The 70,231-nt window shown below is 44.8% G+C and overlaps 2 protein-coding genes across 2 annotated transcripts in view; both read left to right on the top strand.

Moving 5' to 3' along the window:
* Positions 1–19,943: 19,943 nt before the first annotated feature.
* Positions 19,944–47,765, top strand: MMP2 (matrix metallopeptidase 2). The gene is made up of 13 exons (XM_017874621.1): positions 19,944–20,633; positions 23,903–24,129; positions 25,012–25,160; positions 26,291–26,419; positions 26,596–26,769; positions 29,822–29,995; positions 30,938–31,111; positions 33,372–33,527; positions 35,006–35,141; positions 38,805–38,941; positions 40,186–40,345; positions 44,595–44,704; positions 46,861–47,765. Exons 1-13 carry the CDS (start codon positions 20,481–20,483, stop codon positions 46,962–46,964), a joined length of 1,983 nt encoding a protein of 660 aa, XP_017730110.1. The 5' UTR covers positions 19,944–20,480; the 3' UTR covers positions 46,965–47,765.
* Positions 47,766–49,336: 1,571 nt separating this feature from the next.
* The window catches only part of LPCAT2 (lysophosphatidylcholine acyltransferase 2), an 86,013-nt gene continuing 65,118 nt past the window's right edge, over positions 49,337–70,231 (top strand). Inside the window, exons 1-3 of the mRNA XM_017874619.1 lie at positions 49,337–50,893; positions 66,738–66,877; positions 69,916–70,133. Of these exons, the coding sequence (XP_017730108.1) occupies positions 50,723–50,893; positions 66,738–66,877; positions 69,916–70,133 (529 nt within the window). The 5' untranslated portion in view covers positions 49,337–50,722. The remainder of the gene's footprint in view (positions 50,894–66,737; positions 66,878–69,915; positions 70,134–70,231) is intronic.

The raw sequence follows: 70,231 nt of genomic DNA, 5'->3' as shown, positions 1-70,231 counted from the left end.
ACAAATTAGCTGGACGTGGTGGTGGGCACCTGTAGTCCCAGCTACTCGGGAGGCTGAGGCAGGAGAATGGCATGAACCTGGGGGGCAGAACTTGCAGTGAGTGGAGACTGTGCTACTGCACTCCAGCCTGGGCGACAGAGTGAGACTCCATCTCAAAAATAAATAAATATATAAATATATAAATAAATAAATAAATAAAAGCAGCTTAGGCCAGGCACCTTGGCTCACACCTGTAATCCCAGCACTTTGGGAGGCCAAGAAGGGTGGATCACTTGAGGCCAGGAGTTTGAGATCAGTCTGGCCAACACAGCGAACCCCTGTCTCTACTAAAAAAAAAAAAAAACAAAATTAGCTGGGCATGATGGCATGCACCTGTAATCCCAGCTACTCAAGAGGCTGAGGCAGGAGAATCACTTGAACCTGGGAAACAGAGGTTGCAGTGAGCCGAGATCACATCACTGCACTCCAGCCTGGCAATACAGTGAGACTCTGTCTCAAAAAAAAGAAAAAAAAAAAAAGGGCAGCTCTATGTGACTCCCTCCCTCCCACTACACAAAAATAGAGGGTTCAGAGACTCAGTCAACAGCATTTCTGGTTCAACAAGCCTCGAAACTAGCTGAGTTCTATGTTGCTGGGGTGGGGCAGAAGAGAGGTCTAAGGACATTTCACACCCTGACACCAGTCTATCCTTTTCTGGGGGATCGTTTCCAATCACGGACTCCCTTGCAGCCTCAGAATCTCCAAAAGCAGCTCGCCCAGGCCCCACCCAGCTTCCCTCCTGCAGTGCCTGTGCCCAGTTCATGCACCAGTCTCCAATCCAGCCATCTGCCCTCACCCCTGGCCCTCAGCTCCATTTGTCTGGGGCTGTGACACCCAAGGTCTTGGAGCTCTATCAGGTTGGTGCAAAGGTAATTGCAGTTTTACCATTGAAAGTAATGCAAAACCACATTTACTCTTGCACCAGTGTAATGGATGCTGAAAAAAATGGCTTTGTTTGGGAGCTCGGGACAGCAGCTGGCCGAATTCAGAGAAGCAGGACTGACTGGGATCCCCACAATCCTCACTCCCCTGGGGAATGGCCCCTCCAAAAAGCACCCTGCAGCCCCCTGGGCTGATTTCATGGGGATATGCAGGAAGCCAGCCACTCCTGCTCACAACTACTCAGCACTGACTGTTTTTCAGACACCATTCTCAGCATCAGATGAGCAAAATCTAACACTCTCAGACGCCATCTGAGGTGAGCTTACTGAATATCTTCCTCAGAAAAACGCGGAATTGTAAAAGAAGAAAAAAGAACCTCCCTTTGCTAGAGTGGGGTCCTATTTCCAGCAGCCACAGAGGCCAGTGCTAAAAAACGCCCAGCTGGTCTCCAAAGCAGAATCTCCCGATGAAACAAGCCTCAAAAAGCATTTACTAGCATTTCTGGTCATGGCTGTTACAGATGAAATGGTGCCTCACCTTCTGCACCCCTCCGGCCCCCGTACCTTCTATCTTCCTATCTCAGGAATTCTCCACAGGGACCTGGAAGGACAGCTGAGTGGACCAAAAGACCACGCGGGGCCGCTGTGAGGGGCCAGGGAACATGGAGAGTGAGCTGCCCAGGGCAACTGCAGAGAAGGGAGCTTGGGGAACAGTGGGAGACCACAGGGAGAAAGAGCTGAGTGCAGCCTGAGTCCGTGATTTTCAAGCCCCCCAGCTGGCCTCCCAGGGTTCTTGTAATACTCTGACTCCTTTCTCCTTAGTTAGTCTAAAGGGGCTTCTGCTTCTTGTTCCCAACTGCTGCCTCACTAAGATAGCCTCATTTTCAGATCTCTCTAAGGATTGCAGCCTTTCCTGCAATTCCTGCCTGGGATGGCTGCTCCTCCAGGCCTGGACTGGATGGAAGGTTCCAAGCGAGAACCTGCACCATCGCTGCTTCTGTGGCATCGTCCACCTCTGAGAACCACTCCAGAGGACAAGCAAGGCTGCGGAACCTTCCAAGAGCTCCATGAGTTTGTCAATGTCTTCAAAACCTGGTCTCAATGCGTCCTTTTTGCACCCACAGCCAGACAGCTAACCACACACACCAGGACAGAGGGGCCCCACCCTTTTTCTATCATGGGAAAGGAAATTGCCCAGGGAAGGCCTTGCCCAGTACAGACATGGCAGGCAATGCTGAGAGCTACAAAATTAGAATGCAGAGACTTTGGAATCCTTCTAGAAGATATTGTCTTTCAGCTATTAAGACTATAAGGGTTGGGCATGGTGGCTCACACCTATAATCCCAGCACTTTGGGAGGCTGAGGTGAGGTGGGTGGATCACAAGGTCAGGAGTTTGAGACCAGCCCGGCCAACATGGCAAAACCCTGTCTCTGCTAAAAATACAAAAATTAGCCAGGCATGGTGGTGCACGCCTATAATCCCAGCTACTTGGGAGGCCGATGCAGGATAATCACTTGAACCTGGGAGACGGAAGTTGCAGTGAGCCAAGATTGCACCATTGCACTCCAGACTGGACGACAAAGCAAGACTCTGTCAAGAAAAAAAAAAAAAAAAAAAAGAGAGAGAGAGAGAAGGCAGGCTACCTAGCCTAGCTTTGTCATAACTAGTCTACTTCCCAGCTAAGCAGCATTTGTGCAAGCTGTTTCACCTCTGTGCCTCAGTTTCTTCCTCTGTAAAATAGAGGTAATCATTTTACACCCCTCGATAAATGCCTTTTAAATGGATTAATGAATACTTGTAAAACACCTGGCACATTGTGTAAGCCCTTGTTAAATGTCTTTCTTTCTTTCTTTCTTTTTTTCTTTCTTTCTTTTCTTTCTTTTTCNTTTCTTTCTTTCTTTCTTTCTTTCTCTCTCTCTCTCTCTCTCTCTCTCTCTCTCTCTCGTTCCCTCTTTCTCTCTGTCTCTCTTGGAAGTTCTTACTCTGTAAGTAGTACAATCTGGAGTGCAGTAGTACAATCATGGCTCACTGCCTACAACCCCTCCCTAAGTCCCTCTGGGATTCCATGATGGAGGTACTTATTCCAATTAGGGTTAAGCTAGAGGAGTAGGCGGCTGTGGCCTAGCTGTCAATTCCTCAGGACTGGTCATTGGGAAGGAAGGGCAGGAACCAGTTGAATTCACTAAGAGTGGAGACAGGAGATGCAGAAAGGTCCAGATTTGGAAACTGACTTGGGTGTCACAGTTAGGGCTCCAGGGGACTCCAGCCTGCAGTGGGAGTTTGTAAGTGTCTGAGCTGTGGCTGGGATGGCAGTGGACAAAAGTCAAGCTGTGCCAGTTTTCCTATTTGAAGAGAAAGGGAGCAGGGGAAGCAGAGTTCTAAGTGGCACTGTTGAGAAGGCAAGCTGTGTCCTCAACCCGGCCTGGCGGGAGGACTGGGTTGCAACTTACAGGAAAGAGGATTGACTGGATTCTTAGAAAAACAAGAGCCAGGGCTTGTTGCTGCACAGAGGGATTGGGGTCACCAGCTGGCTGTTGTTACCGTGACTGATTCCTGATGCTTTGGAATTCAAGGGCAGGAGGCACTTGGGGCACTGGCTGAAACTTGGCTCCCTGACCCCTCCTCAGCCCCCTTCCTGGACTCCACAACATATAAGACATTCTGATGGTCTATTTCTCCTTCCTTCTCATTGTACTCTTCATTTGGTGGAGTGTGTGGTAGCGATAAAATCTTAGAGATGTTTATCTGAGCCATAGAGACCTTATGGGGGGTGCACTGGAAACAGACAAGCAATCCCAAGCTCATCTTGCCTGGGTGCCTGCAGAGGGCAATTGCACACTACTAGTAGAGTGTGGTGGGGACCTGGGCCTGGGTGGGCAGGGGAGACCTTCCGGACAGGGGCTGGTGGACTAAGGTCATGTCCATAGGTGGGAAGCCACCCACACAGAATCACAGCATCTCACAAGGGCAGTGCCAGAAAAATCCCCAGGGACCTCATTTTCTTCGGAACACAACCCAATTCCTGGGCTTGGCCAACCAGGTCTAGTGCATCTGGGCCCAACTTCATCTCCTTTCATTCTTCCATTGCATCAGTAGGGTCATTTGCATGTAGGCCACAGAAGTCAACTCTGTCCAACATAAGCAAAGGGGGATTTGTCAGAATAGGATAAAGGAGCCAGACAACTGGAGCAGACATCAGGATGGGAACACCAGGCCTCAGGGTCCCACAGCTCCTGTGCCTGGGCTGCCATTGTTCCTTCTATATCTATGTCACTCAAGGTCATATGAGTGGGCCGGGCACAGTGGCTCACGTCTGTCATCCCAGCACTTTGGGAGGCCTAGGTGGGCGGGTCATCTGAGGTCAGGAGTTCAAGACCAGCCTGGCCAACATAGTGAAACCCCGTCTCTACAAAAATACGAAAGCTAGCCAAGCCTGGTGGTGGGCGCCTGTAATCCCAGCTGCTCAGGAGGCTGAGGCAGGAGAATTGCTTGAAGCTGGGAGGCGGAGGTTGCAGTGAGTCGAGGTCATGCCATTGCACTCTTCCCCTTGTTCTGCATGTGACTGCTTCATTTTCCTCCTTCATGACTCATACCAAACAAGGGCCTCCAAGAGGCCCTCCCTGACCACCCATTCTCAAGTTGCCCCCATCAGATAATCCTGACCTCATCCTTACCAGGTCTCCCAGCCATCTAAAATTATCTTGTTTATGAGTCTGTTTGCTCTGTATTTGCTGTCTCCCCACTGGAATGCAAACACCACAAGAGCAATGACTGTGGTTAATTGCTGCTATATATCCAGCACTCAGCACAGGGCTTAATAAACATTTACCAGGAAAATAAACATATAGAGACAGAGAGCCCCAGAGGGAAGGTGCCTTGGCCAAGGATGCCCGGAGAAAATTCTGATGTCATTGAGGGTGCAGAAACCCAATCTTGCCTGCTCCGGGAGCACTGGATGGCACCAGCCTAAGAGTGTGGGCACCAGAGCAGATTGCCTGGGTCAACGCTCACTCTCTGTGTAACCTTGAGTGAGTTTCTTAACTTCTCTGTGCCTTGGTATCCTCATGCATAAAGACATGATCATAATAATAATACATTCTCAGGCTGTGGCAAGGATCACATGAACTGACATACGTAAAGTACTTAGAACAAGGCCTAACAATATTGTAACACTGTCAACAAGTGCAAGCTATTATGATTGGAAGCCTTCCGTGTCCTTATTTCTGATTGCCCAACCCCACCCTGGTTGCCCAATCCAACCAGGATGAAGAATGGGCAAGCCGGATAGCTACAGTAAACCACAGACAGACAAACAGGAGCATCATATGACCCAGGGACAAGCAAGTCCCACCCCAGCGACACTATCTCACTTTTGCAGAGCTCTTGTTTGCAAAGTGCGGCTAGGAGAACCCAGGCCTCCTGATGGCAAATGCTCCTTCTTTCTGCCCCCCATGTGCTAGGAGTGAGGAGGGAAGATATCTGCTGGCTCACTGTGTGGTCGTAGGTGAGTACATGTGACTCTCTGGATCCCCCTTTCCTCATCTTTAAATTGCAAACAAGAACCTCAGCCTGTCTTGTCCCCCTCTTAAGAGGATAAGTAGTGCCAACAAAGAGTAAATGAGCTTTCCGAGACGTAAAGTGGATGCTGATTTTATTACCAAACAGGTGAGGAACAGGTGCGAATACTTCAGCAGAAGTCCCTGTAAGGTCATGATTCTCAAACTTAAACTTTTCCAGAGTTAAGAATCACACTGGGATCTTGTTTAAAATATAAGTTATATGGATGCATTCCCCTAAATTCTGATTATGTAGCTCTAAGATGGAGTCCCAGAATTTTTTAAAGAGCCTCATCCTCAGGTGTTGCTGACGCTGAAGCTAATGGACCGTAATTGTGCATTAAAGCCACTAGATGGTGCCATGAGCCCAGAGAATGGGCTGATCCGGTGGCTCTGAACCTTGAGGCTGCTTCTCCAAAAGTGGCCACCAGATGGCGCAGCCTACCTGCAGAAGGAGGCGCGCCTTAGAAATGTGGGATCCGGGCTGAAGTCACCCCGCTTTAGGGAACCTGTGGTCTTAGAGATGCACAGACCCTTCCCTACCCAGGTAGTTCTAAGCCCAAGGAGGAGCTCGGCGGCCAGGGAGGCCCAGTTCTCTTTCAGGGTAGTGAGCATCCAATCCCATCCTCATTAGAGCCTCATCTGCCAATGGTCTCTGCACCTCTTCCCAGCATAAAAACCTTGCACTCAGTAGGTACTCACCAAAGACTTTTGATCACTTGATTTGGACAGATGCACACACACACACACACACACACACACACACACACACATGCATACACAAACATACACACACACACGCATACACATATGTCCCCCAGCAAACCATCCGCACGCAGCATGCCTATATAAACATACTACGCGCCGCGCCGCATATGCATCACATACACATATTATGCACATACACACAACACACACGCGTGCATATATAGCCCCAGCAATATCTAGCATATGCACGACATAACCACAGCGTATACACCACACCATACACACATATATAGCACATGAGCATGCACACATATACTACACACACACATACACACGCTATATACCCACAGTAGCAGTCACGTACCTTGACTATAGACATATACCTCCACAGCACACACACACGCCTGTAGGCACACACACACATACACATACACACAGGCCTGCTTGGTGAACACTGTAGGGAACACATTATTACAAAGATAGTGATCAATTACTAAATTTCTACTGCATACATTCCAGGCACTATAAACACCAGCAAATTCTTGCCACAGCCCTGAGAGAGAATCGCTACAATTATTGGACAAATAAAGGGAGTGAGGCTCTATGAGGTTGTCACCTGGAGTCACACGATCTGGAAGCCATATTCAGTACCCAAACGTGGCTGCAGATGAAGGGCTCGGAATCAAGGAGGACTTTCTGGAGGCAAGGAGTTTTGAGCTGCCTTTGAAAGTAGGGTAGAGTTAGGCCAGGTGTGGTGGCTCACACCTGTAATCCCAGCACTTTGGGAGGCTGAGGGCGGATCACGAGGTAGGGAGATTGAGACCATCCTGGCTAACATGGTGAAACCCTGTTTCTACTAAAAATACAAAAACAAAAACAAAAAAAATAGCTGGGCGTAGTGGCTAGTGCCTGCAGTCCCAGCTACTGGGAGGCTGAGGCAGGAGAATGGCTTGAACCCAGGAGGCGGAGCTTGCAGTGAGCCGAGATCGTGCCACCGCACTCCAGCCTGGAAGACAGTGAGACTTAGTCTCAAAAAAAAAAAAAAAGTAGGGTAGAGTTGCTGATGTGTCAAAGGGAGGGCATGTGGAGAACATCCCTAAACTAGGGGGAACCAGTGAGCTGAGGGTGTTGGAGGGGCAGAGGGATGTTGGCTGCAGGGATGCCACAAAGGGGCACGAGACAGCAGAATGGGGAGCTGGGCAGACAGAGAACCCAGCAGCGGGAGAGGTAGCGCAGTTGCAGAGGAAAGAATCAACGATTCGGGTTCCAGCACTGTGCTTACTTGCTGCGTGTCCTTGGTCAAATTCCTTAACTTCTCTGGGCTCACTTTTCCCATCATATTCGTAGCCTAGTCACCCCTGAGTTTATTGGGAAGACTGAGTACAACAGCCTGTGTGAAAATGCCTGGCACAGTTCCTGGCTCAAAGTGAGCCCAGGGGATTGATGGCTGTCCTCCCTTTGTTGTGTGGCCCAGGCAAATCCTTTCCTGTGCCTCAGTTTCCCCATCTCTCCAGGAAGGCTACGTAATGTGGTGGTTAGGTGGAAAGACTGTGGCATTAGAGAACCCCAATGCATATCCTGATGCTGATATTAAGTGTGTGATCACAAGTGAGTCATCCTCTCTATGCCTCAACTTCCTCAACTATAAAAGAGGTTGCTAACCATGCCACCCATTTCAAAGAAATACCCTGGAAATTAACATCCATAAAAGACCTACCACAGTGCCTGACATGCAGTCAGTGCTGAGTCTTTCTCCCAGTGTTGGCTGTCATTAAACAGAGAAATTGAATTGGATCATCTCTGGGAACTGCACAGATCTGACATGCTGGTCTTCAGTTAGCAGCCCCTAACTGCCCAAGGACCCCACTTCTGGCTATGCCCCAATGTGGGCCTGTTCTTTCTCCGACCGTTTGTGGTCTTCCATTCTACAGGAAGGCAGGCCTGGAAAGGCTACCAGTAACAAATGTGGGGCTACCATGTTCCGTCTCCTCTGGAAAAGTATTGTCCCCAACCCCACCCCACCTAAGTGACAGTGCCTTAACCCAAAGGACCAAGTGTCCATGAGGAACCCACGGTGCTATGGGGGATTTTCTCAGGACGGACTGCCTAGGAGGTCCAGACTCAGAGACAAAGAGTGAGCAGGAGATTTATCAGGGAGTGCTCTCGGGGTCACCACCCTCAGAAGGGGAAGGAAGGAAGCGGAATGGGGCAGGTAGAGAGGTGGGCTGCTGTGCAGTCTCCACAAAAACCTCCTCCCACCTCACAGGGAAGCTCTAGAACTGAACGGCACTTCAGAAGTGTTCTAAATTGGGCTGGGCACAGTGGCTAACACCTGTAATCCCAGCACTTTGCGAGACTGAGGCAGGCAGATCACTTGAGGTCAGGAGTTTGAGACCCTACCCTGGCCAACATGGTGAAACCTCGTCTCTACTAAAAATACAAAAATTAGCCAGGCATGGTAGCACACACCTGTAATCCCAAGTACTCAGGAGCCTGAGACAGGAGAATCACTTAAACCCAGGAGGAAGAGGTTGTGGTAAGCTGAGATCACTGCACTCCAGCCTGGGCAACAGAGTGAGACTCTGTCTTAAAAAAAAAAAGAAAAGAAAAGAAAAAAAGAAGTGTTCCAAATTGGGAAAAGGAGTGAGTGGAGCCTTTCTAATTGGGCACCAACCAGCCTTGGATGCCTGCAGCCCCAGGAAAGGATGTGAACTTCAGGGAGGCTGGTCTTTTTTGCCAGGGCAGCATCATACTAGCAGCTGGGCACAGGTCCTCCCATCAGAGACAGATCTGGGTGGGAGCGTCTTCTCTGCAGCCTCCCCAAAGAGAGGAGCCCAAGCTGATCTGAGCACATTCCCGTACTGCACAGGGAGCTCACTGCTTGGTTTCCAACTAGCTCCCCATAACCTGGGCTTCCCAGGGTTGCTCAAACAGCAGCAGGAATGTGGCCCCTTCCTCACTGATGTCCTGGTGCTCCATGGGGGTCAGATCTCTACTCTGATCTCTTCCACCCCATGGTGCCAAAAGAGGAAAACCCAACCCCCAGGAGCACAGGAAATGGCAAGGTCTCTGCCTGGCTTAGTGACCTGCAGATAGGCAGACTCACACCAGGACCTGTGGCAATTTACTAGCCTTATTCACTGAGGACTCCTTCTCTGGGGGATGAGTCCTGCCGGGGAGAAGCTCAGTGGTGGCCTTTCCAAGGTAACACTTCTATTGCCCAGGAGCTTCTAGGTACAAATAATAGAAATGTTACTCAAATTGGACTAAGTGTCAAAAGGGCTCACTAGATTGAAAAATCCAAGACTAGATTGGTTTCAGGTATAGCTAGATCCAGGATCTCAAACAGCATCACAAGGCCATGTCTTCTGCTCCCTTGCTCCTCTCTGAGGAGCTCCTTGCCCCAGACAGACACATTCAACAGTCTCCTGTGCCCGTTCCTGAAGTTAGCATCCTGTCCCTGAGGAATCAAGTCTCCCACCAGCCTGGGGCATACGCTGGTAGGGACACCTGCTTTCTTGAGGACAGCCTAGTGTGCTGTGAGCAGAACAGAGAGTCGGGGTGAGCAGGCATAAGCAACAGCTGTCCCAGCGCCACGTCCTGTCCTGTCCTGACCATCCCAGCCAGAGGCCACACATTTGGACAAAACTAGTCAGAGGCTGTGGCTAAGAACACAGCAGGGAGAGATGGGGAAGTGGGCTGGGACAGAGGTGGTGGAGAGAAAATGGGATGGGGGAAGCAATGAGCAAGGTGGGGGTGGCAAGCAAGGAAGCCAACTGCTCGCTTGTCCTTACCAGCCCAGCCAGAATCTTTAAGCTATCTTAAGGTCTTGGAGTCCACCCATGAGTCCAGGCTAGGCCAAACAGGTTCTCACCAGTCCTCTGTCTTGCTGAGGTCCCTTAGGGAAGTGGGCCTACCTTATGAACCCTTTAAAGCCTCATTCTTTTTATTTGCTGTTGGGAAGTCCCACCTAGAGCCTACCCTAAATTTCTCCTGCTGTTGGTTACAAATAATTCTATCTTCAGACTCCCAAGTCTCAAGTGGTCTATCCTTACCTTACCTCCACATGGCAGAAAGGAGAAGCTCTAGGACAGAACCTGTGCCTTTATAAGACAAGAAAATCCCTAGAGTTTTGAGTCAGCCAAATGACTCCTGAGCATCCCAGGGCAGAGCCCCCAGTGCTCTGTTTAGCCTTTCCTTCTACCCTGGGGACCACCCCACCATCCGCAACTCCAGTTACCGGGCCTGCCTTTCCATCTCTCCATATCTAGGGAAGTATCATTCATTTCTTCAACCATGTATTTATTCAGTAGATGTTTATTGAGCACCCATTATGTGCAAAACCCTGTTCTGAGTACTGGAGTTGCAGCTGACATTCAAGTGCAGGAGTCAATTTTAAAAAGTCAGAAATCAAAGTAACAAGATTGTTTCAAGACAGCAGTAGCTGCCAGAAATGAAATAACACAGGAGTGACTGGTTTTAGGGGATGTTCAGTCAAGGAAGGCTTCGCTAAGGAGGTGGCACTGGAGCTGAGACCTTAAAGATAAGAAGCTTTGCAGTTCAAGGGAACATTTAATGCAAAATCCAGTGGGGACAGATGTGTCAGTTGGGTCCTCCAAGAAGCAGAGTCTGAGACGAAGCTATAAATTTGGGGGACTAAGAAAAAAAGGGGGGGATGAAGCATATTTGAAAAGAGAGAATCTCAGACCTCCAGACAGCTCTGAAAAGTATCAACCCACCCAATGGGGAGCTCTGGAGAAAGGGAGAAAGTATAGGAGTCCCACATTTAGGCAGATACGCGAGGCTCTAGCCTCCTGCCATGCTTAATCATTAGCTGGGGCTTGACTGAAAGGAGGATGGCTTAGGCTTAAAGGCTGAGGCTATCATTTCACTGCATTCTGCTGCTGAATGGCAAGTTCTTTCTTTCTTTCCTTTGCTTTTTTTTTTTTTTTTTTTTTTTTTTTTTGAGACAGGATCTCGTTCTGTCTCCCAGGCTGGAGTGCAGTGGTGCAATCTCGGCTCACCGCAACCGCCGCCTCCAGGGTTCAAGCAATCCGCCCAACTCAGCCTCCTGAGTGGCTGGGACTACAGGCATGCGCTACCACTCCTGGCTAATTTTTGTATTTTTAATGGAGATAGGGTTTCACCATGTTGGTCAGGTTGGTCTCGAACTCCTGACATCAAGTGATCCACCTGCCTCAGCCTCCCAAAGTGCTAGAATTACAGGCGTGAGCCACTGAGCCCAGCCTGCAAGTTCTTTCTTAAAAAAGGACCCCAGCAGCCATCTCTATGGCCCTCACCACAGGGTTGCTATCTTTCAGGAATAGAGAGAAGGCTGGTGTGGCCCAGGCTGAAAAAGCAAGGGAAAGAATGCGAAGATAGAGGCCAGAGCTGGGCTCTCCTCTTTGCCTCCCCAGGTGGCTCTGTACCTCCTACCCTCAGACTGCATTGCCCAGCTCCTGTGCTCCCTGGGCTGGACTGGTTTCTGCCAATGGGGAGTGCGGCAAAAGATAAAAAGGAGAGAGGAGAATAAAGTCAGTGTGTTTATTTCCGGATTCCTCCTGGGAGGTCACCTGGGGCTGGCTGCTTCATTCATGGCCTCCGCTGTGTGCAATTTTCCCTCCTTTTGGGTTCCAGGAGCTGCTCCCTCTGGTCAGCCCTCTGGGCCTGGTGCTTCTGGCTCAGGTCCCTGCGTGCCACCCCTTGGCTTCCCTTATACCCTACCCCTGTGCTTTGGAATTAATCCGCCGTCATCAGTAAGCTCTCCTCGAATTATCCTTATCCGGGAGGGCCATCTGCTCCCTCCTGGGATCCCGATTGCTGCAAAGAGGTCATGGCAGGGTGTGGAGGGTTCTGCAGGCCATGGCAAGGAGTTGTGGTTTTATTTTAAGAGTGAGTCAAAGTTGGCAAAGGGTTTTAAGAACAGTAGCCAGGACTTCTAAGCCTCTGGAGCTTGGAATCCATGAGCCTGGAGTTGAGGCGACCAGCAGAGAACCTAAATATTCTGGGAGGCCGTGGCCCTGGGGAAAGCCCTGCCTCTGCTCCTTAAGGGTTGTGTGTCCTGGCCCCCTTTTGGGCCCTTGAATGCTTCTCAGATGTACCTGGGACCTGCAGCAGGACAGAGGGCAGGGACCTCTGGCAGAGGGTCTCTCTAGCCTTCACGCTCTTTCTGGCCTTTCCTTCTACCCTGGGGATGACCCCACCAGCCCCAACTCTGATTACTGGGCCTGCCCTTCCATCTGCCCACATGTAGGGAAGAATCATTCATTTCTTCAACCATTTATTTGTTCAACAGATATTTACTGAGCACCTACTATGTGCAAAACCCTGTTCTAAGTACTGGAAACACAACTGACATTCTAGTTCAGAAGTCAATAAAGAAGTCAGAAATTAAAGTAACAAGACTGCTTCAAGACAGCAGTAGCTGCCAGAAATGAAATAACACAGAGGTGACTCATTTTAGGGGATGATCAGTCAAGCAAGGCTCCACTGAGGAGGCAGCACTGGAGCTGAGACCGTAAAGATAAGAAGCTTTGCAGTTTCTTATCTTTAAGATGGGAGGTTTCTCGGCTAAGAGGTTTCTCAGCTAAAGTCTTTCACTATTTCAGTCAAGACTTGCAGGTTGCAAGTGACAGAAATTCAACCCAGGCAGCTTTAAGCAAAAACAAACCAAAACTCAAGGGTTGACAGGAGGAGATTTATTGGCTCACAAACTAGAAAATGAAGGATACATCTGGCTACAGGCAGGGCTGGGTCCAGGATTTCCACTGATTTTTTGGCTCTGTTCTCATTGGAGAAGCTTCAACCTTGGGAAGCCTCTAACCTTAAAGGTAGTTCCACCCTTAGGTCAGACCAACTTCATTTATAGCTGAAAGTGTAGGTTCATCCCAAATATAGGCATAACTCCTAGATGTTGCAAGTTCAGTTCCAGGCAGCCACCATGAAGCAAATATTGCAATAAAGCAAGTCACACACAATTTTTGGTTTCCCAATACATATAAAAGTTATGGGCAGGGCATAGTGGCTCATACTTGTAATCCCAGCAATTTGGAAAGCTGAGGGGCAGCATCGCTTAAGCCCAGGAATTTGAAACCAGCCTGGGCAACATAGTGAGACCCTGTCTCCATAAAAAAATTAGCTGGGCATGGTAGTGCTTACTTGTGATCCCAGCTACTCAGGAGGCGAATGTGGGAGTATCACTTGAGCCCAGGAGGTAGAAGCTGCAGTGAGCCATGATTGTATCACTGCACTCCAGCCTGGGTGTCAGAGTAAGACCCAGTTTCAAAAAAAACCAGTTATGTTTACATTATGTTATAGTCTATTAAGTGTGTCATAGCATTATGTTTAAAAAACAATGTACATACTCTAATTTAAAAACACTCGATTGCTAAAAAAAAAAAAAATGCGAACAATCATCTGAGCCTTCAGTGAGTCATCATCTTTTTGCTGACGAAGAGTGTTGCCTCATTGTTAATGGCCACTGACTGATCAGGGTGGTGCTTGCTGAAGGCTGCGGTGGCTGTGGCAATTGCCTAAAATAAGCCAATAATACAGTTTGCTGCATCGATTGACCCTTCTTTTCACAAAAGATTTCTCTGTAGCATGAAATGCTGTTTGATAGCATTTTATCTACACTAGAACTTCTTTCAAAATTTGAGTAAATCCTCCCAAACCCTGCCACCACTCCTTTATCAACTAAGTTTATGGAATATTCTAAATTCTTTGTTGTCATTTCAACAATGTTCACAGCATCTTCACCAAGAGTAGATTTCTGTCTCCAGAAACCATTTTCTTTGCTCATCCATAAGGAGCTCCTTATCTGTTCAAGTTTGATCATGAGATTACAGCAATTCAGTCACATCTTTAGGCTCCACTTCTAATTCTAATTCTCTTGTTATTTCTATCACATCTGCAGTTACTTCCTCCACTGAAGTCTTGAACCTCTCAAAGTCATCCATGAGAGTTGCAATTGACTTCTTCCAAATTCCTGTTATGTTGATATTTTGACCTCCTCCCATGAAATCATGGATGTTTTTATGGGCATCTGAAATGGTGAATCCTTTTCAGAAGATTTTCAATTTACTTTGCCCAGATCCATCAGAGGAATCATTATGTATGGCAGCTATAGCCTTATGAAATACATTTCTTAAATAATAAGACCTGAAAATCAAAATTACTCCTTGTTCCATGGGCTGCAGAATGGATGTTGTGTTAGCAGGCATGAAAACATTAATCTCATACATCTCAATCAGAGGTCTTGGGTGGCCAGGTGCCTTCTCAATAAGCAGTAGTAGTTTGAAAGAAATGTTCTTAAGGGCCCAAGATTTTTGAATTAGCAGGCAAGCATTGGCTTCAACTTAAAGCCTCTAGCTGCATTAACCCCCGACAAGAGAGTCAGTCTGTCCTTTGAAGCAGGCATTGACTGCTCATCTCTAGATATAAAAGTCCTAGACGGGATCTTCTTTCAATAGAAGGCTGTTTCATCTACATTGATAATCTGTTGTTTAGTGTAGCCACCTTCATCAACGGTCTTAGCTAGACCGTCTGGATAACTTGTCACAGCTTCTCCATCAGCACTTACTGCTTACCTTGCACTTTTATCTTATGGAGACGGCTTCTTTTCTTAAACCTCATGAACCAACCTCTGCTAGCTTTAAACTTTTCTTCTGCAGCTTCCTCACCTCTCTCAGCCTTCATAGAATTGAAGAAAGTTACAGCCTTGCTCTGGTCTAAGCTTTATCTTAAGGGAATGTTATGGCTGCTTTGTTCTCCTATCCAGACCACTCAAACTTTGTCTGTATCAACGATAAGGCTGTTTCACTTTCTTATAATTTGTGTGTTCACTGGGATAGCACTTTGAATTTTCTTTAAGAGCTTTCCTTTGCATTCACAACTTGGCTACCTGGTGCAAGAGGACTAGTTTTTGGGGCCTCAGGGCTTTTGACATGCCTTTCTCACTAAGCTTAAACATTTCTAGCTTTTGATGTAAAGTGAGAAATGTGCAACCCTTCCTTTCACCTGAACACTTAAAGGCCATCGTATGGTTATTAATTGACCTCATGTTGATATTGTTGATCGTAGGATATAGGGAGGCCCACAGAAAGGGAGAGAAATGAGGAACAGCCCGTCAGTTGGTAGAGCAGTCAAACACACACATTTACAAGGGTGATTAAGTTCACCCTGGTATATGGACACAGTTTGTTTTCACTCGCGTCTGTGTGAAGAGACCACCAAACAGGCTTTCTGTGAGCAACAAGGCTGTTTATTTCACCTGGGTGCAGGTGGGCTGAGTGCAAAAAGAGAGTCAGTGAAGGGAGATAGGGGTGATGCCATTTTATAAGATTTGGGTAGGTAAAGGAATATTACAGTCAAAGGGGGTTGTTCTCTGGCTGGTAGGGGTGGGGGTCACACGGTGCTCAGCGGGGAAGCTTTTGAGCCAGGATGAGCCAAGAGAAGGAATTTCACAAGGTAATGTCACCATTTAAGGCAGTGACTGGCCATTTTCACTTCTTTTATAGTGGAATGTCATCAGTTAAGGCAGGAACCGGCCATCGGGATGTATATGTGCAGGTCACAGGGGATATGATGGCTCAGCTTGGGCTCAGAGGCCTGATATTTGTGGCACTTCAAAACAATTAAACAGTGACATCAGCGATCACTGATCACAGATCACTATAACAGGTATAATAATAAGGAAACATTGGAAATATGGCAAGAATTATCAAAATGTGACATGGAGACACGAGGTGAGCACATGCCATTGGGAAAATGACATCAATAGGCTTGCTTGACGCAGGGTAGCCACAAACCTTCAATTTGCAAAAATGCTATATCTGCACAGCACAATAGGGCAAAGTGTGAATCAAATGAGGTAACCTGTACCTCCAGCTAAACTCCCAGAATTAATTTTCCTTGGCTCCAACGGATTCACAAGCCAGTATCTGAATCATCACCTCGCCAAGATGTCTGGATCTGCTTTTTAGCCCAGCCTGGGTCACATCGCCACTGTAGAGCCAGGAGGTGGGTCACATCTGCTGAACTCAGACCTAGAGTTCAGGAGAAGCGGCTTCCCAATGGGAAACTAAGGGGCAGCTAACCAGAAGTAGGAGGACAGGGTCTTGGGAAGGCTTACATGGCAGATGGCCACTACCTCCCTCAATGTTCTGTCCCCTACTTAGCATCCCGCATTGTCATTTCTGCCTCTTCATCAATAAAACACCATCTTAATGCCACTGTACCCCAGCACCAAAAACTGTGTTCATCAAAAATTTCCGGAATAACTGACAGAATTCATGTCAAATCACGAAGTCTTTTAATCACAGCCCGCGTAGTTTTCTGGGGCTGCTGTAAGAAAACACTACAGACTGGGTGGCTTACAACAGAAATTTATCCTCTCAGAGTTCTGGAGACTAGAAGTCCAAACTCAACATGTCAGCAGGGCCACGCTCCCTCTGAAGCCTCTGGGGAAGAATTCCTTCTTGTCTTTTCTGGCTTCTGGGTTGCAGGCAATTCCTTGTCTTGCAGGCATTCCTTGTCTTGCAGCTACATTGCTCCAATTTCCGCCTCCATGGTCACATGGAGTTCTTCTCGCTGTGTGTCTCTGTGTCCACATTTTTGTCTTCTTATCATGATAACAGGCATTGGATTAGAGCCCACTCATCTTAACTTGATTGTAACTGCAAAGGCTTTAGGACGTGAACATATCTTTTTGGGGAACACAATTCTATCCACTAAACAGCATTTTTGCCTCTACATTAAGATTGACTAAAAGATGCTGCAGTAACAAACATATCCCAAAAGCTCCGTGGTTCGTTGCATAAGAGTTTGTTTTTCACTTACGAAGTCTGTAGTGGGTCTAGTTGCTTTCACTTTATGACTTTGCCAGATCAACACGGGGCTCCCAGGGTTACCATGGCAGGGGAAGAGAGATTTACAGGAGTGCACAGGGGCCCTGGAGCATGTTGCTTGTGCTCACCAACAACCCCATTATCATCAGATACTGCCTATTCTCTGCTTGTCCCCTGGGCCATTCTAGGCCCCAAGGGAGGGTTCTTGGATGTCACACAAGAAGAAATTTGAGGCAGTCCATAAAGTGAAAGCAAGTTTATTAAGAAAGTAAGGGAATGAAAGAAGGGCTATTTCATCAGCAGATCAGCCCCAAGAGCTGCTGGTTGCCCATTTTCATGGTTATTTCTTGATTATATGCTAAACAAGGGGTAAATTATTCATGCTTCTCCCTTTTAGACCATATAGGATTACTTCCTGATGTCACCATGGCACATGTAAACTGTCGTGGGGCTGGTGGGAGTGTAGCAGTAAGGCTGACCAGAGGTTTTTCTCATCATCATCTTGGTTTTGGTGGGTCTTGGCCAGCTTCTTTACTGCAACCCGTTTTATCAGCAAGGTCTTTATGACCTGTACCTTATGCCAGCCTCCTATCTCATTTCGTGATTAGGAATGCCTTAATTTACTGGGAATGCAGGCCAGCAGGTCTTAGCCTTATTTTACCTAACCCCTATTCAAGATGGAGTTGCTCTGGTTCCAATGCCTCTGACATAGTCACTGCTGGGCACAGAAGCCTCTCTCTCACTGAATGCTGCTTCTGCAGCCATTGCCATCTCTGAATGGGCACCAAGCCCGTACACTGGAAACCGATGCCCTTGGAATGCCATAACCACAGAGGCTGTGAAGAGGTACAGTCAAAGCTGCCCTCTGCCAGAGGAGCCCCAAAGCTATGTTATGTAGACCCCAAAGATTTTCCGAGAAGGTTAAAACTCAAATTGGGCAAGTGTAAACGAGTAACACCTAGTGAAGGAAGTCACATACAAGGCAACACAACAGAGAGTGGTGAGGACTGTGGCAAACCATCTAAAGGGAGCAGTCACTACTCAGCTTCAGCAAATTATTGCCATATGGAAACTGGCATCCAGTATTGCCGGATTTTGGGGAAATTTTTTTAAAAAAGAAAACCAGAAAGTCAGATTTTTACATGAAGTTTCCCAAATTTCAAAATGCTGTTCAGGCTGGATTCAGCCCACAGGCCACGAGTTTGCAGCCCCTGCTTTAGTGAGACAACTTTTTCCATTTTCACTCTCAGCTCTCAGCTCTCCAACTTGGCTCTCTGGCTATTCACAGGACGTGGACACGAGCCCAGTGGGGCTGGGCCAGCAGGCAATCCCCCTTCCCAACTGACCTCAGTCTTGCCCTCTCCAAAACAGCCAGCGTCTCTCACTGGGTCAGGCTGAAGGGCCTGGTTCCCTCCTGCAGGGCAGGGTCCCTCCCAAGAGGCTCCTTTAAAACTGACTCGGGCAAGTCAGCAGCACACACCCCCCTTCAGACAAGCCTGAACTTGTCTGAAGCCCACTGAGACCCAAGCCGCAGAGACTTTTCCAGCTGTGATGATTAAGACTCATAATCGTGACCTCCAAAGCCCTCCACAAGCATATTGCTCCTGATTCTTTCAGCCCCTGACCTTGCTTCTCAAACTATTCCCTGCTGAACCCCAGTCCTATCTGCCCCCTTCCTAGGCTGGTCCTTACTGACCCCTCCAGCTCCATCCCCTCACCCTGTGCCCCACCTTTTTCAGATGGAAAAAACTTCCTTCTCCAGTGCCTCTTGCTGTTTTTCATCTCTGGGCCATTGTCAATGTTCCCTAGATTGTGCCTAAAACATTTCCCATATTACCCACCCAGCACTCCACATCTTTAGCTCTTCAGGTCTCAGCTCAGAAGTCACTTCTTCCAGGAAGCCTTCCTTGATTGTCTTTGCTAGTTTAGGGGCTGAAGTCAGGTGTTCCCAACAGCCTGCGGGAGTTTCCTATCGCAGCTTATTTCTCAACTGTCTTTCCTGAGAGAGGGAGAGGACATTCCTCAGAGAAGGTTGTCACGGGGAGAACCTCAAAATTGGCATTCAACCTGAGAGGCCACATGGATTCTTGGCTTGGCACAGGAAAGGATTCAAGAGTGAGTGGGGAGTTCCTGGAACTGAGGGCTCCTCCCCTTTTTAGATCATATAGGGTAAACCTCCCCACATTGCCATGGCATTTATAAATTGCCTTGGCACTGGTGGGTGCTTCCTTTAACATGCTAATGCATTATAATTAGCGTAAAATGAGCAGTGAGGATGACCAGAGGTCGCTTTCTTTGCCATCTTGGTTTTGGCTGGCTTCTTCACTGCATACTGTTTCATCAGTGGGGTCTTTGTGACCTCTATCTTATTAAACCAGTCTTGACCAATTTCTATCTCATCCTGTGACTGAGAATACGGACCCTCCTGGGAGTGCAGCCCAGCAAGTCTCAGCCTCGTTTTACCCAGCCCCCTGTTCAAGATGGAGTCGCTCTGGTTCAAACGTCTCTAACGCGGGGCCCTTGACTACTCTGTTTCCCAAGGTGTATCTAGCATCTCGCACTATGCGAGGCCAAGGTAAGGCTTACACATTTGCAGAAGGAAAGAAGTAGCGAAGCAACCTGGGACGTTCCACTGTTTCTGTTTCCATCTCTCTGTCTCTTTCCATCTCTGTTCATCTCATTCCTCTCTGTCCCCATTTCTAAATATCGAAAATTTCTGTCTCTGACCATCTATCAATGTGGCTGATCATCTGTTTCTGACCATTCCTTCCCGTTCCTGACCCCAGGGAGTGCAGGGTGTCCTGGCCCAGCCGGCGTCCCTCCAAGTAGTACCGCTCTCTAACTTCAGGACGTCAAGGGCCTAGAGCGGCAGCGCCAGATGTTTCCCAGCAAGGGGTTCTGAGGCTGTGCGCCCAGATCTCGAGAGAGGGAAGTGGGGTGACGAGGTCGTGCACTGAGGGTGGACGCGGAGGCCAGAAGTAGCAGGCGGCCAGGGAAAAGAGGTGGAGAAAGGGAAAAAGAGGAGAAAAGTGGAGGAGGGCGAGTAGGGGGTGGGGCAGAGAGGGGAGGGCCCGAGTGCGCCCCCCGCCCCCAGCGCGGCTCTGCCAGCTCCCTCCCAGCCCAGTCGGCTACATCTGGCGGCTGCCCTCCCTTGTTTCCGCTGCATACAGACTTCCTCAGGCTGTGGCTGGAGGCTGCGCATCTGGGGCTTTAAACATACAAAGGGATTGCCAGGACCTGCGGCGGCGGCGGCGGCGGCGGCGGCGGCGGCGGGGGCTGGGGCGCGGGGGCCGGACCATGAGCCGCTGAGCGGGGCAAAACCCAGGCCACCGAGCCAGCGGACCCTCGGAGCGCAGCCCTGAGCCGCAGACTCCAACCAGGCGGCGACGAGGCCACACGCACTGAGCCAGCGACCCCCGGGCGACGCACGGGGCCCGGGAGCGCAACGATGGAGGCGCTAATGGCCCGGGGCGCGCTCACGGGTCCCCTGAGGGCGCTCTGCCTCCTGGGCTGCCTGCTGAGCCATGCCGCCGCCGCGCCGTCGCCCATCATCAAGTTCCCCGGCGATGTTGCCCCCAAAACGGACAAAGAGTTGGCAGTGGTGAGTTGCAGCGCTGGCCTCAAGGAACCAAGTTTAGACAAACTTCGGAGGCAAAAGATGGGGGTGTCTCTCCCCCTGCCCTCGGCGGTGGGCACAGAGTGGGGGAGGGGCTTCGGTAAACAGCTTGGGGGGTCTTTGGCAAGCTATTGGAGTGATGTCTTGCAACCGGTGGGGGATCTTTTGTAAGCAGAGAAGACCTTTGATGAACAATTTGGCAACCTTCAGGATACAGCAGTGGGGCGAAAAACAAGCCAGAGAGCGGGAGAGTGGTGACCTGGCATACTACTGGAAAGGGATTCTTATGTAAATGGCGGGGACCTCCTCTAGTATCTGGGACATTTGGCAAGGGGGGGCGGTCTTTGTAAACAACTTTTAGACACATCTGGGCAGTTGCTAAGGGCTCTCGCCAAGCGTCTTGGTAGGCCTTTGGCAAACAGCTAAAGGGGTCCTTTTTGCTAATGTGGGACTTTGGGAACGGGGCTCTGGCGCACAATTTGGGTAAACTTATGCGCGCATAAGGATGGGAGGGAGCTTGGCCAACGCGGGGCTTGGCAAACTTCTAGGAACCTTCGGCACAGATCCGGAGAGGGGCCTTTAAATAAACAGCTCAAGGGGGCCATTTGGGAAGTGATTGGGGCAGGAGGGAAGCAGAGAGCGCATCTTTTTTCACCTGGCTTAATGGACAAATTGGTCAAGGGTTGGGCCTCGGAAAGTTTCCTCGAACTTCTCCAAAGGGTCAGAGGAAAGAAGGAGAGAGCTTGCCTGGCAGGAGGGAGGAGGAGTGGGGCAGGCGCTGGAGGGCCCGGCGCGTGGGGCGGGGGCGGACTGCGCTCCACTCGGGTCGGAGAGCGGCCAGCGAGTCCTCCTTCCTGGCTGGGTTCCCAAACTGCGGTTCAGATGTTGTCTTGTGAGCGTGCGCGCGCCTGGCTGGAGGGACACTGAGCTTGGCCACAGTGTTGCGTAAGTAGGGCCTGAGGAGGGAGGCCAGCCAGGGACCCTTCAAGATGTCCTTTCCACTCCGGGGGATATCTGCTCCCTTGTTGCCTCAGCCACCCTGCCCTCCAGCCTCCCCTTCAACCTGTCTGGGAGAAGACGCCCATGCCCTCTGGTCACCCTAGGAACTCCTTCAGGAGACGACACCTACCCTCTCCCAACTCTCACCCTTTCCAAGCAGCTAGGTCTCAGCCCCTCTGGATAGATGGATTGGGAAACCTCTATACATTTTTAGAGGGCTACTTTTTTCAGGGGTCTGGAGCTGGCTAGCATAATGATGTGGCTGTTGGGTGGGGTTGAGAGTGGAGCTGTGGGACAATGACAAAGCTACTTGGGTTCCTTACACTTTTTCCAGCCAATGGGTCACAGGATGAACCCCTAAATTGGGGTTCAGCCTGGGGACCACATGGGTTCTTGGTGTGGAAGAGGAAGGAATTCAAGAGCCAGCCAACAGAATAAAGTGAAAACAAATTTCCTAAGAAGCCAAAGGAATAAAAGGGTGATTATTCCATAGGCAGACCAGGGAATGGGCCGCTTGAGTGAGTATACACATGGTTATTTCTTGATTATATGCTAAACAAGGGGCGGATTATTTAGGAGTTTTCCGGAAAAGGGGTGGGGAGTTCCTGGAACTGAGGGTTCCTGTCCCCCTTAGACCATATAGGGTAACTTCTCGATGTTGCTATGGCATTTATGAACTGTCATGGAGCTGGTGGGAGTGTCTAACGTATTTAATATCCTAAATCCTAATACATTATAATTAGTATATAATGAGCAGTGAGCAGACCAGAGGTCACTTGCATTGCCATCTTGGTTTGGGTGGGCTTTCTCCAGCTTCTTTACTGCATCCTATTTATTTATAGGGGTCTTTGTGACCTGACCTGTATGTTGTGAAATCAGTCCTGCCAACCTCCTGTCTCATTCTGTGACTAAGAATGCCTGCCCTCCTGGGAGTGCAGCCTAGCAGGTCTCAGCCTCATCTTACCCAGCCCCTACTCAAGATGGAGGTGCCTGGTTTGAACACCACTGACAAATGGAAGTCTGTGTTGTCCAGAGGCAATGCAGTGGGGGCTTAAGAAGATAGTTCTGGACTTAGACCGCGTGGCTTCAAATCAAAGGGTGCATGAACTAACTAGCTGGCCTAGTGATGATCTTGGGCAAGTGACTTCTCAGTTTCTTCATCTGCAAACTGGGAAATTTCGTATCTCAGGGTTAAAAGAGAGGCAATCTTAGCTGCTTACTTAGCACATGGTAAGTACTCAATAAGCACTAGCCATTATTCTTATTATATTATTATTATGTCCTTGGTTTCCCCTTTCCTAACTACTTCCAACAAGGCTAGGACCATTGTCAGAAGATCTCCTGGCTCCTTTCACCGTTCCAACAGGGCACTTGTCACATACTTCATTTTGGTTTTATTTGTGATCTATCAGCCTCCCTGCTAGGATTGAACTTTAGAGACAGAGCTGTCTGTCTTGTTCACCAATTTATCCTCAGCAGTAGCACTGGGCTTGGTACGTGGTAGGTGCTAAAATGTATTTGTTGACTAAATAAATGAGTCCGTTGCTCCCTGAACCTCTTTGCAGGGACCTGCTCAGTTTTGGCCTCAGTTTGGGCAAGGCCAGTTGTATGGCTCCTGAAGGACAGGACTGCTTTATTTTTGCAAATGGCTGATTCAGGATTTGAACCCAGGTTTGTCTGCTGCCAGAGCCCATGCACATAGTCATTGAATCTCTTTAGAAGAAAAAAGGAGGAAAAAAGTCCCCAAGTCACCAGCTGCAAGGTAGATAAATGAGTTGATAGAGGTAAAGGAAGGATGCTGGAGTATCACATTTCCTAGCACAGGCTCTGGAGCCTGATTGCTTTGTCCCAAATCCAGATCTACCATTTGTGAACTGTGTGATCATAAGCAAGTTTCTTAACCTCTCTGTGCTTCAGTTTCCTCCTCTGTATAACAGGGATAGTATATCTACATTACAGAGTTTTGAACATTAAATGAATTAACATATTCTGATTTTCGTGCCTGGGCATATAGTCAGCACCCAGCACCAACAAGTGGTAGCTATGCTCTCTATAGCTGTATGTCCTGTCGCTCAACTAATGGGTGACAGTGCTGATTTGGGAACCCGGTACTCTATCCAGTGCTCTGGGACCCCTGGCTTATATCCTGTCTGGACTATGGCACTGGGTTGGGGGCTGATTGCTACAGCCTGCTTTGGTTAATACTGTGCCATCCTAATGTGGCTGCTTGCCTTGGGGGTGTGCATTTCTTTCAGCAATACCTGAACACCTTCTATGGCTGCCCCAAGGAGAGTTGCAACCTGTTTGTGCTGAAGGACACACTAAAGAAGATGCAAAAGTTCTTTGGACTGCCCCAGACAGGTGATCTTGACCAGAATACCATCGAGACCATGCGGAAGCCACGCTGCGGCAACCCAGATGTGGCCAACTACAACTTCTTCCCCCGCAAGCCCAAGTGGGACAAGAACCAGATCACATACAGGTGCCAGGGCAGGGCTTGGGGAGGCAGGGCCATTGGGCTCAGGGACACGAGTCTCCTTGACCCATGCATTCTCTCCACTCAAGGGATCCATAAGGTGTCTTTTGTGAAGGCTTGGCATCTTAGGGAGTTTCAATACACAGTTCTTAGAAAATGAAGTCAGACAGACTTGAGTTTCATACTTGCTAGCCATCAGACATTGGGTTACTTTTCAGTGCTGTCAATGTTGGCTTTCCAGTCTACAAAATGGGGCTTTAAAAATGCCCTTTCTCACATGGTTGGTTGGGGAACTAAGCTAGACTGAACTAATACAAATGACTTCTATGATTTTTGACACAGAGCAAGAGTGTAGTAATGCTAGCCATTGTTACTGTTTTTAGATGAGGTCATTGGGATGGGCAGAAGGAACATGATAATTGGTAGCTAACTGGGTTTAGCACCCCAATTGGGTCATAAATCGTTGCTAATTGGGCCGAAAGCTGTGCTCTGTATGGCTGGTGCTGGGTTCCAATGGTGAGATCTTTGCCTTATGCCCTGTAATGCACTACTTATGGCCCTCCCCCACCAGCCAGAAGTGACAGATGGAACTCCTGAGCTGGGGCCTAAAAATGTTGACTGGCCTGGGACTCCCTGGGTCTTCAAGGTATCCTGGGAAGTTTGTTCTTGGCAGCGAGCCCTGCCCAGCCTACACACACATACGTGCAGGCACATGCTCACATATACATGCGCATACTTGTGCACCCTTCCCATGCTTGTGCATATACTTGTATGTTCACATACACACACACTCAAACTTTTTCACATATCTGTGCACACACACATACTTGCATATGCACACACTTATGCCCATGCATACACACTCACATACATTTCTACCACCTCCAGGATCATTGGCTACACACCTGATCTGGACCCAGAGACGGTGGATGATGCCTTTGCTCGTGCCTTCCAAGTCTGGAGTGATGTGACCCCACTGCGGTTTTCTCGAATCCATGATGGAGAGGCAGACATCATGATCAACTTTGGCCGCTGGGGTAGGCAGAAGATGGGGCAGAAGAGGGGCCAGCAGGGAACAGCGTCGAGACGAAGGGGCGAGATGGACATTAGAGGGGTGTGGGGATCCTGAGGGCAGCTTCGATAGGACAGTAGATGGTGTGGACCCTGGGGGTGGTTTAGATGGGGGCAACACAACACGGAGTGGACACTGGAGAGCCACGTTGACATAGGGGCAGATGGTGTGCTGTGGTGTAACCTGGAGGCCGTCTAAACCCGAAGCAAGTGGTCTACTATGCTGTCCAATATGGCAGCCATTAGGTAGAATATACATGGCTATTTAAATTCAAATTAGTTAAAAATTTAAAATCAGTTTTCAGGTCACACTGGGCACATTTCAAGTGCTCAAAAGACACAGGAGGCCAGTGGCTATTGATTTTGAACAGCACAGACAAATAATATTCTTCTTATCACAGAAAGCTCTGTTGGATGATGCTGGTAGATACTGAGGAAGTGTAGATATATGAGAGTGGTTTGGAAACAATGGAGCAGTGTAGACATGAGAAGAAGGGTCATAGAACCCGGGGCCAGGTGGCCATGTGAGTTTATGATGTGAACATTGCCAGTAGCACAGACATAAAGGTAGGTGGTATAGACACTGAGTGGTAAGTGATGAAGGTAAAGAGCATGGGAAACAGTGTAGACAAGTGGGTGGGTGGTACAGGCCTTGGTGACAAGGTGGGCATGAGGATTCGTGCAGATATTGGTGATAGTGTGACATGAAGGCAGGATTGTTGTAAGAGGGCAGTATTGACAAGAGGGTGGATGGCATAGACACTGGGGATGATCAGGATGGGGTGAGGACACTAGTGTGGTAATGTGTGTATGTGGTAGGTATAGTGTCATGGTGGTAGTGTAGACAATGAAGGTAGCGGGTATGGATACTGGGAGGCATGTAAACCTGGGAGAGCAGCATAGACCATAGGATGGTAACAACCGGGTCAGCAGATCTCTACTGAGCCCCTGTGTTCGCAGTCCTGGATAACCCCACTGGGATGAGGGAAGGGGACAGATGCTGGGTGGGCTGACAGGCTCCACATGTAGATGGGGTGGGAGGGGTTTCCAGGTCTAGGTGGCACAGCTAGAAGCTAAGACCCAATGTGTGTTTCAGAGCATGGCGACGGATACCCCTTTGATGGTAAGGACGGACTCCTGGCTCATGCCTTTGCCCCAGGCACTGGTGTTGGGGGAGACTCCCACTTTGATGATGATGAGCTGTGGACCTTGGGAGAAGGCCAAGGTGAGAAAGGGGCCCTCTGCATGCCCCAGACCTTCTCTCCTGTCCTCTCTCCACTCCATTTGCTTGGACCGGAGAGATGGGAGGGGAGGAAAGTCACACATCTGGGTGAGTCAGAATCTTGGTCTCCAAAGAAGGCATGGAGAAGTCCAACCTCCCCCTTCCATGTCACCCTTTAGTGGTCCGTGTGAAGTATGGGAACGCCGATGGGGAGTACTGCAAGTTCCCCTTCTTGTTCAATGGCAAGGAGTATAACAGCTGTACTGACACCGGCCGCAGCGATGGCTTCCTCTGGTGCTCTACCACTTACAACTTTGAGAAGGATGGCAAGTACGGCTTCTGTCCCCACGAAGGTGAGCATCCACTCTAGTCCCCAAGACTTTCCACCCCAAGCTTCCAGCTTCCCTGGCTCCCCACTGTGCTCCACCCTCTGAACTCTCCAGGACTGGCTGGCACTGCCAGTCAATGAGCATCCCTCCAACGTCCTTCACCCAGTTCCCCCTCAACCTGATCTGAGCCATTGCTGTTTCTCTCCCACCAGTACCATGATGAACATAATACTTTAATTAAATCAAGTCGACTTCTTTTTTAAGTTTCACCATTAGCAATCATTTAGGAGTCACAGATTTGATGTGCTAATTATTTCTTTCTTTCTTTCTTTTTTTTTTTTTTTTTTTTTTTGAGGCGGAGTCTCGCTCTGTCGCCCGGGCTGGAGTGCAGTGGCCGGATCTCAGCTCACTGCAAGCTCTGCCTCCCGGGTTTACACCATTCTCCTGCCTCAGCCTCCCAGTAGCTGGGACTACAGGCGCCAGCCACCTCGCCTGGCTAGCTTTTTGTATTTTTTTTTAGTAGAGACGGGGTTTCACCGTGTTAGCCAGGATGGTCTCAAACTCCTGACCTCGTGATCCGCCCGTCTCGGCCTCCCAAAGTGCTGGGATTACAGGCTTGAGCCACCGCGCCCGGCTTTATTTCTTACATATATTGGAGTAAACTTAGAACTATTACAATGCCCAGTGGTTCTCTCTAGAACCAGTCTTTATACTTCAATCAAGATTGATACTTCAAGAGCATGAGGAAAGGCTTGCTGGTAGCTGGAAACCTAGCAGTGTGATAAGGAGGCAGGACTCAGACCAGGGCTGGACTCAACCTGGTTTGCGAACTCCAACGGAGGAATTTCACCTATTCCTCCAGCCTTGGTCCTGATGCTGCCTCTGCTAATGCGTGCGTGCGTGTGTGTGTGTGTGTGTGTGTGTGTGTCTGGGCACAGGGGCTATACCATCTGCCTATCTTGGGCACTGTCTTTTTCTGCCTCCTGTGTAGTTTGTGTCTGCATCTCTGTGTCTTGATAAATACTTTAGGTTTGACTCAGTATTTGTGTTTGTGTGCTTGTCAGTGCCTGAGACACAACATTTTCAGAGATTTTGAAGCCACATAGGGGAAAACCTTTTAAAATGGGGTATAGATATTGACATACACACTCAATCCTTTCTAAAAATATCCTTAACACACTTCATAGTCATGATGGTGTATGTAACTTCATAGTCTATGAAGTCATCATATTTGATAATTCTGCAGATTGAAAGCCCAGAAAACCTGGGGAAAACGGAAAAAAGTCTAAAAATTTTTAACACTATCTTCTTTCCCATCTCACAAAGACTCTTTAATCTACATAGACTAAAGACTGTCTTTTTGTCTGTAATTTTACGTCTGTGAATCTCCCTAACTCCATTGTAACTGAAAACTAAGGACCAACCATCTTCACAGAACGAAAGAAACAAAGAACTAGTTAATTCCCTTCCTGTTTATGTTTTTATTACCAGAGCTAAACTTTATATTAAGTAAGAGTTTAAGCCATTCACCATTAATAAGTCAGAAATTTTGAAATAAAAATATTTTTTGTATCTTGCGTTTCCCGGTAGGGACTACATGTGGCATTAACCCTTCCCTGTGTCACCCCTCTGATAAGAACAGAATGCTTTGATGATAGATAGATGTGGAAACAGCTGTATTTCATAAGTTTGGGAAGGGTTATTCCCTGCATTGGACATTAGTTATTTACTTTGTGCTTAGCCAGATGCAAGTACGCACAACACGCACGTGTCTGGGTCTCGAGGCAGAGATTCTTGTTACTCAGCCCCTGCTGACTGCTGAGTCAGTGTCTGATTCTTGCCATCCTTGTCAGGGGAATTTGGGAGGAGACAGGGGCTTCCTGGGTGGTAGAAATGCGGCTGATGGGAGGTCAGAGGCAGGGGCTGGCATTGGTCAAAGTTAACACTTTGCCTTTTTCAACTCTGAGGCCACTAAGGTATCTGGACTCAGTCTTGCCTTTTCTCTAGGTGACATTTTTTTCTGGCATTGCAGGACAAAGTCTTTTGGTAGAGAGGGGAGCAGTGAGGATACAGGGCTCCAAGTTCTGTGGTGGAAGGCCAGGGACTGGGCTCCATTCTGGCCATGGTGGAGTTAACGGGGGCTGGTGAGGTCACCTCTGGCGCTGTTGTGCACAGATGGTCCTTGTTATGGACTTGTGGTTTTGCTAGTTGGCAATTCCAGAGACACACCATTTTTTAGCTTTGGGTGGATGAGGGGAAGACAGGGAGAATCCAAGACACACAGGCCAGGCTCTGAAATCCACTCCCTCCCCCAGCTTTCCAGTTATGGCCCCTGTCTTGAAGATGTCAAAGTAGAAGCCCAGAGTGTTTAGTAAAAGGAACCTGAAGGCACCACCTCCCTCTCCCTCCCTCCTCCTCTTCTCTCTTTCTCTCCCTCCTACAGAGACTGCAACAAGGCCATCCAGGAAGGGGCCTGGGGTTGACAGGAGGTAAAGCTTTCTTTCTGTGTATGCATGTGCACACACACATCTACATGTATGAGAGTGACAGACTGAGCAAGAGAGATTGAGATTGGTGTGTTTTGTAGTTTTTAGTTACAATCTTCATTCACTTGTTTCATTTATGTGACCATGAGCAGTTTGAGAACCAGCTTTGTCCTAGCCTTGATTTCTCCACCTATCAAACGGAGAGAGATTCTCGTGGTCCTGCCTGCCATGACTGATATATTCATGTCACACATCATTATTACATGAAATTTGCATGGTACAGGCGTGGACCAGGCAGTGTGGACAGTGACCTTGGGGCTGAGGCAGGATTCTAGAAGCCCTTGCTGTGTGCCAGGTGTCAACCATTTTGTTGTTGGGTGGTCCATAAGATCCCAGGGGAGGGATTGGGATAACCAGGGGAAGCAGGGCTTCTCTCTGGGAGCTCAGAGAAGCAGCTCCTTACCAACCAGTAGAGATGTTTTCTTAATATTTGAACAATGCATCAACTTCACTGATGTGAACCGGCAGATGGGCAGCCAGCCATGGAGGCATGTCTCATTCATATCCTTCTCTGTCTCCCCTACCCCTAGCCCTGTTCACCATGGGCGGCAACGCTGAAGGACAGCCCTGCAAGTTCCCATTCCGCTTCCAGGGCACATCCTATGACAGCTGCACCACTGAGGGCCGCACGGATGGCTACCGCTGGTGCGGCACCACTGAGGACTACGACCGCGACAAGAAGTATGGCTTCTGTCCTGAGACCGGTGGGTGCCACTACCTCTCCCTCCCTCAGGGCCCAGCACCTGCTGTCTGATAAAAAACCCATAAGACTCCCTGTACCAACCTCCTTTCCCCAAGACAGGGATGCTAAGACATATGTGCGAATGACATCCACACCCAAGATGTCCGTGCAGCTGGTCAGGATACTTGTCACCTGGTATGGCCTGGACACTGAAATCAGAACAGACATTGGGTATCAACAGTTGAATTGGTGACACCTAAATGTCAGGCCTGCTCAGGATCCTCTGACTGACCTGCATCCCTTTTCTCTCAGACTCTCTGACAGATACTTCTCTCTCCTCCTCTCTGACCCTGCAGTCTCTCTTCCCTGCCTTTCCTGGTCTGTATCTCCACCTTTTAGTCTGTTTTTTATTAAGAACTCCCTGCTTTCTTCCCTGTCCCCCTCCTGCCCTCCTTCTCTCCATTTCTCCCTCCTTTCCTTCTTCCCTTCCTCCAACAGGAATTTACTGAGTGCCTGCTTTGTGCAGCAGATGCAGAGGTTGGTCTCAGAAAAGCCCTGCCCAAGGGGGCTCACAGTTGAGGAGCGTGTGCTGGTGCCATCAGCTTCATCCAACTCCCTTTGCCCCTAGCCCATCTGCCCCTTTCCATGGGAGGCTCATTAGAACTCTGGAATCTGGCTTCCAGATTCCAGAGTTTGAACTGCAGCTGATACTTCCTAGCAGTGTTGGTTCAGGGAAATTTCATCATTTCTCCAATCTCCTGTTTCCCATCCATGAAAAAGGGGGTGCCATTCAGTCCCTCCTGCACAAGGCTGTTAGGGGTGGGGTCAGATGAGTCTAAAGATACAGTGCCCGGGACTGAGTCTGATTTAGGTGTGGCTTGCTAAGGTCAGCATCATGTCATTGCTTCCTGGTGGTAGCCTCAGACTCTTTGCTGTGCCTTGACCTGTATCCCTATCCCCACAGCCATGTCCACTGTTGGTGGGAACTCAGAAGGTGCCCCCTGTGTCTTCCCCTTCACCTTCCTGGGCAACAAGTATGAGAGCTGCACCAGCGCTGGCCGCAGTGATGGAAAGATGTGGTGTGCGACCACAGCCAACTATGATGACGACCGCAAGTGGGGCTTCTGCCCTGACCAAGGTACGAGGCCCTAGTCATTGGACAGAGACCCTGGACATCGCCCTTGCCCCTAAACTTGCCCCCAAAACCTTCCTGAGACCTCACCCACTTCAAGCATAGACACTGCCCCCCAGACACCCACCTACCCAGACCCGCCCACCTGGGCTGAGACAATGCCCATCTCTGGTGGAGCCAAGGTCCCTGCTTAGATCCTGCCCACCCAGGTGGAGGCACAGCCTCCAAAACCAGACCCTGGTAGACCAGATGCTGCTACTTGCCTCCTGGGCAAGAACTGGCCTTCCTGAGGAGTCACTGCTCTTGCCTTCCCCTTCAGCCACCCTCCAGGTGGGCTTGTAACTACCAAAAAATGGCTGAGTTCTGAGCACAGGTTACCAGAGAGACAATTCTCCTGAGACATTCCCACTGCACAAAGAGGTGCCTTCAAGGAGCTGGTGGGCAGCAGAAGAAAGGAAAAAAGGAACAGCCTCATGCTTGATCTGACCCCATGGTCCATGCAGCCCTGGGGGAGCCCCCAGAGCCCTCCCCGCCCCATCAGTCAGCACCATCTGTTACCAGGTGTAAATGGTGGGTCCTTGTCAGTCCTGGGTGCTGAGGATGCAGCTGGCTGGGACAACTCTCTGCCTCCTAGGACTCACAAGCTTGGGGGAGAGAGTGCCCAGGAGACAGCTTGTGACCTCACTGTGTGCTTGGTGCAGTGAGCAGGGTGCTTGGGGCCCTGTGCCCACTCCAGGCACAGGGCCCAGGGTTACAGAGTTACTTAGAGCTCCCTGATGGCCCACAGTGGCCAGGTGAGTGGGCAGGGCCAGGGCCTGTCAGAATTAGGCAAGCCTGTCTTTATGTTACTTTCATTCTTTATAATCATCATGAGATGGAACTTGGCAGAGGTCAGTGGAGAGAGGCTGGCCAAAGGAGGTTTTCTTATCCCCTGCTAAATTCCTTGCTAGGACACATTCTGATTTTACCAGCCTTCTACCTAAAGGTGGGATTCTCCATCTTCCTGAGTAGTTCAAGGATCCAGAGCTCAGTGACTCACCCAGGGTGAATATTATAGTCTCCTAGGGCTGCCATGACAAAGTGCCACAAACTTATGGCTCGAAACAAACCCCATGTATTCTTTCATGCTTCTGGGGGCTGAAGTCTAAAATCAAGGTGTCATTAGGGCCATGTTCCCTCTGAAGGATGTGTCACTCCAGTCTATGCCTCTGTCATGACATGGATGGCCATCTTCCTCCTCTGCCTGCCTCTCCTCTTTTATTTATTTATTTATTTTTTGAGACGGAGTCTTGCTCTTGTTGCCAGGCTGGAGTGCAGTGGCACGATCTCAGCTCACTGCAACCTCCGCCTCCTGGGTTCAAGTGATTCTCCTGCCTCAGCCTCCCGAGTAGCTGGGATTACAGGCATGCACCACCATACATGGCTAATTTTGTGTTTTTAGTAGAGATGGGGTTTCTCCATGTTGGTCAGGCTGGTCTTCAACTCCTGACCTCAGGTGATGCACTTGCCTCGGCCTCCCAAAGTGCTGGGATTACAGGTGTGAGCCACCGCACCTGGCCTCTCTCCTCTTCTTATAAGGTCACAAGCCATATTGGATTAAGGGCCCACTCTGGTCCAATCTGACTTCATTTTAACTTGCATCTTAATTACATGTGCAAAGACCCTATTTCCAAATAAGATCACATTCACAGGCCCCTAGGGTTAAGACTTGGGCAAATCTTTTCTAGGGGGACACATTTAACCACAACAGGGTGTGACGCAGGTTTTGCTTGCTGGCTGTGGCTCAGCCTGTGCAACCACGCTAAGCGGGAATGGTTTCTACTGCTTTCACTTGGGCAGAAATGGTGGTAACATGGGGCCAGCCTGTCCCCACTATCTTACCTCTTCAGAGAACCTGAGGAGCTGGGTTAGAGCTCATCTTTTATAGAGAGACACAAAAAGCCAGGAAGCAGGATTTTAAAATGAATGGGGTTTTAAATAAAAAATTCACAGATACTACTTGTCCTCTTCCTTTATAGCACATCTCTCCTGATACTAACCTGGAAAGAGACAAGAGGACTTTGGCTGACCCCACTTGGAGGCAATAGGCACTAATCTCAAAATTGTGTATTAATCCCAGAAAAAACAAATCAATACATGCCGCTTCCAGGGCTCTCAGCCTTACTGTGGGGCTGTCCTCAAAAGTCTGCCTCACTGGGTCAGGTCCTGATTTCTCTCTCATCTCTCTTCTTGTCTTTCAACCCTCTCCCCTCCCTGTAACCCTCAGGGTACAGCCTGTTCCTCGTGGCAGCCCACGAGTTTGGCCACGCCATGGGGCTGGAGCACTCCCAGGACCCTGGGGCCCTGATGGCGCCCATTTACACCTACACCAAGAACTTCCGTCTGTCCCAGGACGACATCAAGGGCATTCAGGAGCTCTACGGTAAACCTTGGGGGGTGGGGGGTAGGGTGGGGGGAGGTCATGTAGCCTGGGATGGAGGCCCAGGGGTTGGGACCAGCAAGATCTCATCCAGCCAGGAGTGCTGGAGACAAGGGCAGGAAGCGGGAGTGTTGACCTAGTCCTGGGAAGGCAGAGCAGCTCTGCAAGGGGATACTTGGATAACTCTTCCCTATCTGAACAATGCTAATATCCATGTCACTCTTAGCTCTCCATTTCTGGGTTTCTCCCATTTTCTAGGTGAGTAAGGTCACCTGGTGCAAGGTTACACAGGTTTGAGCAACCCAGTGGAGTTTAGAATCCAGAAGAATAGCCAAGTCCGGGACAGAATTTTCCGTCATGTGGAATTACCTTAACAATAGGCGGGTGGAAGCTTCTGGTTTTCATAATAAGCTTTGACTTTAGTATGTAATAGAAACAGAACAACCAGTGCCTTAAGCCAGTGATTTACTTATTGTTGGTGCTTACAGTGAGGCTAGAGTTTAAAAAGTCTGTTCTTTTTTTTTTTTTTTAATGAAATATTTAGCCGGCCGGGCGGGGTGGCTCAAGCCTGTAATCCCAGCACTTTGGGAGGCCGAGACGGGCGGATCACGAGGTCAGGAGATTGAGACCATCCTGGCTAACACGGTGAAACCCGTCTCTACTAAAAAATACAAAAAACTAGCTGGGCAAGGTGGCGGGCGCCTGTAGTCCCAGCTACTTGGGAGGCTGAGGCAGGAGAATGGCGTAAACCCGGGAGGCGGAGCTTGCAGTGAGCTGGGATCCGGCCACTGCACTCCAGCCTGGGTGACAGAGTGAGACTCCGTCTCAAAAAAAAAAAAAAAAGAAAAGAAATATTTAATGGTCCTAGTGATATCTGAGCCAGGCCAAAATAGTGAAAATGGTTCTTGAGTGATGAAGTTTGGGGACTGCTAGACTCAGGAAGAAGCCCAAGGTCTGCCGTGAGGGGTGCTGGGTTCAAGCGTAGCCTCTGTCCCTCACCAGCTGCAAGATATTGTGCAAGTCTTTATACCTCTTTGGACTCAGTTTCCTCATCTCTAAAAGAATTGCTTATTATGAAGAGTGCCCCACTCTCAGTGCTGGACACACCAGTGGCCCCCTGACTGCCCTGACTCTTGTGGATCTAAGAATCTGAGCTTTGGGTTTGAATCCTTGGGCAAGTCACTCAACTTTTCTGGACCTCAGTTTCCTCACCTGTGAAATGGTGCAATAATGATACCCCACTCTCAGGGATATAGAGAGGACCGATTTGGGTGATATCAGTAAAAAGCATATCTAAAGTTCAAAAGGCTCCAGGACTCCCAAAGTCCAGGCATCTTCTGTTATCTTACAGAGCTTACACTAAGGCCAGAAGACAATTTCTTCTGACTCTTAGCAGATTGGGTGGGCACCCCTGGGGGCTCAGCCTGGTGGGGAGAACCTTTGCAGCTGCAGAGAGTCTAAGGTCAGGTGTTCTCCCCCAGGGGCCTCTCCTGACATTGACCTTGGCACCGGCCCAACCCCCACGCTGGGCCCTGTCACTCCTGAAATCTGCAAACAAGACATTGTCTTTGATGGCATCGCTCAGATCCGTGGTGAGATCTTCTTCTTCAAGGACCGGTGAGTGCAGGAGCTTGCTTCTTGTCCTCCTTGTCTCCTGTCCTCTGCTCTTATACAATTATTCTTTTCCCTCATTCTTTGCTGAAGACCCCTCCAAGTGCTTCGCAGAATGACCTGTATTAGGCAGTTTCTGCTGTGTGTCAAACAACCTCCAGGTTTCAGTAGATTTTTTGCACCCAAGCATTTTGTTTGCTCTCTCATAGTTTGTGGGTCTACTAGTTATCTTGGCTTCCAGCTTCAGTTTGGGTTCAGGTATGCTCTGCCTGTTGTTCTCATGGGATTAGCAGCTACACATGGCATATGACATGGTGCTAGAGGCCAAATTGAACCACACAAGTGCATTTAAAGCCTCTACTCACATCTTGTCTGAGAATATTCCACTGCCTGAAATAAATCACATGGCAAATCCCAACACCTACCCTAGAGGGTGGTACTGCAAAGTCACGTGGAAATGCACATGAATGCATAATCCTAAAATCAAAATGGAGGGAAGAATTGGGAACAATAATTCAGTCTACAACAGGCCTTCTTCTAGAATGGCGTTGCCCTCAAATGGCCAGATTACTCTGTGTATGGGTGGTGAGTGACTGCAGAGTAGAAAGAGGTGGTATTCTACATGCTATAGATAAAAATCACCACTCAGTTGACTAAAGGCTGAGGTTTACCGTAATGTCCTAGCTCCCTGGAGAATGGCAGGCAGTATCTAGTACCTCATTAAAGGATCTGTCCTTCCATTCTTCTATCATCCATCCATCTACCCATCTATCCATCCATACCTATATCTTTCCATCCATCATCCATCCATCCAGCCAGCCATCTATTATCCATTATTTATGATCTAGCCATCCATTATTCATTATTCATCCATTTATTCATTCATAGAGGGTAGTAGTTGAGAAAATGGACCCTGAAGCCAGGTTGTCTGGGTTAGAATTCTGTACCTGCTACTTACTGGTTATATAATCATAGCCACATTAATTAAGTATCTTCTTTGTACCTTGGTTTCCTCATTTATAAAATGTGGCTAATATTCCAACCTATCTCCTAGGGCTGTTGTAAGGATTAGATTAACTTAGCGCTGAGAGCAAAAATAATGCCTGACACAGAGTAAGTGTATTCATATTAGCTATTATTGACAAATAATTGTTTGGCATCTACTGTGACAAATACTTTGCTAGGCTTTAGTAGCTGGAGGAGGAAGAATGATGTTCTTGGGACAGTGGGGCTGGGGGCTGCTAGATGAGTGTTCTCAAAGACAGGAGCATGGGCCTCTCATAACAGAACCACCTAGAGTGTGAGTATTAAAAGGTGGGTTTCTGCCCCCAGAGTGTGAGTATTAAAAGGTGGGTTTCTGCCTCAGCTTCAGACTCTCCTGACTGGAATCTCTGGGGATAGGCCCCAGGAATCTGCATTTTAGCAAACTCTCCCAGTGATTCTGATGCACATTAAAGTCTGTGCATCACAAGTCCGGTTTGAGAAATAGGCATATAGAGAACTGACATGGCAGGATCAAAGAAAAGTGATCGCAGAGGCATTAGGTGCTTTTGTGGGCACATCCCAGTCAAGGAAGTCTTCACAGATGCAGCAGCATTTGAGCAGAGCCTTTAAAGGAGAAGCAAGAATCTGATGGGAGTGACAAGTTAGGAGGTTCTTTGAGACAGAGGGACCTGCAGAGCCAAGCCATAGTGATGTGAAAGTTTCTGGATTAACCAGCGAGAATCTGGTGAAGCTAGAAGATGTTCCATAAACTTTCAAGAAGGATTTCCTCTACTCTAGGCACTGGGCCAGATTCTGGGGTGCAGATGCTTTGCCCTTCACAGGGTCTGCTGGCCAATGGGGAAATGGCAAGAATGCAATGAGAGATGAGACTTAGAATGTAGTGAGAAAAATCAGGTCCCATCAGGCCTCGAATGCCCAAACCGGGGTATATAACAGCAGATGTCAGCGCTGCTCTGCAGTCCTCATTGTAAGGATCTGGCAACGTCCTTCATCTGGAGCACCTCCCACTAAGAAAGCCCTGACCACACATGCAGATCTCAGATGTGTGGGGCCTAGGAAAGGATGCAGAACCCAGGCCCAGGCTGGAGCCATCCCTGGCCTACCACATCACAGTTTTCTTTCAAAAGGAACTTGATGAATGTTTAATGGGCTTGTTTGATTAACCAGTAAATATTAAACATCAACCATGAACAAAAATTGCTGCTAGACACTGGTGAGGGTGGGGGTCGTGAAGGACAGTATCACAGGGTGATTAAACTCAGACTTTGGAGTCAGATCTGGATTTGAATCTTGGTAATAACTAATCTACTTAGTCATTGATGTAGTAATAACTAAGTAATCTGAATCTTAACCTCTCTGAGCTTCATTTGCTAAATAAAAATTGTGACACCTTCCTATGTTAGGATGTTTTGCTGCAAAAACAGAGATGATCCCTCTGCAAACTCAATCCAACCTAAACAGTAGAAAGAAATTGCTTTCATATGGTACAAAGTCCAGGGGTATAACTGCCTGCAGGGGCAGAGAGAGGGTCAGTGACTTGATGTCATTGTCCACTGCAAGCCTCTGCACTGAATTCATCCTAAGGCCGGTTGCCCCTTATGGTCACAAGAAGGCTACCAGTGGCAATTGGGGCTCTAATCCCTCCCCTCTCCCAGGAAGTGAGAGAGAAAGAGACACTCACAGATACGCACACACAGACCCCCAGATGTGAAATAAGTCTGTGTGTTCCGTCTTAACACTACTTGAAGTCATATGGCAACTGCTGAATCAGTAACAGTGCCAGGGAATGCTAAACTCTGATTGGCTTAGACCAGTTCTCAAACTTTGGCATGCATTAGAATCATCTGGAAGGCTTGTTAAAAAACAGATTCTGGGCCCCAAGCCCAGAGATTCTTATCTGTAGATCTCTGGAAGGACCTAATCATTTGCATTTCTAATGAGTTCTCAGGTGCACAGATGCTACTGGGCAGGAGACTGCACTTGGAGAACCAGTGGCTTAGACCAATCAGTATCTACCCCTAGAATGGGAGTTGGGGACACAGGGTCTGAGGAGATGAAGGCTGGATCATAAATGTGGAGTTTTGTGAGGAAGGATGGTGGGGAAATAGATAATAAATGCTAGGTAGACCATCCAGAGTGCATGCTGTCTTATAAGATTGTGAGGATTAAATTACAAGGCACAAAAAGCGCATGGCACTTAGCAGGACCTCAATCAATGATAACTCTTACTCTTGACAAAGTACACAAATTCATTTCATTTTAATTCAGGAAATACTTGAGTGTCATCAGCTACTGCCCCGATTGGCTTCTAATCAAACAGGAGAGTTAAGACAAACAGACACTACTGTTCCAGGCACTCAGAGTTGATGATTTTGAGAGGCTTAGAGAGGGAAAACACAATATGGACAGAGGTAGTCAGGGAAGGCTTCCTGGAGGAGGTAGAGGGAGAGAACAAGGTAGGAGGATATTTTTCAGCTCCGGCAGATTGCAGACAGAATCTCTGCCCGTTCTCCAGTCCTTCTCCAACCTTCCTTTGATCTTGCCTCCCACTCCCATCAAGGAATCATCTCTGGAATGTTTCTGGGTGGGTTTGGGGGGTACGTGTGGTTCGAGCTGCAGGGTGACTGAAGATGTGGTTTCCTATGCCCCCTTGCCTCCTGCCAGGTTCATTTGGCGGACTGTGACACCACGTGACAAGCCCATGGGGCCCCTGCTGGTGGCCACATTCTGGCCTGAGCTCCCGGAAAAGATTGATGCCGTATACGAGGCCCCACAGGAGGAGAAGGCTGTGTTCTTTGCAGGTGTGTGGGAAGCACCCTTCCTTGGCCCTCAGTTCCACAGGACTCTGCACTAGGGCTCTTGCGTGTCCCAGGCTCACTCCCCCTCCCAAACCACAGTTCCTATGCACCCGTGGGTGCTCCCTCTCCTTTATGGATTCATTCTTTCAACATCATTTCCCAAAGTGTGCAACTCATCTGAGAGACTGGTTCCGACACCCAACATCAGACAGCATTAACTCTCAGTGTACACATTTCATTTTCTTAATTCTTTTCAATCATCTCATTTCTTTTCTAGAAGAAAAAAAAGTCTCAGTTTAGTGCTGGTGTGTCCCTAACACCTTTGTAGTGATACAGTCTTTGGCAGGTAACAGTTTTAGTTCGAATGTTTTAAAGATTTGTTTTCATTTTTACTTTTAAACATAAATTGATTTTAACAGAGGTAGTTAGTTATAATAGGGTGAAGTTTCAAATCAGGACAGAAACGGATTATTCAGTAACTGATATTTTGACAGTCAAAAAACATTTTTTAATAAATTTGTTTTTAAAGATTTCCAAATGAATTCACTGAAAGCTGAATGTTAAGTAAATAATAGTACAAGGAGTCCCTAGAAGTGGTAAAATCATCAAGGTGAGGTCTGTATGGCTAAGGTTTGGGAAGCCCTGCTCATTTAATATTTACTGGAGCATTTCCACCTGCTGGGCTTTGCCAGACCCTGGGGATACAGGCTCTGCCCTCACGTTGCTCACAAACTACTTGGGGAGACAGACAGCTGGGCTGTTATGAGGGGGTAAAGAAGGACTTAGGAGGTCCCTGCCCTGGTCTGAGGTGGGATCCTAGAGAAGATAAAGGCTCAGCCAAGACTATGGGTACTTACTGTCTCCACCACCTGGCTCCCATCTCCCCCATCCCACCATAATCATGGGTCCTGGCCAGGACAACTGCTGGCTCCTAGGGCACCTTTTTGCAAATTAGCAAAAGGTGCCTCTTCATGGCAGGCAAGGCCCTTAGAGTGCACGACTTGGTGAGCAGAGTGTGAGCTGGATTTATCCCCCAACTCACGTCCTTGACCAGGCACCTTCTGTAATTGACGTCTGAAGCCCTCTGTGTGAGCCCTGATTCTGGGCACTGCAACCAGGAGTGAGCAGGAAGTTGCACTCTGTTGGGAATGGCTGCAGTGGGGCCCGAGGACAGACAGATGATGGGAGGAACAAGCTGGCCTAGGGCATGTCAGCACCAGCCAACACACCCTTTGCTTCCACCCTAGGGAATGAATACTGGATCTACTCAGCCAGCACCCTGGAGCGAGGGTACCCCAAGCCACTGACCAGCCTGGGACTGCCCCCTGATGTCCAGCGAGTGGATGCCGCCTTTAACTGGAGCAAAAACAAGAAGACATACATCTTTGCTGGAGACAAATTCTGGAGGTAAGGGAGGGCGGTGGGTAGGACAGCAGCACAGTTGGCTGTGAGAGACAGAGAAGCCGTCCCTCCTGGGTCGAGTTCAGAGGTCGGTGGGCTCTGGATGCCCTCTCTCTGGTCTCTAACCTCTTTGGTCTCTAACACCTCTGAGACGTCGCCAAAGGTGAACCATTCTTGTCACATTGCTGATATAATTCTGGTTGGAACATCCTTTCCCTTTGCAGAATTCCTTTGATTGGCCCATGTCTGGTCTGGACCCCCACATTTTGAAATGACTCACTGAAGAAGGGGGTAATAAAAATAAAGATAGTAACTGCTCCTACTGACACTGTGTGCCAGAGACTGTCCCAAGGACTCTGTGAGGTGGGAATTATTACTCCTCCCATTTTACAGCTGAGGAAACTTGGGTTCAGGAAGGTTAGGTAACCGTGGCTGGACACAGTGGCTCATGCCTATAATCTCAGCACTCTGGGAGGCCGAGATGGGCAGATCACTTAGGTCAGGAGTTCCGGATCAGCCTGGCCAACACGGTGAAATCCTGTCTCTACTAAAAATACAAAAAATTAGCTGGGCATGGTGGTGCATGCTTGCAATCCCAGCTACTCAGGAGGCTGAGGCAGGGGAATCACTTAAACCCAGAAGACAGAGGTTGCAGTGAGCCGAGACCATGCCACTGCACTCCAGCCTGGGCAACAGAGTGAGATTCCATCTCAAAAAAAAAAAAAAAAAAAAAAAAGATAGAAAAAGAAAAAAAGAAAGGTGAAGTAACCAGCTTGGAGTCACACAGCCAGACAGGGACAGGTTGGGATTTGAACCCTGGCATTCTGTCTCCTGGGAAAACATGTTAGTCTTTACTACTATTCTGTACCTGAGATGGTGGGGTGGGGGATTCCAAGAGATGGGGGAACATGATGGCAGAGGACAAAATATTAAGAAGACTTAGGATGGGTGCAACAGTCATCCATAGAAACCAGCATCCAAATCAGACCCTTTGGAAGGAGCAGGCACCCTGTGGCATGGCCACAGCAGGCCCATGGCTGTGGGTACAGGTTGGCAGGGGAACAGTTTGGAAGCAGGTGGTTCTGTGCTCCAGGTTATCTACAGGGAAGGGTCCAGTTCTGAGGGGCTATGGTCATGACCAGGGAACCTAATACCCAGGAGTGGCTGGGAGAGGTAGCCCAAACCTCAGGAGTTTGACTGTAATTCTTCACACTTTCTAGCAAAGGAAACAGAGGTCCAAAGAAATTAAATAACTTGTCCAAGCTATTGAGATACGTGTGTTTGCACAACGCCAGGATTATAGCTACTTCTCTTGTATTCTAACCGAATGCCCCCTCCACTATACCTGCCAGTCCATTTGATTAGTGGGGAAAGAGTGGTTGGAGCACAAAGACTTGTGGTGTGTCTTTCTATCCCCTCCCTCCTGGTATCCCCACATTCCTTCCGTGGCTGCCACTGCATCTGGGCTCTACCCAAGAATTTCAGAGGGCACTCCCTGAGGCCTTTGTCTGCCATCCCCAAAACAATCCCATTTACTTCCCAAGGCCTCTGTCTTCTCCCCCTTCCCTCCTCCCCACTCTTCTGCCCCCCAGCTGCCCTGCATTCAGAAACTCTTTATATCCCAGGCCTGCCCATGTCAGGGTGGAATTCCAGACATATTGCTAAGACACTTAGCAACCTAAGCTGATTGATATCTCAAGCCTCAAGAAAGAAAACAGTCAGGCAGGAAACCACAGAGCAGGCTTTCCACCCACAGGCTCCAGACGCTAGCAGGCGCGTGTGCGCGCGCGCGCACACACACACGTACTGCGAATGACATCTCAGCATTGTAGGAGCCCTCAATCTCCAAATCTTAGAATTGTGGCTGGTGAGCGGCACAGACCCACAGAAACGTGAATCTTAGAATCCTAAAGCTCTGGTGTTTTCAGATTACGGTGTTGGAAGGACTTTTTAAATCACTTTCCCAGGCACTGTATCTATGTAAACATGCAAAAACAGACCTGTTCCCAGCATATAGGAACATGATTGTGTGCGCACGTGCGCACACACACACCCACACACCCACACACACACAGGCATGCAGGTTGTGGCAGTGCCTTGCTGGGTTTCCAGGCGGAGTTATTTGCCTCCCAGTCCTTTTCCACACAAGCCCACCTCCCAGAGCCAGAGCCAGGACAGACAGCCTGCTCTACAGAGGAACCACCCTGAGACTTCCTGAAAAGGGGCAGAGCTGAAAGGCCTATCAGAAGCTCTGGGTTGGCTTCCAAAGGAGACAGATCACTATTCCAAGAGAAGTGGAGAGGAGTCTGCAGAGGCCCCAGAGGCGTCTTTGCTGGAGAAGGAGAGAGAGCTCCACAGTGACAGAGACTGAGCAGCTGTCTTCAGCATGCCAGGAAGAGCTCAGGCCCTGCTTAGAGAAACTTTCACTAAGCCACAAATATATGTTCAACATCTGCTGTGTGCCAGGCACTTAGCTAGCTGCTGGAGAGACAGAGTCAAGAAATCATCACACCCTGCCCTCATGTAGTAGAATGAGGGAAAATTATGCAAACACATTTGAATCGGATAATGATGGCTGTCAGTATGGGGCCCCTACCACAGCCCAGCCTGAGACTATGCATATCACCTATATTTCTCAGTTGAGGTAGATACTGTTAGCTCCTTTTCCCAAGTGTGGAAACTGAGGCTAAAGTGGCTGAAAAAAGCTGGGACACAAATGTCTGTGTTCTTAACACCTGCTATACGCGGCAACTTCTAAAGCTGCAGAGAAGTACCACATCTTTGGACACCACAGTGCTTGCATTCTTTCTGGATGAAAAGAGCTTGGAAGCAAAATAGTTCTCTTATCTGAGCCTCAGTTTTCTCATCTGTAAAAGTGGGCTTGACTTCTGCCATCCCCACCTTCAGTGGGTAGAATGAGAAAGAAATAAAGTTCAAGCATGGGCCACACATCTCCGAACCATCCTAACACTAGGGAATGTAGTTTGAGGGCTCGGTGGAGGTGCCTCGGATGGGAGTGTTGGGATTTTGAGCTAGGGAACTTGGTTTTGGTGCCCCAGGCCATGAGGAAGCATGCCAGATTTTGTAAGAACGAGTCTAATGCTGCAGCTGGGATTAAGGAAGGTTTTTCTGGCAGTTATTTGGGGTGATGGCTGAGGGAGAAGGTCCCTCTAGAAGGGAGCATATAGGGAAAGCTACTGTTGGGGTCCAGGGTGGAGGTGGTCAAGGCTGGCTGCAGAGAGGAAGAGAACCCACTAGGAGGCACTGTGGAGCAAAGGGTGGCTGCTACCAGGATGGGATTGAAACAGATCCGTCTAGAAACAGTTCCACTTGGGCAAGGCTTGATCTTGTTTACTAGGATATCCATAGCTCCCATAGTGGGAGCTCAGTAAATATCTGTGGAATAATGAAGCGGAGAAGCAAAGGAATCAACATGACAGCAGCGTTTAAAAAGTTCTCCAAAAATCTTAAAAAACAGAAGGGTTGCTAGCCAGGAGAAGAACATACCAACCGGCGTCCAAAGTATCTACCTAAATTAAAGGCGGGGCCCAGGATTGCTGCGGCCGGAACTGTGGTGGCACCCTGTGACTAACAGGCCTTGGACTCACACGTACCTACCACCTTGCATTGAAACTTCACTGCCCCAGCCGTGATCATCTCCCAGGGCAGGGATTGTCATCTCCCTTGATAGATGAAGAAGCAGCAATTTTTCCAAGCCACGAAGTGAAAGAGTGGTGGGGCAGGTTCCCATTCCTGGGCTTCTAGTTTAGCGCTCCTTGGATTACAGCAGGGATTTGCTTGCAAGGGAGCTAACATTTCTTAAATACCTACTAAATATTTATGAGACATGGGGATAGAGGCTCTGCATGTGCTATTTGATTTAATGCATGCATTAAATTAAATACACGAAATTAGACACAACCCCATTTTACAGCTGGTAAAACTGAGGCTGTATGGAAAGTGGTTAACACACTGTTTGGCATGTAGTAAGTGCTTTAGAAATGTTAGCAGTAATCATGAGATTGTTTTTATGGGGTCATCCAAAGTCATATAATTAAAAGTGGTAGATTTGAGGTTCAGACTCAGGTCTGATTCCATGCTCTTCCTTCCACTGCAGCCGGCTGCTTCCCTGAATGGCTAGGTCTGGTTTCCCAGGCCTACCCAGGAGCCATCAGCTGGGTGCTTCCATCCAGGCTAGGGGGGGAAGTGTCTTTTAGAGAGGGCCTGCTGGTTCACTGTGTCTGTTTCTTTACAGATACAATGAGGTGAAGAAGAAAATGGATCCTGGCTTCCCCAAGCTCATCGCAGATGCCTGGAATGCCATCCCGGATAACCTGGATGCCGTCGTGGACCTGCAGGGCAGCGGTGAGCCACCCAGGACTGTCTCCGCTTTCTAGGACTCCCCGCCCCTAGCCAGGGTCCAGCTCCTTGCAAACACACACTTCTTTATTGTGCAGGGCAGGCAGGCAGGCGGCGCCCGGGAAAACAAATCAACTCCTTCATCCCAGTGCTGGGAAGGTTTCCAGCTCCCTGACCTCTGCTCCTTGGCCTGGCTCCAGGCAGTAAGACCCAGAAAGACTTCTCACAGCTGCAGGGCCTGGAGCCAGGGCAGGGGAGGATGGAAGGCCTGGCCTGGGGGAGGAGGAAGGAACATGGGCTCTGTGCTGTGGATTCATTCTGGGGTTTGATCCAAGTCCTTTTGGGTTTCGTAGGCCTGTGACCACCTCCCATTAGCAGAAGGATGGCTCCATTTGAGACAAGGCAAACTTTGTCATGCTCTGTTGCTCATGTGGCAAAGATCCCCTACTCAGCCAGTTTGCCCCTGGCCCCTTGCTGATTAAAACACAACCAGTAGCAGCGAGGGATAGAATTTGGAGTTTGAAAGTCATACTCTTGAGGAGGCATCTGTGAGCTCTCTAGGGTCCTGGAACTGGATCCAGGTTGGCTTTTTTAGAGGAGAATTTTAACTAAATCCCACAGAATTTTTTTTTTTTTGAGCACCTACTGTATGCTAAGCACAGGTCCTGACCTCCAGTAGCTGAAGGTCTTATATGTCCAAGAAAAAGCAGTGTACAATCAGATGCTAGACTAGGGATTATCTTCAAGAATAAACATCTATTGAGCACCTACTACATGCTAGCATATTAATAGTAAATGAGATTATGTGTGTCAGGAGTCATAAATTCCAACAGCTCCATGGGTCAGGCAGGTAGCACAAATGAGTGAAGCAGGCAGGGGCAGACAGTGGGGAATTGTGGAGTCTGCGCTGAATCAGAGAGCACGTGCCTCATTTACAGGAGACAGTTGCTTCTCACCTTCACATAATTATTGGCGGGCAAGATTAGGGGCTTAGGCCAGGTGCCATGGTTCACACCTGTAATCCCAGCACTCTGGGAGGCCAAGACAGGAGGATTGCTTGAGCCCAGGAGTTTGAGACCAGCCTGGGCAACACAGTGAGACTCTATCTCTGCAAAAAATATTTTAAAAAACATTAGCTACATGTGACGGCACACACCTGTAGTCCCATAGTCCCAGCTACTGGGGAGGGTGAGCAGAGAGGATCGCTGGAGCCCAGGAGTTTGAGGCCGCAGTGAGCCGTGTTCATGCCACTGCACTCCAGACTGGGCGACAGAGTGAGACCTGGTCTCAAAAAAAAGAATGGAGTCTGGTGGTGTTAGATATTCTATATTAGGTGTTCTATTTTTTAAAATAGAAGCCAGAAATCTGTATTTTTGTGTGACTTTTCTGGATGTTTACATGTTGGCAAGTTATTCAGATTTAAAGACAAAACAAAACAAAAAAACTTGTGAGAGTCAAATAAAAGCCATCTGTGGGTCTGATAGGACTGGACGTATCCAGTTTTGCCACCTCTGGTACATGGAATGTGCTTAGTTTGATGTTTGTGTTAAGTGGGGTTATTGTTTTTAATAATAGCATATGTTATCTGACTTAATGCTCACTGCAAGCCCTAGAAGGTTGATATCTTTATCCTCATCTTAGAGATGAGTGAACAGGGAATAAGAGAGCTTATTTCACAGCCATTTCCCTTCTTCCAGTCCCAGAGGGGCTCTTCTGGGCTTTTATTGTGTTTTGGTTTTGGTTTTGTTTTCTTTTCTTCAATCAGCTCAGGCTGAAACAATTGAATTTTGTTTTTTTAGAGACAAGGTCTTGCTCTGTCACCCAGGCTGGAGGCACAAACATAGCTCACTGCAGCCTCAAACTCCTGGGCTTAAGTGACTCTCTCACATCAGCCTCCCAAGTAGCGTGGCCTACAGGAATGCACCACTATACCCAGCTAATTTAAAAAAAAAATTTTTTTTTGTAGAAACGGGGATCTCTTTATGCTGCCCAAGCTGGTCTCGAACCCCTGGGCTCAAGCAGTCCTCCTGCCTCAGCCTTTCAAAGCTCTCTTCTGGTTTAAAAACTTCTTCCCTATGCCAGGCAGAAATTCAAAGTTCCTGGGAAACTTCTGTGTGCCAGAACGTCAGGATAAGGGGGTCACAGTCTCTTCTTTATCCCAGGTCACAGCTACTTCTTCAAGGGTGCCTATTACCTGAAGCTGGAGAACCAAAGTCTGAAGAGTGTGAAGTTTGGAAGCATCAAAGCTGACTGGCTAGGCTGCTGAGCTGGCCCCGGCTCCCACAGGCCCTTCCTCTCCACTGCCTTCCATACACCGGGCCTAGAGCACTAGAGAACTACCCAGAGGGGCCTGGCAGCTGTGCCTTCAGCTCTACAGCTAATCAGCATTCTTACTCCTACCTGGTAATTTAAGATTCCAGAGAGTGGCTCCTCCCTGTGCCCAAGAACAATAGATGCTGATTGTACTCCTCCCAGGTGCCCCTTCTCCCTCCAATCCCACCAACCCTCAGAGCCACCCCTAAAGAGATACGTTGATATTTTCAATGCAGCCCTGCTTTGGGCTGCCCTGGTGCTGCCACACTTCAGACTCTTCTCCCTCCACAACCTTCTGTGGCTCATAGCACCCTTGGAGCCAATGGAGACTGTCTCAAGAGGGCACTGGTGGCCCGACAGCCTGGCATAGGGCAGTGGGATAGGGGCATGGCCAGGTGGCCACTCCAGAGCCCTGGCTTTTCACTGCTGGCTGCCTTAGAACCTTTCTTACATTAGCAGTTTGCTTTGTATGCACTTTGTTTTTTTCTTTGGGTCTTGTTTTTTTTTCCACTTAGAAATTGCATTTCCTGACAGAAGGACTCAGGTTGTCTGAAGTCACTGCACAGTGCATCTCAGCCCACATAGTGATCGTTCCCCTGTTCACTCTATTTAGCATGTCCCTACCGAGTCTCTTCCTCCACTGGATGGAGGAAAACCAAGCCATGGCTTCCTGCTCAGCCCTCTCCGCCCCTCCCTTCAACCGTTCCCCATGGGAAATGTCAACAAGTATGAATAAAGACACCTATTGAGTGGCTGTGTTTGCCATCTGTTTTAGCAGGGCCTAGACAAGGGCCACAGACCCAGCCAGAAGTGACAACTTAAGAAGTCCAAATCTCTGCTCCCTGCAGGGCACAGGTGATGGTGTCTGCTGGAAAGGTCAGAGCTTCCAAAGTAAACAGCAAGAGAACCTCAGGGAGAGTAAGCTCTAGTCCCTCTGTCCTGTAGAAAGAGCCCCCAGGAAACAGCAATTCTGTTGCTTCATTGTGGCATCTGTTCAAGGTTTGTTTCCTCTTTAAGTCTCAGTTTCTTCATTAGCAATCATATCAGTTTTAATGCTACTACTAATAACAATGAACAGCAACGATAATATCCTCCTTCATTAATAGAGTGCTTTCTATGTGCAAGGCACTTTTCTTTTATCACTTAATTTAACCTTTCCAACCACATAAATAGAAAGAGGCTATTATTAGTTGAATCTTATTGATGAAGAGACTGATAGCTCAAGAGAAGTGATTTTTCCAGGCTCCCATAGCTATTAGGGACCTACAAGGCCAAAGGATAGCCTAGCAGAGGAGCTTTAGCCCTCAAACCAGAATCTCCACCACCCTCTGCCACCCTCAAAACCACTCTTGCTACCCTCCCCCACCCCCACAACCATGCTGGGTAAACACAGCTAGGGGAGAAATAATGTGCTTGCTTCTAAACACAACTGGTATTAATGGATAAGCTCCTTACTCCTTCCCTACCAGTCTACCCACCCCTAATCTATATAGAAATTCTGGAGCTACTGCTGAACAGAAATGGAAGGCCTGGGGTTTTTCTGAGGCCCTTTCTGGCTCCGATAGTCTGATTGATAGTATATTGCTTCTGGCCTCTTATGATGGGGCTGGTGAGGAAGGTGGGTGAGGAGTGAACTCTACAGGTGACCTCCTCAGTGAACCTGATGTCATTGTTTCTCTGTTTTTCTTTTTTTGAGTCAGGATCTCCGTCGCCCAGACTGGAGTACAATGGCGCAATCTCGGCTCACTGTAACCTCCACCTCCCAGGTTCAAGTGATTCTCCTGCCTCAGGCTCCCAAGTAGCTGGGATTACAGGTGCACGCTGCCACACCCGGCTAATTTTTTTTTGTATTTTAGTAGAGATGGGGTTTCACCCTGTTGCCCAGGCTGGTCTCAAACTCCTGAGCTCAGGCAGTCTACCCACCTCAGCCTCCCAAAGTACTAGGATTACTGGCGTAAGCCACCGCTCCCGGCCCCATCTTTTCTATCTTTTATCCTCCCATGGCCTGCCCTTTCTGGCTCAGATTCTTTTTGTTTCGTCTTCTTCTTCTTTTTTTTTTTTTCTTTTACGAGACAGCGTCTTGCTCTGTCACCCAGGCTGGAGTGCAATGGCATGATCATAGCTCACTTCAGACTCGGTCTTCTGGGCTCAAGCAATCCTCCCACCTCAGCTTTCGGTCTTCTGGGCTCAAGCAATCCTCCCACCTCAGCTTTCTGAGTAGCTGGGACTGCAGGCATGCAACAGCACAGCTAGCTAACTTTTTACTTTTTTTTAGAGACACGGTGGGAGAGGGGGTCTCACTTTGTTGCCCAGGCTGTTCTCAAACTCCTGGGCTCAAGGGATCCATCCTCCTCAGCCCCCAAAGTGCTAGGATTACAGGCGTGAGCCATGACACCTGGCCTGGCTTAGGTTGTTGTCAGTTGGAAACACATCTTTCTGTGCAGGTATCTGTCTAAAGAGTCTCAAGGGTCTACCAGTCCCAACTTGAAGACCCCCTAGACTGGGGAATCTTCTGTCATGGCTGTAATACACTGTTATTAATGTTACATTGAGAGAAAAGTCAGTGGCATAATAATGCTTAAAACATGCCATTTCTTCAGTGTTTCTCTATGAACACTACCCATGCATTATTTTATTTAATCCTTGCTACAGTTCTATGGAGTTAGAATAAATCTCTCATTCCTAGACAAGGAAGCAAACTCAGGTTAAGTGACTGACTCAAGGCCACACATCTATGTGGTCGGGCTGGAAGATTGTGAGATTCAGAGGGTAACTTTGGAGAACCCCAGGGCTCAGACTCAGATTTTCATCCTGGCCTTCCTGCCTGCTGTGAGCAGAGTTGATCAGTAGGGATGAGTTGATTATCATCTCCTTCCTTTAACTCTCAGCCACTCAGGGTTGATCAACTGTCCTCAGATAATGAGACAAACCCCTGCCCTCCCACCCCCACGAGTACCTACATAGGTCCAAACAGGCTTGAACTTCCTCAGTGTGAAATGGAGCCACAACCCAATACATTTCCCTTTTCTGGTCAGGTTCCTCATCTAGCGAGGAGGGCAACTGTAATTTTTGCCTTTTCCAGTAATAGTAGCTCAGTTTTCCTCTGGAGGACCATCTCTCCCCTGTCAGTCCATTATATTTTGAGTGAAACAAATTCCACTCCTAGTGCAATCATGGGTGTATTAATATTAGTTCACTTAATGGAACAGCCCAGGGGAAGTGGTTGCTCAATGGCATTACTGGATCCAAGTTCTGATTATCTGAGAATACATTTATCTCCATTTTACAGAAGGCAACTGAGGTTCATGGAGATAGTGATTTGGCCAAGGTCACAGGCCCAGTAAAAGGGACTGAAAATCCAGGTCCGCCTGACGCTAAAGCAGGGAACTCTGTCTAGTGTCTCGCTGTGGAGTGTTAGGGATCCTGGGGTACCCTTCAAGGTCTTGGCTCTGAAGGAAAAGCATTCCTCCGAGGAGACGGGCTATATTACCAAGGGGGTGGGGCCAGATGCCTGAGGGGGTGTGGCCAGAGCCTGGGGCGTGTCAGCGCCGAAGGGGCAGGGCGGCAGCAGCCGGCTTCTAGGTAACTTGAGCGCCTGCGCAGAGGCTCCCCAGCGTCGCCGTAGGCTGGGTCTCTAGTGGGTCTTCGGCTCAGTATTGGCTGCAGCGCCCGAGTAGGTCGCTTAGGCAGGGTTCCACGCCCGGCTCGACCATGAGCCGGTGCGCCCAGGCGGCGGCAGTGGCGGCCAAGGTGCCAGCTGCCGGCGTGGGGAACGTAGGGCTGCGGCCGCCCATGGTGCCCCGTCAGGCGTCCTTCTTCCCGCCGCCGGTGCCTAACCCCTTCGTGCAGCAGACGCAGATCGGCTCCGCGAGGCGGGTCCAGGTGAGGGGCGTGGGTCTGACAGGGGAGATGGTCTGAGGGGGATGTGGGTCTGAGGGGAGAGGTCGTCTGAGGGGGGCCTAGGTCTGAGGGGGGGTCCAGGTAAGGGGTGTGGGTCTGAGAGAGGAGGGCGGCCGAGGGGGGCGTGGGTCTGAGGGAGGGAGGTGGTCTGAGGCGGGCGTGGGTCTGAGGAGGGAGGTGGCCTGAAGGGGACGTGGGTCTGAGGAGGGAGGTGGCCCGAGGGGAGCCAGGATCTGAGGCAGGTCCAGGTGACCGGTGTAGGTCTGACAGGGGAGGGCGGTCGAGGGGCGCGTGGCTCTGAGGGGCGTGTGGGTCTGGGAGGCAAAGGAATCAGAGGAAGAAAGAGCAGTGGATCTGAGAGGAGAGGACTTTTGAGGGACCGTGAGTCTGAAAGGGGCAGAGATGTGCGTCTGAGAATTGAGGACATTTAGAGGATGGTCTGAGCGGGCACAGGAGGAGAGAAGATGCAGGGAAGATGCGGGTCTGAGAGGGGGATCCAAAACAGGAAGAGACAGAGCTGGCTGGTGGCGCAGGCTACAGTCCATGCCCCAGAAGGGAGAAGAAATCTGAATCTGTGATGGAAGTTTCAGCTTGAGTTTATTAGAGTGTAGTGGGAGGCAGATCTACCACGGGAGAGTAGATTTGAAGAAGCTTTTTTTTTTTTTTTGCCTTGGGAAAGAGAGAATTCAGTATGGGATGGATAAGAGTGAGGCAGAAGGCAGAAAGCCCAGGTCTGTGATTAGAACAGGTAAGGCTGGAAAGATTTAGCTGAGCAGGAGCATGATGGAAGGTGGGAAGTCAGAATCAAAGAAAAGGGACAACTGAGTCAGCTTAGGGTGTTCAAGAAGTTTTGGTCCAGAATCAGTCTTCACCTAAAAACGTTTCCTAAGTAGAAGCATGAGAAGTAGTAGCCCAGACTGTTTTCCATTGTTAAAAATGGCTATACTGTTATTCACAAAGAAAGTTTCCTTTCCTTTCCTTTTTCTTGTAAAGGGTTCCTTTTACCATTGGCAGTTGCACTCTTTGGACTTCCTCTTTGTTGAAATTAGTGATTAGAGAACAAGATAGGCCCTGCTAACCGCATTTGTCCTGTGTGTTCTGCAGGGGGGCGGGGGGAGCAATTTTGAAGTTTTCATGTCCATCTCACACATGACTTTGGATTTGAAGTCGTATAATATTTGCAGTCAGCTTGTATGCACTAACACTGTTGTCTTCTGCAATGGGGGAAGGTTAAGTGCAGAGCTAAGCAACACAGGTGGCGGCTTGAGTAATGGTAAATGGGTGTCTAGTTGAAGAGGAATGTGAGAGAGGAAGAAGATAAAGAATATAGTAATACCGCTTTGTGAGGAAATTAAACGTTTAAAAATGTGATCTTCATGTCTTTAAATGAACAGATATTCTTTTTGTGTCTTGACATTCTGAAACATTTGTAAATACATAGACCATTGTTCAAGATTAAATTGAGTCTGATTTAGTTAAATCATACTTAAATGAAAATATGCCCATCTATTTGACTTCATATTTTGGAAAGAATCAGAATGGAATGTTGATAAATATTTATATTGCACCTATAATAAATTATTAAGTTTTTCCATCACCTGGTTTGTTACTGTTTAAAGATCTCTTCCAAATAACTCTCTGAGAGCTGTAGTATAATGGAATGATAGCTAGTCAATTATAGGACCTGGTTATTTATCAGTTGTGTGACTTTGGCCAAGTCACTTAACCTGTCTGAACTACACTTTTCTCGTCTATTACATTGGAATATTAATAACTCAAAAGAGGGCTAAAATTAAGTGAAATAATCTGTTACTGTTTGTTGATCTTAATATTGATAATATTGATAGTTATCCTATTTATTTTCTACAAAGTATATACTGTACTTAAAATTTACTACTTGGATTAAATGGGATTTAACAAAGTCTGGATATTAAAAATACTTTTTAAATTTATATAGATCAGAGATACCAAAGAGGTTTCAATGGCTTGAGTCGTCTGGGTAAAGGGAAGATTTGAATAGGCATGGTAGAAAAACAATGTCCATATTATCCAGTTTAAAAGATGGACATACTTTCATTTAAGTATGGCTTAGTATAATTAATTTAGGCTAAATTTAATCTTTAATGGTGATCAATGTCTTGCTTAAGGACTGTTGTCCTCACATTTCAGTAAGAAAGTTAAACAAGTACAAAAATATATAATCTCATGTTTTAGTAAGTGTAATGAAGGAAAATCAGAGAATAACACTGAGAGAAGGCCACCCAATGGAGATGACATATTATCAAATGGGAATATGATGGGGAATTATCTTAATTTGTCAATGAGTTAACTCAAAATTGATTTACTATTAAGCACTATTATTTGTTGCAAACCTTGAAGATGGCACAGAAAAAAAAAGCTGCCTAATATTTCGCAACTTGTTCAGTTAAAATCCATATGGGTTGCTCAGTGTAGATATGAGTGACTCTTATGCTAATACGCTTTAACCTCTTTCCAGCTCTTTTTTCAGGGTCTATGCCATATGGTCCTTTCTTTCAGTCAAGATTATTTCTTGGTCTTTTAATAATGATACCTCTTCAAAGAGAATCTCAGCCAGCGACCTACCAGAGTGACTTGGGAATTTGAGTCATCTCATCTTTCTCCACAGTACTCTTCCCCAGTATACCACCATACTTCATTGCACCACCATTCAAATAAATATAACATTATCTAAAAATAGTGTGCTTACCATGTACACAGAGCTTCAAGAAAAATCTCCTGGATCCAAGATCCCTTCTATATTATAGTTCTGAAACTCCTACTCATCTTAAAACATATTCTGTTTTATAGGAAATAAGACTGGTAACAAAGTTTCATTATATTTGTAAGTCAGTTTTCAAGTGAAAAATAATTTAACAGGACTAGTTTTAGTCTCAGGAATGGTGGAGTAGCTTAATGTAGACAAACCTTTCCATGCATAACAATTATAAACTGTAGTCAAAATAGGAAAAACTTCATGAAGGCACTATAGAGCAACACAAATCAGACAGAAACTGGAGGGATTTGTTGCTTGAAATAATAGTTCTGTACTGTGTAACATTACCCCAACCCTTTTTTCCCTGAAGGTTGTCACTTGACACCATGTGAAGGGATTGTTAGAAAGCTTCAGTCTTATTGGCCTGATATATCAGAGCACAAAGTTCAGGACTATCAGAGTGGCTAAAAACTGAAGGAGGAAGTCCCAGAAAGGAGGAAGCTAGAAATGAGGGAGCCCCTAAATTGGCATATAAATTATCTCAAAACGTTGATCAATTCCTGAACTCTATATTTACAAAGGAGCCTTCAAGGGCCCTGGAGGAAAGTAACAGCTGGAAGGAAGAAGAAACTGAGCAGACATTTCAACTGATAGACACCATAGGGAAGGCACAGTTAGAATCCCACTAAATTAAGAGGACCTTGGCAAATATCTCAGGCTTTACACTGAAACTTCACAAAGGTTATACCATAGGAGAAGTCCTATACCCTAGGACTAAGGCTTCAATCTAAGTCTAAGGGCTAGCTTCAAACAAATTTTCCCTTAAAAAGTATAAAACTAAGCCTTCACAAGATGAATGCAATCAGCCAGAATTTTACCTACCTGCTAGGACAGAAATCAACATTCTTGAGAAAAGGATAACAGAATCCAGAATATCTGTAATATATCACGCAAAATGGCCAAAATACTATAAAAACAATATTAGACATTCAAAGAAATAGGAAAATGTGACCTATGATCAAAAGAAAATCAGGCAATAAAATAGACCCTAAGATGATCAAATGTAGGACTTTGCAGAAAATACTTTAAAGTAGCTATTATAAAAATGCTCAAGGACTTAAAAGTAAAGAGTGGCATAATGAATGAAAAGTTGGAAGGAGCTTAGCAGATAAATAGAAAATGTAAAAGAGAACCAAATGGATATTTTAAAACTGAAAACTGTTATATCTGAAATGAAAAATTCACTGAATGGGCTCAATAACACATTGAAGATGGTAGAAGAAAGTATTAGTGAACTTAAAGATAGGTCACTAGAAATTATTCAGTCTAAAAAGCAGAATGAAGAAAACTGAGATGAGACATCAGCAAAACTGGTGAAGTAAAGGCCTCTGAAAATTATCTTCTCCATAAAGCAATGAAAACACAAAAAAATTATCAGAATCAACTTTGTCTTAGCTCTGAAAATTAACCAAAGGCTTTCAACAATCCATGGAGCATTTATTTAAGAGTGCTGACTCTTAGTTAAAATAGTAGGCTTTGTTACAGTTTAATTTTATTCTTATCCCTCATCCTCAGCTCTGCAGTAGCCTTAAAAACCAACATCCTACAGTCATAATGAAAACCAGCAACCTGTCAGCCACTAGAGGGGGAAAAATAGTGTTAGAGCATTTTCAAAGCCCCATTCCCAAGGAACTGTCATTATTGGCCAGTCTGGTGGCTGCCTGGAAGTCCTCATTTGCGAGACTGTCGTTATTTGATTTGTCTTGGTGCTTACACAGTGCAAATAGCCTTTTCTCAAGGGTGTTTGTTAAAAACAATCAGAGGAAAGCGAATGCAGTGGTGCACACCTGTAGTTCCAGCTATTCAGGAGGTTTATGTGAGAGGATTGCTTGAGCCCACAAGTTCAAGGCCAGCCTGGGAAAAATAGGGAGACTCTGCTTCTTAAAAAGTAAAAATAAAAAAATCAAAGGCAATTGCTTAACATCACAGCTGCCTGAGACAGTAACAGTTGGAGCAAACAGTAGGCCAGCCAAAAACCTTAAAAGAAAAGTTAAGGGATGAGATGATCATAGGGGACTTTTAAAGCTTTGACATATTCCTAGGAATCTAGAAGGCTGTCCACCTGAGTAAGGCTTTATTGATGCTCAAGGCTATGCAAATGTCCTGAAAATATCGAAAAATACCCTAAGCTCTCACCTCTGACTAACCTTGAGGGACTGTACAAGCAGAAAGTGAAGGCTAAGGCAGAGTTGTCATCTGTCACCTGACTGTTTATGATGTGCCCCTATGTGTACAAAGAGATCCTTTGCAAGCATCAGGAAACTTATTGGTTTCAGGTGCTTAAGAAAATCTGTAATCATTAGCTGATTACTAAGCTAACTGGTCAGAGACTTTAACTTTAGTAGCCACAATGACAAAGAATACAAGCTTTACAAATTAGTTTATAAAAGACACTAAACAAACAAATAACAAACAGCAACCACAACAAACCCTGGAAAGGGATGAGAATCATTTCCAGAGTTGCTATATTATTTAAGATGTTTAGTTTTAATTTAAAAATTGCAAGGTGTATAAAGAAAAACAAAGTATAGCTTATAAGTAGTTTACAAAGCAGTCAATACAAACTTTCCCTGAGGAAGCCCAGACTTTAGTCTTACTATACAAAGACTTTAAATCAGATACTTAAAATATGGTCCAATAACTAAAGGAAACCATGTGTGAAGAGCTAAAAGAAAGTATGGAGCAAGGTATCACCAAATGGAGAATATCAATAAAGATGCAATGCGTGTGTGTGTGTATGTGTGTGTGTGTGTGTGTGTGTATTCACTAGAGGGGCTCAACAGCAGACTATATCTAACAAAAAAGGAATCAGCAAACTTGAAAACAGGTCAACAGAGATTATCTAGTTTGAGGAACATAAAGAAAAAAAGATGAAGAAAAATGAACAGAACCTCAGAGACCTGTGGATCAACTTTACCAACAGATTCATAATGGGAGTTCCAGGAAAAGAGAAAGATGCAGAAAGAATATTAGAAGAAATAATGGCCAAAAACCCAATGAATTTGATTAAAAACACTAATCTACATTCCCAAGGAGCTCAAGGAACTCTAAGAATAAACTCAAATATACCTGTATCTACAGATAAATTATGTACATTATGTACAAAGAATCGTCAACAAGATAATGACTGATTGCTCATCAAGAGCCACAGAGACCAGAAGGGAGTAGCAGGATGATATATTCAAAGTGCTGAAAGAAGACTGTCAATAAAGAATTGTATAGCTAGAAAACTATCCTTAAAATGAATTATAAATGAGCAAAAACTGAGAGAATTTGTCATTAGCACACATGCCCTAAGATAAATAATAAAGGGAGTCCCTCAGGCTGAAATGAAAGGATACTAGACAGTAACTCAAATTCACATGAAGAAATAAACAGCAGTGGTAAAGGTAACTACATGGGTAGATGTAAAGGACAGTACAAATGTAATTTTTTTTGTTTGTAAATCTTTTTTTCTCTTATCCAACTTTAAAAACATCTACATAAAGCAATAATTATAAATCTGTGTTGATGGACATACAATGTATAAGGACATAATTTGTATAACAATAATAGCAAATAGGAGAAAGGAGGGAATGGATCACAGTTTTTGTATACTATTGAAATTAAGTTTGTTGATCCAAACCAGATAATTATTATAAGTTAACATGGCAACACTTAGGACAATCACTAAGCAAATACATTTTTAAATATAGCAAAAGAAAGAATGAGGGAATTAAAATGATACACTAGAAAATGTTTAACACAGGAGAAGGTAGCAGTGTAGACATAGAGAAATTTAAAAAGACCTAAGACATATCGAAAACAAATAGCAAAATGTCATATATAAATCCTACCTGATTAGTAATTACATTAAATATAAATTGATAAAACAATCCAATTAAAATGAAGATTCACAGAATTGATAAAAATACATAACTGTGCGCTTCCTAAAAGAGACACACTTTATTTATTCATTTATTCGTTTACTTGCTTAAAGGCAGGCCCTTACTCTGTCGCCCAGGCTAGAGTGCAGTGGTGTAATCACAGCTCACTGTAGCCTTGACCTCCTGGGCTCAAGTGATACTTCCATCTCAGCCTCCTGAGTGGCTGCAACTATAGGCATGCACCACCACACTCAACAAGTTTTTGTATTTTTTATAGAGCTGGGATCTCCTTATGTTGCCCAGACTGGTCTCGAACTCATGGGCTCAAGCAATCTTTCCACCTTGGCTTCCCAAAGTGCTGGGATTATAGGTGTGAGCCACCATGCCTGGTCAAGAGACACACTTTTGATTCAAATACACAAATAGGCTGGAAGTAAAAGATGGAAAATGATATACCATGCAAACAGTAGCCGAGAGAGAGAGGTGGAATGGCTGTATTACTATCAGATAAAATAGACTTCAAGACAGAAATTGTTGCTAACGAAAGACATAATGATAAGAGGATTGATTCATTAAGATGTAATAATTATAACCATATATGCATCAAGCAGCAGAGTCCAGAAATACACAAAGGAAAAAGTGACAAAATTGAAAGGTGAAAGACAATTCAACAATAATGAGAGACTTCAATTACCAAATAATGATAGAAGGTAGAACAATAAGACAGTATCAATCAGGAAATTGAAGACTTGAAGAACACTATAAACAGACTAGATCTAGCAGATATGTATGTAGAACACTCAACAACAGCAGAAAACACATTCTTCTAGTGCCCATGGAACATTTGCCAAGGTAGATCTGTATGTTAGACAATAAAACAATTCTCAATAAATATAAAGTGGTTAAAATAATACAAAGTATGTTCTTTGACCACAGTAGATTGAAACTAGAAATCAATAACATAAAAAATTCACAAATATGTTGAAATTAAATTACTTCTAAATAACCAATGATTCCAAAGTAATAATAAAACAATAGAGAAAAATAACAACTCCAAAAGTTGGTACTCTGAAAAAAAATTGACAAATATTTATCTGCACTGACCAAGAAAAAAAATGAAAGAAGACTCAAATTAAGAGAGGCCAATATTACTGACCTTTCCAAAATAAAAAGGATTATAAGGAATTACATGAACAAATGCATGCTAACAAATAACTTAGTTCAAGTGGACCAATTTCTAGAAAGACACAAAATTTACCAAAACTGATTGAAGAATAAATAAAAAATCAAATAGACCTATAATATATAGAGATTAACTAGTTCTTAAAAACATCCCACAGAGAAAAGTTGAGGACCAGATGACTTCAGTGGTGAATTCTACCAAAGGGTTAACAAAGAATTAACACCAATCCTTCACAAGCTCTTCCAAAAAATAAAAGAAGACAGAGCACCCCCCAACTCATTCTGTGAGGCCAGGCCTACTCTGATACCAAAACCAAAAAAGGACATTACAATAAAAGAAAACTACAGACCAATATCCATTGTGAATATATATGCAAAAATCCACAATAAAATGCTAGCAAACTGAATCCATCAGCTAATAAAATGAACTATACCATGGCAAAGTAGTATTTATCCCAAAAATGTAATTTTGGTTCAACATAGAAAAATTAACATGAGCACCATATTTATTGAATAAAGAGCACAAGAACATCTTAATAGACATAGAAAAATGATTTGACTCACTTTCATGATAAAAACCACTCAATAAACTAAGAGTGGAAAGGAGTTTCCTCAGCCTTATAAAGGGCATCTGTGAAAAAATAGCTAACGTTATACTTAATAGTGAAACACCAAAAAGTTTTCTTCTAAGATCAGGAACAAGACAAAGATACCTACTCTCATCACTTCTGTTCAGCATTGTACTGGAGGTTCTAGGAAGGGCAATTAGGCAAGAAAAAGAAAAGACATCTATATTGGAAAGGAAGAAGTAAAACCATCAAGATGGCATGGTTTTTTAAACATAGAAAATCCTAAGGAATGCACAAAAACACTTGGAGCTAATAAATCAGTTCAGCAAGGTGGCAGGATACAAGATCAATATACAAAAATCATGACATATTTTTTCACAAGCAACAATCTAAAATGAAATTTAAAACAGTTCAATTTAAGTTGGCATCAAAAAGAGTTAAATATTTTAGCAACAGAAGAATTCTGCATTGTAAACTACAAAATATCATTGAAAGAAATTAGAGACTACTTAAATAAATGGGAAGACATCCTGTGTTCATAAATTTGGAAGACTTAAATTGTTAAGATAATGACACTCCCCAAACTGATCTACAGATTAGTATAACCCTTATCAAAATATCAGCTGGCTTCTTTATTTTTTGCAGAAATTGATGAGCTAATTTTAAAATTCGTACAGAAATGCAAGGGACTACAAACAACCAAAAGAATCTTGAAAAAATAAAACAAAATTGGAGAACTCACATTTCTCATTTTCAAAACGTACTGTGAAGCTACAGTAATCAAGACTGTATTGTACCAGTAAAAAGACAGACATCTAGATCAATGAAATAGAATTGACAATACAGAAGTAAATTCATACATCTGTGGCCACTGATTTTCCACAGGATTGCCAAGACGATAAAATGGGGAGAGAGTAGTTTTTGCAACAAATGGTCTGGGACAATTGGATTGACATGTGCAAGAGAAGGAAGTTAGGTCCTTACCTCATAGCATATACAAATTAACTCGAAGCAGATTAAACTACTAAATGTAAGAGTTAAAATCATAAAACTCTTAGATGAAAACGTAAGTGTAAATCTTCATGACCTTGAATTAGGCAGTGGTTTTCTAGACGTACAACAAAAGTACTAGCCACCAAAGAAAGAATGGGTAAAGAGGACTTCATCAAAATAAAACACTTTGTGTTTCAAAGCACACTACAATGAAATTGAAAAGATAACTTACTGAATGAGAGAAAATATTTGCAAATTATACATTTGATAAGAGTAGAGTGTTCAAAACATATAAATAACTTTTAGAACTCACCAATAAAAAGATAACCCAACCCAACTATCCACCCATAATTCTATATCTAATGAAAATATTATTCAGAAATGAAGAGAAAATGAAGACATTTTCAAATAAGAATGGAGGGAATTTGTTGTCGGACCTGCATTCAAGAAATGGTAAAGAAAGTTTTTTGGGTTGGAGGAAAATAACACCAGATTGAGACTTGAATATACAGGAAAGAATGAAGAACACTGGAAATGGTAAATATGGAAAGAATGATATAAAACTTTTTTCTTTATATTAATTTCATCAAAGAGCTAGAAAATGTAACCATTTAAAACAAAAATTATTGTTTTCTTGGGCTTACATATATTTAGTGGTAAAACATAAAACAATACTGAAAGGGTGGTGGATGGGATGGAATTGTACTTTTCTTACACTTTCTGTGAAGTGGTACAGTATTAACTCTGAGTACTTCGTCTTATGCTAAGCACACATTGTAATCTTCAGACCAACTGCTGACTAAAAGTACAAGAAGGTATAGCTAAGGGGCCATTAAAGAAATTTAAATGAATCACTAAAGAAAAATTTCATGAACTCAAGGAAGAAAACAGAAAACGAGAAACAGAAACATGAAACTGATGGGAACTGATGGAATATATAGAAAAGAAATAGCAAAACAGTAGATTTATACCCAAATACATCAATAATTACATTTAGTATACATTAATTAACATCCTAACTTAAAGGCAAAGATTTTCAGACTGGACAAAAGAATAAGACCCAGCTCTACATTAATCCACAGTACATACACTATAAATGTAAATACAAAGATAAGAAGGAAGAAAAGATAATGTGGAAATAGTGTAAGTGTAAGAAGCTGATGTGACTGTATTAGTATCAGATAAAGTAGACTTCAAGACATGTCATGACATCAGATATAAGGAGGAACATGTCTTTAAAAGGTCAGTGGGAAAACTTAGCAGCACTTAATGTTTATGTACCTAATATCAGAACTTTGAAAACTTGAAGCTAAAATTGAGAAAACTAAGCAAAGAAATAAATAAAACATAATTGAGGATGGTAACACACCTTTCTTGGTAATTGACAGAACAATCAAACCAAAGATTAATAATATAGAAAATTTGAACATTGGTAACCACTCCTACTGAATTGACATTTGTGGAACACTACCTCCAAAAGTACCAGAATATAATTTCAAGTACACATTTAATGCTTACCAACATAGACCAAAGGCTGGGTCATAAAAAATCTCAATAAACATCAAAAGTTTGAAATATTACAGAGCATGTTCTCTGAACACAATAAATTATGTTAGAAATCAATAACAAATATATCTGATAAAAATCCACATATTTAGAAATCAAGCTATATACTTTAAAATAGTCCTTGGGTCAAAAATATATTACGAGTGAAATTATGAAATGTTTTAAACTAAATGTGAACAAAATGCAACGTATCAAAATTGTAGGATGCAGTTAAAGCAGTGCTTGCCAGTAAACCGATACATTTAAATACATAGAAAAGAAGAAAGGTTTAAAATTAATGATTTAAGTTTTTACCTTCAGAAGCTGGAAGAACAAATTAAACACAAAGTAAGTCAAAGAAAGGAAATAATAAAGATAAGAGCAATAATCAGTGAAATAAAAAACTACATAGAAAATTAAAATCAAACATTTGTCTAATAGATTAATAGAATAGATTAATGAAATTGATAAATCCTTACCAAGACTGATAAGAAAACAAGAAAGAAAATACAAATTACCAGTATCAAGAATGAAACAGCATGTATCATTATAGGTTAAATGACTAATAAGGGAACATTATTAACAACTTTATGCCAGTAAATTTGAAACATACATGAAATGGACAAAAATCAGTGTATCAAAAATAGACACAAGGACTAGAAAATATGAATAGCCCTTTATGAAGGAATTTGAATTTATTTTGTATCCATAAATATACATTTAAAGAAAACATTTCACCAAGATTATTTTACTAGTAAATTTTGTCAGACTTTTAAGAATACAATAAAATCACTCACACAAGCTCTTTCAGAAAGTAGAGAAGTGTGGAACAGTACCCAACTAGTTTTATGGGGCTAACATTACCTTGATATCAAATCTGAAAAAGACATTATAAGAAAAGAAAATTATAGATCAATATTTCTCATGATCATAGCCATAGAACTCTTAACAAAATATTAACAGGTCAAATATGGCATTGTATAGAAAGGATGATACTGTATATCACTTCCAAGTTTATCTTATATCAAGAATATAAGGTTGATGTAACATAAAATTCCAATTTCAATGTAATTCACCATATAAGCAGAACATATGATAAAATGCCTGTGATCATCTCAATAGATGCAGAAATTTCATTAGTTCACCTGACAAAATTCAATAACCATTGGTGATAAAAATACTTTCTTAGTAAGATAGAGATAAAGAGAAACTCTCTCCATCAGGTACAGGGCATCTGCAAAACACCCACAATTAATATCATAGTGGTAAAATATTGAATCTGTTTCCTCAAAGGTTTGGGATAAGACAAATATCTTGTTTACCACTTCTATTCAACATTATGCTAGGGATCATAGCCAGTGCGATAAGATAAGAAAGGAAATAAAAGACATATGGATTAGAATGGAAAAAGTATAACTGTCGTATTCACAAATGATATAGACTGTATATGAAGAACTTCCTAAGGAATCAACAGAACAAGTAACTATGAAAACCAGTAAGTGAACTTGACCAGGTCATAGGATGAAAGATCAAAAGTCAATTTTACATTTATATACTATAGGAGCAAACAATTGCAAAATGAGATCAAGTAATCTAATTTATAACAGCAATAAAATGGCATTCAATACTTAGGAAAAACCATATAAGACCACTACACTGAAAACTACAAAATATTTCTGTGAGAAATTAATGAAGACTTACATAGAGAGATATACCATGTTTATGAATTGGGAGAATCAATATTATTAGGATGACAATTTTCTCCAAATTGTTCTGTAGATTCATTTTGAAATCTCAGTAAAAATCCTAACAGGCTTTTGTGTATGTGTAGAAACTGACAATTCTAAAACTTATATGGAAATGCAGAGTATATCTAAAATGCCTTCAGAAAAATGATGAAGCAGAATGTATGGGCGGACACACACTACTTGATCTCAAGACTTACTTCAACACTGTAGTAAATAAGGTAGCAGAGTATTGACAGAAGTATGATGAACAGATCAATGCAACAGAAAGAAAATCCATACATTAATATTCAATTACTTTTTTGCAAAGTTGCCAAGAATATTCATTGAGGAATGTCAAGTCTTTTGGTGCTGCAACAACTGGATAAATTTATGGTTAGAAATGAACCTTAATCCACACTGCATACCACACAAAAAAAGTCATTTAAGATTGACCATAGATTGAAATGTAAAAGTGAAAATCATACAGCTTCTAGAAGAAAAAAATATAGAGTATCTTCAGGAACTTGAGGTAAAGATTTTTTCAGAAGGACACAGAAAAGAATTAAACATAAAATAAAAATTGATAAATTAAACTTCATCATAATTAAAATTGCTTTAATCAAAAGATACCACTAAGAAAATGAGAAAGCAAGTCACAGAATGAGGAAAAAAATATTTTTAATGCATATATTGACAAAGGGCTTGTATACATTTATATAAAGAACTCTTACAAATTGATAAGGAAAAGACTAGCAAACCAGTAAAAATGGGCCAAAGACTTGAACAGACACTAATATTAGAAGTTAAAGGAATGACCAATAAGTATATGAAAAATGTATTCAGCATTATTGTTCATCAAGGAAATGCGGATTAAAGCCACATGAGATATTCTTTTATACCCACTTTAATGGCTAACATTAAAAATAAAAAAACTGACCATACCATTATGTTGGTGAGGATGTGGAGCAACAGGAACTCTCATACCTTGCTGGGGATATAAACTGGTGAAGTCACTTTGGAAAATGGTTTTATAGTATTATATAAAGTTAAACATGCCCTATGTCCCAATAATTTTATTTTCAGTGAAATGAAAATGTATGGTCACACAAAGATTTGAACATTAATGTTCATATGAGCTATAATAGCTGAGAACTTATAATAGGCCAAATGTCCATGAACAAGTAAATAAATAGATTGTAATATATTCATACAATGGAATAGTACTCTCCAATTAAAAAGAGTAAATACTGATATATATGACAATATGGTTGACTTTCAGAAATATGAAGTGATCAAGCCAGATATAAAAGGGTAAATAAATGCTATGTGATTTTATTTATATGAACATCTACAGCAGGTAAAACTACAGTGAAAGAAGCCTATCAGTGGTTGCTTAGGTTTGGGGAGGGTGTATTAATTGCAAAGGGCAAAAGAAAACTTTTTGGGATGATGTAATATCTTGATTGTGGTGGTCATTGCATAGGGGTATGCATTTGAAAAACTCGTAATCTGTAAGCTTAGAATAGATGGTTTTTCTTTTTTGTACATTATACCTTAATAAAGCTTTTTAAAAGTCTGCCAACACCAAATGCTGGCAAGGATGTACAGCAGCTGAAAATTCTCACACATTTCCACTGATACTTTTAAATGACACAACTTTGGAAAACTGGTGGTTTGCTATAAAGTTAAATAACATCTATGAGCCAGCATTTTCACTCCTAGGTATTTACTTAAGAGAAATGGAAACATATTCACATAAAGGCTTGTACAAGAATATTCATAGTGGCTTTATTCATAATAGCCCACAATTGGAAACAGCTCAAATGTAAATCAGTAGGATAATCAATAAGCAAATTGTCATATGGTCACATAGTAGAATAATACTCTGCAATTAAAAAGAATGAATTACTGATGTATGAAACAACATAGTAGAATAAAAAGTATTAAGTGGAAGAATGCATAAAGTATGATTCCATTTATGTGACATTTAAGAACAGATAAAACTAAATTATGGTGATAGAAATCTAGCATTTGTTGCCTAAGAATATGGGTTTGACTAGAAGAGGCACAAGGTGACTTACTGGGAGTGGTAAATATGTTTTGTGTCTTAATTGTGGTGGTGGTTACATGAGTATATATTTATCAAAGCTCACTGAATTGTATACTTTAGATCTGTACATTTTGTTGTGTTACTGTTTAATATTCTAAAGATCAGATAATTAGAATATTTTGGCATTTTTTTTCTAAATTATTTGATGGTGCTCAGAATCATGTAAGAGCCAGTAGAGACAGAAAAAGAAGGCTACTGTTTGAGTAATATAATTAGCTTATAGAGAAAAAGACAATGTGTCATACATAAGCACAATCTATTTTACTCAAACAGCAGTACAATAAAAGAATTAAGAGCACAAACTTTATAACCAAACTAAGTTCAAATCCTGGTTCTACCACTTGTGATCTTAAGCAATTTAATTTCCTCTGTGTTACTCCTTTCTGGTGTGTAAAATTTGAAACTTAAGGTTGTAAAAACTAAATAAGTTACTACATGCCAAGTGCTTAGAATGGTTGGTATATTACATAGTAAGCATTCATGTATTATTTGCTATTCTTATTTATTTACTTTTCATTTCTTCTTAATTTTTTATTTTCGCATCTATCTCCTTATTGTTATTAGTTATAAAGTTCTGGCAGGTATATAAAACAATGTACTTACTTCTTCACACTCTGATGCCTTCACTCTTCTACCTAAAGCTCTCAAAAAGCAATTTCTCCTTCTTACCTTGCTAGCTCCTACTTATTGCAAGATTGTTCAGGCTACAACTCCTCCAGGAGGAAGCTTTCCCTGGCTGCTAAATCAAATACACCTTTTCTTTGTTCCCCCAACATTCTCTATTCGCTTTCATGGGTATGCAGATCATTTGTCTTATGGTTTTCTTTAGTGTTTCTCTTGCTACACAGTAGGCTTTGTGAAGTCAGATATAATTTGTTTTTTTCTTTGTGCTTAAATCCTTGTCTGGTACAGGGTAGTAGTCAATTCATCCTTGACTAAATGTATGAACACCATAAAAGTCTCCTGTTACATGTTTCTGTTTGATAGCAATGAATTAAAATAATGTCCATTCATTTATTTTTACCAACTTTGACTTTCAGATTTTCCTTATTGGGATTATCCTGCTTCCAATTCGTGTCTTATTGGTTGCTTTAATTTTATTACTTGCATGGCCATTTGCTGCAATTTCAACAGTATGCTGTCCCGAAAAGCCGACCCACCCAGTAACTGGTTGGAGGAGGTAAGAAATGATTTTGTCCAAAATATTAGGACATAATATTAAATTAAGATATATTAAATCAATGTAAAAAGAGTTCATCATAGTTTAGTCAGTGATTTTATCTGCCTACTCAGTAATAAATTTTACAGTTTTATCTGCCTACTCAATAATAAATAATTTATTTTTATTTTTCATATGAAATATGTAGAAATTACTGCCCAAATGCCAACTACATTATGATAATCTCCTAAAAGTTGTAATTTCCTAATGTTAAAATATTTTGTTTTCTGAGTTATTGCCAAATGCGATACATCCCTAGTTCAGAAAGATACCCAACTACTGTACTTGAAACCACTGAAGCTACAAAATACCTTGCTCTCTTCTGTTCTTCCTCAGTTTTCACATTTGCTTTTCTCCCTCTACAGCTTTCTGCAGTGGCATAAGTGGATTAGTTATATTATTTTTATTAATTACTTTAGTAGTAATTTCTGTTATAACAATTATTAATAATAATTATTAACCAATATAGTCTAGTTATTTTAAACATTAGGATGAGGCAGAATGGAACTACTTTTCAGGCATTATCTAATTAAGATGGTAATAGAGGAGAAACTGATCATGAGTTAACAAAGCTACAGGTAAAAGTTTATTCTTACTGAACAGAACCAAATTGTTGTGATCTGTATGCCTTAAAAGTGCAGCCTCTTACGTGGACTCCACGGATTCCATGTGAATTCCAAATCTGTACATGGGTTTTAGGGCATTGTCAAACTCTTGGAAATTGTTGCCCAATTTTTATACGCAAGAATATTTTTGTATTTAAATCTCAAATGTGAATGCATTCTCCAAAAATTTTGAGAAAGACTGTTCTAGAAACTTTTAAAGAAATATGTAGTTTGCTGTTCAGTTCATGTTCCAGTGAACAAATGTCACTATCAAAGTGGAAATGGATTCAATGCTGGCAATGCCCCAGAGAAATCTGTTCTTGCAAATCATACTCCTTTGTTTTATAACTCAAGGTTGTGTAGTATAAAACAATGCTTCAAGGGATGTTTTTACGACTCACCAATTCTTTTCAGATTCCCTCTTTGGTTTTTATTGTCAGTGGCTTATGAAAACGTAGGATGATAGAAGGAATAGTCTAAGTAATCCAGACAATAGATATAATAAATGTTAGAAAAGAAAGTTTTACTTTTGTCAATTAAAGCAGTATCTCTTTCTCCTCTTAAACAGGTAATGTCGAAGTTATTATGTGGGACCAGACTTAGAGCCATTCTTTAAATATGTTAAATAGGAGTGTTTAATGGCCCAGAATATGGGATAAATATAGTTATCAGAAGCTACATCACTATGGATAAAAAATAAGAGGTGTGAAAATTTGATAAAGGAATATACTTCGTCTCATTACATTAGCAGAAATCTCATCTCTAAACTAAAGGAGAAGAAAGGGAGGTACAGTTTCTGTGCCCTTTGGAAAAGTATTGTGGTCTTCTTTATCTCGTTCTTGTGAAATAAAAGTCACAGAAACTTCTTTGGAGCTAGTTGCTAATAGCTCCTCACTATATTATTACAAAAATGTGGAGAGAATTAGACGAGAATCCTATTTTTAAAAGCTGAAGGCCGGGCGCGGTGGCTCACGCCTGTAATCCCAGCACTTTGGGAGGCCGAGGTGGGTGGATCACGAGGTCAGGAGATTGAGACCATCCTGGCTAACACGATGAAACCCCGTCTCTACTAAAAATACAAAAAAATTAGCCGGGCGTGGTGGCGGGCGCCTGTAGTCCCAGCTACTCCGGAGGCCGAGGCAGGAGAATAGCGTGAACCCGGGAGGCGGAGCTTGCAGTGAGCCGAGATCGCGCCACTGCACTCCAGCCTGGGCGACAGAGCAAGACTCGTCTCAAAAAAAAGAAAAAAAGAAAAAAAAAAGAGCTGAAGCAGGCAGATCATTTGAGGTCAGGAGTTCAAGACCAGCCTGACCAGGTGGTAAAACCCTATCTCTACTAAAAATACAAAAATTAGGCCTGGTGGTGGGCACCTGTAATCCCAGCTACTCGAGAGGCTGAGGCAGGAGAATCACTTGTACCTGGGAGGCAGAGGTTGCAGTGAACCAAGATTGTGCCACTGCACTCCAGCCTGGGCACCAGAGAAAAACTCCATCTCAAAAAAAAAAAAAAAAAAGAAAACTCTCATTAGATACCTCCTGGATGATGTACATATTTTATTTTTTATGAAAAGCTATGTGCTTATTCACATACCGAGATATCCCTCCTGTGTTTGCACTTCTAGGAATACATTTTTGTTTCCCTGCTCAACTGGATCTTACTTGTCTTGTGTGTCTGGCATAGTTCCTGACACAGTTTGATAAATTAACTAATCTATAATGGCAGAATCTTTTTTAAAGGTTTTTTTAAAAAAGTAGTTTCTGGAATTGCTTAAGTGCATCTCTTTTCCAGGGAAGTGAGATGATGAACTCACTTCTGATGATTGTTGATGATATCTAAAAACTGTAACAATACGGATTACAAGTCTTTTTTTAAAAAATTCCTAAAATAATTCTGAGAACAGTTTCAGTGTGAGAGTTCCAAAAATGTTTTAGGAGATAGTAGCATCTTCATTACACAAATGTGGATTCCCAAGATAACCACTTTGAAGGACAGTACTGATTTGAATATCTCAGTAGGGGATGTGTGTTGAAAATTCATTTTTAACACTTTATAGTCTCAGAATGATGGAGCTGTTTCTTAGCCACACATATCCTTGGGCAAATTACTTCTCTGTGCCTCAGTTTTCTCATCTATAAAATGGGAGTAATAATTTCAAAATACTTCAAAAGATTAGGCTGAGGATTAAAGAGATTAATCTGTATGTAAAGCATTTAGAATAGTGCCTAGCACCTGGCAGAAAGAGCTCCATGTAAGTGTTAGCTATTATTCTCCTCAGCTCATATTTTCATATGAAATACTCTGACGTATTTTGGTTTTCTTATTGTATTATAGAGTAAAACCTTGCTGCTAGCTTTAGTTAACAAAGCTAATTATGTCTTTTCTATATTTTCAAAGGAAAATTACTCAAACAGCTTTGAAATTTCTGGGTCGTGCTATGTTCTTTTCAATGGGATTTATAGTTTCTGTAAAAGGAAAGATTGCAAGTCCTTTGGAAGCACCGGTTTTTGTTGCTGCCCCTCATTCAACATTCTTTGATGGAATTGCCTGTGTTGTAGCTGGGTTACCTTCTATGGTATCTCGAAATGAGAATGCACAAGTGCCTCTGATTGGCAGTAAGTACTTGTAAGGTAACGTAGACAAAATATTTTCATGCTTATGCTTTAAATTAAAATAATCATATATAGTTTATTGATAAACTTTTAAAAAGTTT

The sequence above is a fragment of the Rhinopithecus bieti genome, unplaced genomic scaffold (assembly GCF_001698545.2).
Source record: "Rhinopithecus bieti isolate Rb0 unplaced genomic scaffold, ASM169854v2 scaffold_8911, whole genome shotgun sequence".
NCBI classification, from domain to species: Eukaryota; Metazoa; Chordata; class Mammalia; order Primates; family Cercopithecidae; genus Rhinopithecus; species Rhinopithecus bieti.
Note: the sequence above shows the minus strand (reverse complement) of the source record. Positions and strands in the feature narration are given on the sequence as shown.

What these genes read in the sequence shown, in the direction of transcription:
- MMP2 (XM_017874621.1), top strand. Translation starts at nt 20,481, where the DNA reads ATGGAGGCGCTAATGGCCCGGGGCGCGCTCACGGGTCCCCTGAGGGCG. An exon ending in CGGCTTCTGTCCCCACGAAG is followed by an intron (nt 26,770 to 29,821) that starts GTGAGCATCCAC and finishes CCCTACCCCTAG; the next exon opens with CCCTGTTCACCATGGGCGGC. An exon ending in ATCTTCTTCTTCAAGGACCG is followed by an intron (nt 35,142 to 38,804) that starts GTGAGTGCAGGA and finishes GCCTCCTGCCAG; the next exon opens with GTTCATTTGGCGGACTGTGA.